This window comes from Mercenaria mercenaria, chromosome 1, assembly GCF_021730395.1.
Source record: "Mercenaria mercenaria strain notata chromosome 1, MADL_Memer_1, whole genome shotgun sequence".
Lineage (NCBI taxonomy): Eukaryota > Metazoa > Mollusca > Bivalvia > Venerida > Veneridae > Mercenaria > Mercenaria mercenaria.
In genome coordinates, this window is record NC_069361.1 from 77,050,707 (window position 1) to 77,108,502 (window position 57,796).

Sequence of the window (57,796 nt, forward strand, 5' to 3'; positions counted from 1 at the left end):
GCCAATTGTTCAATAATAACGTGAACCCAGGTTCACGTTCGAAAAACTAGGATTAACAATAGATAAACTAGGGTTTTCGAATGTAAAACCAGGTTTTTCTAACACAAACCCATATTTTCGAGCGAAAACACGCCCGTGAACCCATGTTTCAACTAGTTTTTTCGATTGAACTTTGAATTTCGGCCGTTATTCTAAGTTCACGAGCGTTGACCTATGTTTACGGGAGTAAACCAGGGTTCACGAGTGTAAACCTCAGTTTACGAACGTGAACATATGTTAACGACCGAGAACTTACGTTTACGACCGTGAACATGGGTTTACGCTCGTGAACATAGGATAATGACCAAAAATCATAGTTTTGTTCGAGAAACCAAGTTTTTCGAACGTAAACCTAGGTTCAAGTTCGTAAACTATGGTTCACGCTCGTAAACCAAAGTTCATGGCCGTAAACATAGGTTCACGTCCGTAAACAATGGTTCTCGGCAATCAAATTATCAAATAATTACATTCTTGGTCGAAAAACTAGGATTATCGAATACTAACATAAATTTTCGAGCGAACACACAGGATAACGGGCGTAAACTATAGTTTACACTCTTGAACCCATGTTTACGTCCGATAAACTAGGTTTCTCGATTGAACTTTTACTTTGATGCACAAGTTAATCAAGATGGTTCATCACAACAATACTCTATGCTCGCCTTAGTTTGATATGAAAACCCCATAATATCTAAGATTTTGCAAACATCGTTCCCGCACAATTTTCATTCAGTGTTTTGTGGTAGCCAGCCTTGCTGTACTTTCAGTACTTTGATTCGATCATGAATCTGGGTTCACGTTATAATTGGGCAATTGGCGTGCCATAACCGTTTATATATGTTTATAAAGAAGCAATAATAAACATTGAGGGACATAATATCAGATAAAGTATAAAGGTAGCAAACACAACATCTATACTTCGATATGCAACCCCTTCCCCACCCACACACATACACAAACACATTTATGAATGTATGAACACTGATCAGATGGGGTGATTTTCTTGTCGGTATGAGGGAATACCACTATAAACCGGACTGTTAATGATTATGGTCTAGTCCTGTTCCTTCCCTAATACGATAATTAGGAAAATTGCCGGACCCGTAATAGTGTACCTCCTTTTTTTGAAAAGTATTCCATGCTTTAACTAATTTTTCAGGAAGGCGTAGGTTCAAGCCCCGCTAGGACCAATCTTTGTTTATTATATTTCTTCTTTCTAGTAAGAAAAACTGTTTTTTTACAATACTTATTATCATTGATTTGTCGTACAAAAGCGGACATTTTTCATATGATTAGCCATTTCTTGCTGTTTAAATTGAATTTAACCTGAAGGGTGAATGTTTAGACATCTTTGAAAATACTTTGTTACATTTTGCATAAGTTCTTGATTTTGTATCTATTCTTTAGTTTACAAAGTTTGGAAGAAATGTAGGTAGGTCTTCCTTCTGCCGTGTGGTTCTTTTTGAATGCAGAGGGCAAGGCTATAATTCTTAAGAGTTGGAGCTTAATTTCTGTCCGATTATATTCTCTTACTCGGGGCTCCCAAGAAAAATTGTTATCGACAATTTTATTTTGTGTTTTATAATTGTTACGCAATACTTTGAGGTTTCATTTAGAAAAATATGAGGTAAAATGACTTCTCTGCGATCGTTTTGCGCAATGCCTATCACTCTGAAACTTGTCTCTGTTTCAGCTGGAGGAAAAAACATAATTTATACAAGATTTACAAATTAACAAGAAAAATCTTTAAAAAAGATTGTCGGCGAATTGTAGTAAGACAAGAAGTTTATGAGGATTACATATCGTGTTATTCTATCATCTATCTAACATTTTGCAAATAGCAAAATTAAACACCACACTGAACAATTTAAATGGTTCTCTTTTAATTGTCCACAAAGGTTTCGTAGGTGTGCAATTTTGTTTCGTTTTAGTCTGTTTCACTGATCTGTCTTATCGAGTTAATATGTAGTATCTAACGCGCGGAAGAGTCTAGTTTCGTTTATTCTACGACGAATAATTACAGCAGTGGTCTGGAAGGCACTTCTCTACATAGAAGACTCTAATCGCACCCTTATTCATTGTGATACGCAGACTGTATTCAGCTCTTTCTGTAATTTGATATATGTTGGTATTTGAACAGATTTTTATCATATTTATTAAACTTACTTATCATTTTTAGATATATCAATATTCTTACTATATAATTATATACTGAGCGAGACTTAGCTTTAAAACTGTGAAAAGCGTTGTTTAGGATAAACGCTTTGTCTATATTTCATTCAGCGTAGCACAGTCAGCAGAGTGAAACAAATAGACACTCTCGTCCAATCAGGCAGAGTGTTGCATAAATCTTTCATTTTGATAAATTATCTATAATGCGTTATCAAGTTGTCTGATTTGCAAACTGAAGTCACGTGGCATGGGTCGGTCAAGGTCACGAATTCGTTCTTAGATCGGCATTCGCCGAAAAAAAAAACAATCAAACAACAACGACACAGTAAAAGTCGTTTAAAGATGCAACACTGTGCGAAACAGTGTTAACTTCAGGACTGTATCAATTAATTCATTTGTTAAACATTACCGTTACGGGTCCACTATCTTAAAATAACCTGAAATACAGCTGAAAACGTGTGTTTAAACAAAAATCGCTTACATCTACGCCCTTTAAACAAAATGGTGACAAGGCACTTTTTGCAATATATCTTTCAGCATTCGCCAGAATGTTTCTAAAATGAATTTAGTATAGAAATAGCAATAAAGAAAAAAAGAAAGAAAGAAAAAAAGAATATATAGCATGGTCACTCTTTAGTTGTTGTTTGTGTAATAAACATGGTTTATACAAAATGAAATAAATGGTCATCTGCTTTCACTTTCGATTCCTTAGGTCTACCGCTAGTAAATATAAAACTGAGTCATGTGACATATAGCTTAATATTCATTGGAAGCGGCACGCATATCATTACACGCGGTTTAACGATTTTGTCAGTTGCATTTCGAATTCCAGAGGCTTGTAATATTAAATTGGCACTTTTCTCATCGTTAATCGTAAAGTACAATGTGTTTACTGGATATCTAAACAGTGTTCACTTCTGTATATCTATATACTTAATTTCGGAATATTTGTGTTTCACTATAACGATACTGAGTCAAAGGAATGTGTCTCGTAGCAGAAAAAAAAACAATAAAGGAACTTAGTAAATGAAAAACAAGGAGTAAATTCTATGTTTTCACATGTGCACCTTGTCTTCACCATAATATTCGCACGGAATGTTGGATAGCGGAGTAGAAATGTTTTCATCTGCTAGATGATTTGCTTACTGTGCAAAGCCCGGAATTTAATGGCTACAGCTGGCATACGACAGGTTAGGGACTGAAGCTTATATTCAATAAACTAAAAGTACTTCTTTCAAAATCGAAAAACTGTGGGCCAACTGCAGTATTAGGATATATACTATTATTTGATTCAGTTACGCAGAAAGCAAGACTTTCGAGGGAAGAATTGAGTGAATCATTCGGTTCATAGATGGATTATTAAAAGAAAAATCTTAGAATTATACCATCACGTGCATTTGAGTAAAAAATGTCCAGAAGGCCTTTCTTATCTGTTTCTATTTCTATACCAGCGGAATGGTGTGTCTATGTTCTATAAACACAAGTTCACAACGTCTGATGATAGGGAACTTTATCTTCCTGTGATAATGACGCTTAACCTTTTGAACAAAGGTCAATCCATGTGTCTCAAAATCATGCAGCTTGTGAGAAAATTAACTTGGTTAGCAGTCAAAAATAATTTCACCTTGAAATCGAAACATTCCGTGAAAAATAACGTAATAGCAGAGTCTTTATCCTGGTTCCAGATGGATCACTTCCGCAAAGCAGCACCAGCAAAAACATCATCCAGACCCGTGCCCAGCAGTGTTGGAACTGTAGTCAATTTAGGAGATCAAAAACTGATCCATTTAGAGCTGGCTCCAACATTTATGTTTACAAATACGAAGTGTGTCCTTTATCGGCAATTACAGCGTACTTGGAGCTTCGAAACTTTCTTGGGGCTGAACCTCCTGCCGCTTCCAACTGCAGTTGGATGCGGCCACGGAGGTTCTTTTTGGGCATTCGGCTATTCATTAATAGCCTCGTCCCCAAGAAAGATTGCAGCAGACTGGCTCGATTACACCAGAATTATACTTTCAATTACTTCAGTTTATGTTACTTGCAATGAAATTTAGCATATTGTTTTAGTCACGGTGTATCAAGCAGGTTTTGCCAAATAAATAAGTTAGAATTACTCGTGTTTTGGTTATTCCTCGCCTACTTATGTAGTTTGAGTATAAATTGTTGTTTGTGTAATAAACATGGTTTATACAAAATGAAATAAATGGTCATCTGCTTTCACTTTCGATTCCTTAGGTCTACCGCTAGTAAATATAGAACTGAGTCATGTGACATATAGCTTAATATTCATTGGAAGCGGCACGCATATCATTACACGCGGTTTAACGATTTTGTCAGTTGCATTTCGAACTCCAGAGGCTTGTAACCTCCATCCATCCCCACCATCTTACCTCATTGAGCAATGCCATACTGGCTGTCTCGGGTTGGTCTGTACATTCTGCGGGCATTCGGCTATTCATTAATAGCCTCGTCCCCAAGAAAGATTGCAGCAGACTGGCTCGATTACACCAGAATAATACTTTCAATTACTTCAATTTATGTTACTTGCAATGAAATTTAGCATATTGTTTTAGTCATGGTGTATCAAGCCAGTTTTGCCAAATAAATAAGTTAGAATTACTCGTGTTTTGGTTATTCCTCGCCTACTTATGTAGTTTGAGTATAAAACATACAACTCGTAGAAAGTGGTCATTTGTTTCTTCTCACGTTACTGTGGCAATTCCACGCAGCGATTACGTCCCTTAATACCTATAGCAAATGATCTGAAAGAATAGATTCTTACAACTTTAGCCCTAAATATAAGACCTGACATAACTCGTATCACTATAAGTTCATTTTAATTGATATTTCATATTTCTCATTTTCCATGTTATGTCAGGTCGTCGAATAATGCGCAGTGTAACTCAAATCGACAATTGTTTCTCGGAACCAGCGTTTGTTTAATTAGCTATTTACAGACCGGGGTCATAATCTATAACGAAACGGTCAACAGTGTTGAGTTATGAAAAAGTTCCATTCATACAGACATTTCATTCATAGGGGCGAATTAATTTACCATCATTATGTAATATTTTCTAATATTATCTTTCTAGTATTTACCGTTAGAAAAATAAAACATTAATATAACATGTTAAAGCAAATAGATTTACTGAAACAGGTAAGTTTAACAATCTTTATACAACTCTGTGGCAAAACTGATAAACGTGGCGAACTATTTGAATTGCGCATGAAATGGTTTTGTGTTGTCAGTCTCAGCACCTTTGAACTTTTGTTGAACTTTGCAGAATTTCGATTTATGGTTATAATAGTCTGGCGAATAAATTCGCCAGCCTAAAAATGATAATACACTAGAGTAATAAAGTTTTGATGTCGATAATGTTTAAAATATATACGAGAATTGGTCAAACTGTCATGTTTCTACAGAGAAAGAAAGTAGATTTTTTTATGTTTCAATACGAAACGCTAACATGTACCATAATTAATGCTTGGCAGAGCCTCGCATTTCATTATTTTTTCAACTTGTTGAAAAATTCAATATGCAAAGACGCTTAGGTAATATCCTTTATAATATCCTTTCTGAAAGTGCTGTTACGGATCTCTCTAAAGTGAATGGGTGCAATCAGAAAAAAGAAAGTGCAAGGCCAACTCTGCTAAATAAATAAGCACTAAAATATGTTGCACTGCCCCTCAAAGTTAACAACAACGAGGGGTGGGATTATTGGGCTTTTCCGTTTGTCACATATACAATGCCGTTTTCGACGATCACAGTTCACATTGATTTTGATGAAGAATTAGGTTATGCTTGTACATTATTTTCTGCATGGTATTGGTAAAACAATTTCTTTTTCAAAAAAAATAGTATTTTAAAAATTGTTATAGGGAAAAACGTTGGATTTTTATAGGTCTAGACATAAGCAGTGCAAATACAAAAAGACGTCATTTTTCTTACTTTCAAAAGCATCGCGTTAGCTTTTGCTATACACTGTATTGCATTTCGGTATAAAGTTAGCACCCCCTTTTCTTTTTCTTTTCTGTACTAGCTATACAGTTCTTGACGGGAATAAAAGTGTCTGAAAATCTGATATTCTAGAAAATGTCGAAATATCGTCATTAATGAGCGGATTCTATACATGTGACCATGTGACAAAAATAAATAGTCGTGTTCAACTTCAACGTATGCTCAATAGAATGTATTTTAAAGTTTTAAGTCTCCCCGTACATTCAATCAGGGCTGTTATATTTCGATCTTCTCAGATCGTTCAACACGACTTTTATGTCGTGTTATTGGTACTGTTTAGTTTCTCAACATGACCATTTCGGCCTGGGTGGTTCCAATACTCCCGCTTTCATAGCCTTGGGTATTGTTTAATCACCCCTTGGATATGGTGCCTGCTTTTTAATTTTGTCTTTTGACAGTTCCTGTGATACGCAGGCTCCATAACCTCAGATCCCCTTCCTAAATTCCAGTTTGTTTAGTTATGTCCATTGTTTTCTCGTTTGTGGCAAACCCTTTACTTTATATGGGGACCAAACGCCGCTCTTCATGGAATTACACGCCTCAACACGTGTATCATTGAAGGTTCCATGTTCACCGCCGTTTGAATACATCTGCAGATGTCTCTAAATTGTTTCTTGTATTATTAGCATGTGTAAATGTTGAGTTCTGCTAAACCCGGGGCTAGAGGGCGTGGACGGTAGCATGCATTTCCACTACCGTCCATGGACAGGCTCAATCAAACCGAGCCTGCAACATTTTCGTTTTTGTCGTGTTGGACGACCTGTGAAGTTTCCACTTTTCTCTATTTTGTTTATGAATACTGTTTCACCTCATATTTCAGTATTTGTAACTTTTTTTAATACTATGTCTCTAATTATTAGAACCCATGAAGAGATGTCATACAGCGAAAACTATCAGTATTCAAAGCTGGGAGCATCTGAAGTGATTATTGGCTTTCAATATTAAGTAAATCGTAAAAATAAATTTTACCATCTTATTTTCATATTCTTGATCTGAAATCGGCACAACAGTTAAACATAGTTTAAACATTGTCCGAATATTTAGGAACATCGATTACTATAGCGATCGAAAGAGTCAGATGTAGGAAATTTAGGATAAAAATCTTTACACTGTTGCTGCATTGATTGTTTCAAATGCCTTTAAAATAGAAATTCTTTTGCCGAATATGTACCGATATCTTTTCATTGAATACATTGTGACGGTTGTTTGTTTCGGTCGATAGAGAAATTGTTAAGTGTTTAGGAAAGCCACGTGGGACATCTGTAGTTGCCCGATGATGAAGATACAGAAAAGTGAACACATAAACTACCAACAGTAAAAATATCTATGGCTGATCATTGGTTCGCTGTCTGAAATTGAAATATGTGTGTACTTATTGTTACCACATAGATCGGTGTTCGAACTGAAAATCAGAAATACCACCATACACAACGGACAAGTAATACACGTGCCAATAGAAATGTGTCATTTAAATACAATAACAAAAAACAATATTTCTTGTCTTTCAACTTCATTTCGTGGAAAAAAAATCCATATTCATATCTTGCATGTGAAAAATGAGTTAATTTATTGATATAAAATATTAGCAAGTGTTTATGTTTAAATATAAATTATACTATGCTGACTGATAGATGCTGAAATACAGGAGATGTCCACTTACTTAATTCTAAAATACCTTTTTACACGATATACATCAATTAATCTATGCAGAATGACACCAAATCATATACGTTCACAATACTCCATTGTTCAATATTTTCTTCGAGTATTTTACATCTGCACCCGAGGAAATGACAAAAGATAAATTATCAACATATATTTTTTGAAGCAACTGTAAACGGATTGAAGTAACGACTTTTTTCTAAATCTTGATTTTCTAACAATTTCAACCATACATATCGACATACATGTACTAACACATAGTACGAATAATAAATAATAAAATGAAACAAATTACAGAAGAGTGATGCTAGTATAGTATTTAGTTAATAAGCAACACTACAATATGATATAATATAAGACATGACATGTTTGCAAGATATATCTTATTTTTCACTGTATTATTCCTTTTCAGCAAGTTTAGCTCCCACAAATATTCCTCCACCAGCCCATGCTGCTAGCCAGGCAATGATGTCTAATGCAAAAGATGCATGAAAGTCATATCCATCATGAGCCACTTTGTCCGCATACACAGCCATCGCAATCATCAAGAAGAGACCTGCAAAGATAATATTATTACTTGATTATGCTCTTAAAGTTAAAAAAGACACTGTCAATAATAGACCTTTAGAAATTCATAGCATAAGCTGTATATACACCAATAAAAAGAAACTCAAACGCAGCTATCATTAAGAAATTACCTGAAAAGATCATAATTCAAGCTGATTACAAACCTGGACAGAAGCTTAGCCATCGCAAGCATCAAGAAAAGAACGTGCAAATTCATAGCACAGACTGTATATCCATTTTAAAAGAAGCTTAGTCAAAAGCATTCATCATGGAAAAACCTTAAAAAGTCATAAAAGATGTATTATGGAGAAATGTCATAGCACAAGCTGTATAGACACCTAACCAGAAGCTCAGCCATGGCAATCATCAAGTAAAAATGAGGAAAAGCCATAGCATAAGCTGTTTATTTGCTTGAACAGAAACTCAGCCAAGGCAGTTATCAAGATTATCAAGAAAAGATGCGATAAAGTTACAGTACAAGCTCACAACACAGGCTGTATATACATGTACACCTAAACGGAAGCTCAGTAATAGCAATCATCGGGGGAAAAACCCTGAAAAGTCGTAGCATAAACTGTATTATAGAAAAGACCAAGAAAAGTCATAGCATAAACTGTATTATAGAAAAAATCTAGAAAAAGCATAGCACAAACTGCAATAATTACATTCTTACAATTGAAACGGCCATACAGTTTTCGACCTTCGGTTTTTTTAAGAAATCAGAAATCTTGGTACATAGTATTGGGTGGAAACGGTCTTACCTGCAGCTACATCAAGTCCAGCCGCTACAAAATATAGAACCTTTTTGGTTGTCAGGATAAACAGCACTAAGATCGCTGATACGATAGCACCTGTGGTAAATAGTATGCCAAGAAATACTGTCGCGCGCACACCTCGGTAATTTCTTAGTTCGTCATCGGTAACTATACAAAAATAAAAAAAAGTACTTATATTATTTTTCATAATGATAATAGAAAACGATGGACACAGAGATGAGAGACAAATGTAATAGGATACAAGACAATAACTGTGCCCCAGCGAACGTCGGACCTGCCGGACGTAACTAAGATACAATTATAAAAAAAATTAAGTCCACCAAACGATCGGACGAAAAACATATGAATAGTGATACTTTATTTAAGAAATTTTCGTGTAAATGATATCACCCCTTGTTTACATCGTTGGCATGACGGGAGCAATTCGTTTGATAAAACTTTATTTCAAAACACAGAAGATGTAGCAATTTTTGTCATAATGCATAATAAAATACTGTCATTGCAGTAAGAAGAATCAATTTTGAAAAACATAATCACTTATTTTGTTCGTTTACATGACTGACCAATCAGAACGGACAAACATTACCTTATACCCAGGTATATGCGTACCTTATTCCCAGTATGTTCACTGTACTTTTTTGAATTGGTGGTCTTTGGAGATATGCCTTGGGGCGACGTTCGCTTTGGCGCCATAACGACGTTTGTTTTAGTGTTGCAGCAACAGAGCAAACGTCCAGCCGAACGTCGCTGATCTTGGTCATGTTCAGCGGGACGTTTGCAATGTCGTTTTGTTACAGTAACACTGTCGTCAGGAACAAGTAGTTTTAGCTATAATCTATTGTTGATTTTTTGAAATTTTGGCGTCAAATTTTGAATAATTCTTTCGATTGACGCCATGTTTTTAAATGACATCACATTGCGGAAAGGGCCATCCTTTATTAATATTGTTACGCCAATGTTGTTTATATGACAATAAACGTTTTCTTTTATTTCCAAACAAAATATATAGTGAATGTAAATATAATTAAATAAATTGACCAGTTTATCCACGATAAAAGGTTACACCGCTTTTACAGTTGCAAACCTTAAACATTCGCGCGGCGGTGTCAGATATGGAATGATTTAGCCACAGCCTGTCCTGTTTAATTTTGACGACTCTCTAGTACCGAAATAATTGGATGGTATTTGATATTGTCGCTTTATGGCATTTCAATAAAAAGACTTTGAAACATGTTAACTATTGACAAGAACAAGAATAAATAGTATTTCTTATGAACACACCTTTATCGTTATAAAAGTAAGGACACGTTACACGTGCACAAGTGACAACGGTTTATCAGGTATACCAAAATACACCATCATATTGGTTTATTTTGGGGTATATCAAAATAATTCAACACAGCGTTTTTAAAAAAAGAGAAAAATGTTATAAACTACGGCAGCGGCTGATTAATTCCACAAATAATGAAAGTCTGTGTTCTATTTTTGCTGTAGTATTTTTGATGTCATCAAATTAAATTGATGCGAAATACCTGAGTATACTGTATTCTAGCAATCATTTCCTAAGTAAGCAGCAAAATAATTTTGGATTTGGTGAGATACATTTCTAATTGATTTGATAAAGTATATTATAATATTTACCTGAATCCGAGTCAATCGTAGTGCATACTTTGGTGCCGCTTGTTTCAATACAATATTCCCATATTCCAATGTTAACATCAGCCACCCCACCTTGATCTGAAGTTTCCCAGTATTTCAATGACATAGCCAGTATAGCAAAAAGAAGTGCGAGCCCAGAAACTCCTACACCTACAAAGCCAAGAATATTCGCCATATTCTGTATTTTAACTTTTCAAACCGATTCTTATTTTTTGAAATTATTTTTGAAATAATTTTACGCTAGATTTATGGTTATATTCTGTCACCGGCCTTGTATCGAATGACGCTCTGGATCTGTTTTGGAAACAGAACATTCATAGTAGGACACGGTCACTAGGGCTAATTGTAAAACAGCAAAAACTACGGAGCCGTTTTAGTGACTAGCCGACGCTTAGTAAGTCTTGACTTGGAAAAACTAATCGGACATTGTTAAATTAATGCCATATTAGGCTGAAACTATTCATGAGCCTTCTATAGTAGTAGGCAAAATTTCTCAATAAATGTATATTGCAATTTGGTTGATAGAGTTTGATGTTTTTAAGGTAGGGCTGAATTTCAGATTTTAAACTTTGATGAAGATGAGCCCAGGTTTTATTTTCGAAATATTAACGAGATATCGAAAAAACACGAAATAACACATTTTTATTTCATTTTAGTCTTTGGTAAGATTAATTAACACTTAGAACTTCATCATAATAATAATAATAATAATAATACGAACGAAGCATTTTTAAATACTTCCAACAGCGACAAATGAAGATTTAAAAAAAATAAAATTGACTTTAGTTCGACTGGTGACGAATTAATATTTCAGTTTCAGTATAATGAATTTAATTATCGAAAACAAAACGTAAGGAGATTTCACTTTGATTAATAGATAACTGTAATTTACATGTCACTTAAGGTGCTCCGTATTACGGTGTTCACACTTTATAACATTGACATACACAACAGCTAAATATTGAGTTCAATTAAACCTTAGTAACTATAATTCAATATTATTTGTTCATTCAATAGAACATCAGGAAGCCAGAACAGCGATCAATGAATACGGCAAGAGTCCAACAAACACTTATTTAAAAGAAACTAAACACCTTTTATTTACACAAAGCAAAACAAACAGTCTCCAACCCGGCCTACTGCAGTGATCGTTACAAAAAAGTTTCAAATAAGTGTATTGGTAAAGTACACTCAACAAAATTCCTAATCGGTCAGTTTATATTGTATAACTATTTTGTTAATATTGCATGTATTTAAAAGAAATTTCACATACCGACATTTGAATAGGTACTGCAGCTAATTGTTATTTTATTTTTGACCGACTCACGGCCAAAGTAACCGCATTAGGCGTTTTGACCAATATTGCATATTTTGCACGTGCAGGGCATGTGCACCAACATGCACGGGTTCGTTTACACTTTTGGCATTACTGACGAAAGTCCTACTAGAAAAACACATATCATGGTGAACTTGACACAAGAGCAACGCGATCGAGCTGTCGGAAAGTTGCTAGCTGGGACACATTTAAAACACGTGGGTAATTGTTTTTGGCAATTTCAAAAGAATTTTGATATAATTTTGTTTGTAGCTGTTACTTTGATGGTTGTTTCCATTTTTAGCCTTATATTTTCGTTTACAGGAACCTTCAATCGGTGGCTATCTACCATCCGAGCTATTTTGGCGAAATTTAACACAAGTACAATTCATTGAAGTGACCGATTTTGAATTTTGTTGTAAAATTCCGACAGTTCGGGCGCGTTGCTCTTTTATCAATTTCACCATGGTATGTGTGTTTTTAGCAGAACATTCGGCAGTAATGCCAAAAGTGTTCATGAACACGTGCATATTGGTGCACATGCCTTGCACGTGCGAAATATGAAATATTGGTCAAAATGCCTAATGCCGTTACTTTGGCCGTGAGTCGGCCAAAAATAAATCAATAATTAGCTGCAGTACATATTCAAATGTCGGTATGTGTAATTACTTGTATATACATGCAATAATAACAAAATAGTAATACAATATCAACAGACCGATTAGGAATTGTGTTGAGTGTATTTATACTGGTTTCGTTAGTTTGGAGGAAAAAACCTGAATTAAATGTTTTCATTTATGAAAACGTGGTAAACTTACTATCTGTTGTTTCAGAACAAAGATAATATTCCTTTACTGACAAGCAGTAATAGAGCGATTGAAATGCAAAACTATAAAAATATAAACTGTGCATTTTATTGTTATATTAGTCGAAATATAATGATCATTTAATATTGTGTCATTTTTCATTGGATTTTTGTTAATATTTGGCAGACACAGCAACAAAACAACAAGGTGTGGAGTTTGAAAAGTTGTGAAGTACTTGAATATTTGTCAATGTTTTGTAAAGTGCATAATCTTAATCATTTTGCAACAACAAATTTCAATCCTCAGAATAAATAGTACAAACGTAAATATGTGACTTTCAAAGATTTAAAGTCTGGTAGATCTAAATGAGTCCCAGGACAATTTAGTGTCTGGAGAAGTAGTGCCTGAAAAGTAAGTATCTGGAAAAGTTGCACCTGGGGAATAATGCCTGGAGGTCGAGTGTCTGGAGAAAAAGTGCATAAAATGTTAGTTTCTGGAGAACAAGCGTCATAAAAATAAGGTGTCCGGAAAATAAGTGTCTGGAAAATAAGAACCAGACATATATGAGCAGGATAACCACTCTGTTCACATGTTCCCTTGTTGGACTCCGTAGCGGTAGGGGGCTGCAAGTGATAAGTCTTAATAATTTAAGTATTGAAAACCAAAATAAAAACGACCGCATACCGAAACAGACTCTGGCGGAACGTAAAGTGAAAATTCTTCCCACTTACCAATCACATCTCCAACATAGCATTTCCACAATTTCATTCTACTGACGAACCTTTTAGGATAACAAGCATCTCACCTTTTAAGATAGTAAAACACTCGAATGTATAGCTGATGTATCTGTCAGGAAATCATGTACAGAAGATCTACTCCGAAAAGGCAGGAGACGCATATGATTTATTTGCCACAACATCCTATGTCACACATCTTATTGGTATTTCAGAGACGTAAGTTGTGCAAGATCTTGCTAAACTACATGCCAGTACTAGAGCTACTAGACGCATCAAAATAAAACGATTAGGCAAAGAAATCAGTACAAACATTTGGCACTCCACCTCTTCCTTCGTTTGCAAACGATGGCAGTCACTACATATATACCAAAAACTATTCAGCTTTACAAATGTTTCAAGTTGTGGCACAAGGAGTCCAGATGTAAAGGAGAGTGCACTTGTGCAAAATGCAATTAAAAGGTTGGGGTTTTTTTACCAAAAATTATGTTATTACAAACCACAACCACGACGTTATACCGATTCAACTAGTAATTCATCTGCAACAAAGTTGAATAAAACACCTCAACAAAAAGAACTGAAGCAGTATTTTGCTACTTTTGACTACAGGTCTCTTGATATGGGTCGTTAATTTTGTCATTGTTAAATTTGTTAAAATTACATGATTTTGACACAATATGAGTCAACTCATTTTTATTTTCAATTAAACTTTCAGGAATATATATGTCATAGGTCTTGTTTAATTCAAAAGAATGTTCAGGGTCTAGTTGGAAAAGTTTTCAAGTGTATTATTATGCATCCTTGTATTTACGATCAAAAGTTGTGAAACGATATACAAAATTGGCATATCTTTCAGGGATTATATGCACAACATATATTTATTAAGTACCATTTGGTGGAAATTCCATGCGCATCCACAACCAGTGAATGTTATCAAAGTCTTGTTTCTTTACTTGTATATTAACGATAATAATTCATCAATACAAAGGGCATGGGATTTCGGCAGAACTTGTAAACGAATTTCTGTCTTCGCAATACTTATACAAGGGGTGTTGGCAGTTTAAAGCAAAGTACCATCATTTTCATATACCAGTTGTTTACATTGATAAGCTAACTCTGTACATTTGTCCTTGTTTGTCTTCCTTTTCGCGTAGTTTACTGAGGTTATTGAGATTAGAATAAAGCGAGCATATTTAACGCTAGTTGTTCTACCTTTAATATAAAAGATAAATAGAATGCTCTCTCTCTCTCTCTCTCTCTCTCTCTCTCTCATCTCAAGCTGCAGCCACTGGAAAGTTATCAAAGCTTATAAAGCATACAGAAGGACAGCTTCCTTCTTTTAATGCTTTTAATATCCGATATATATTTCGCCTTCATTGAAGGAATGTCACTTATTTTTCTTAAAAGGTAACAGCAAATTAATCTATATAAATAGAAAAAAAACTTCTTGCCTATGTTCGCATTTATAATGGTATCGTTATCAATTGTTTTTCGTTAAGTAATAACCTACTGTCATACTTTCGAAAACGGAAATATTTTTTGAAAGTCACTTTTTTTGTCAGTTGTACTGAACAGTGCTTTTGATTTTGTTAAAAAACATGTAGGGAAACCTGAAAGGTTCAATGAGACAAAAGGTTATTGGATAAAAAGTTACTGTTTCTTTTAGACCTGCCCTTGAGAGATTATTTGATCCACTGGGATGTAAAAGGGTGGACTTTCATTGTAGCGAGTTTGTTAATCAGTTACAATTTTGCTGAAATCTTTATTACAATAATGTCGATTTGTTTGTCATTCTCACGTTTGTCGAAGATCTCTTGTGTGGAACTTCTAAGTTGTGTTTCGTAACTATGTGACCTGAAGCCCTGTTGTTACTAGCTAAGGACAATATTTCTCAAAGTAGGTGTGTGTGTGTGTGTGTGTGTGTGTGTGTGTGTGGTTTTGTGTGCGTGTGTGCGTACGTGCGTACATGCGTGCGTGCGTGTGTGTGTTCGGGTTTAACGTCTTTTTCAACAATTTTTCAGTCATATAAACGACGGTGTCTACTTGTAGCAGTGAGCACAATGCCCAATTTTATAGTGCTGCCCCACTGGAATATCACGCCGTAGACACGTGGCATGATACCCCACCTAGTCACATTATACTGACACCGGGCTGACCAGTCCTAGCACTATCCTTTTAATGCTGAGCGCCAAGCGAGGAAGCTACTAGTACCATTTTTTACGTTTTTGGTATGACGCGGCCGGGGATCGAACCCACGACCTCCCGCACTCGAAGCGGACGCTCTACCACTAGGCTACCGAGGCGGTTTTCTCAAAGTAGGATATTATATTTGAGTTAAGAATATGTTCCATCAACTTATAGTCAATACAAGTCAGAGATATGTGCCTTTTCTTGTAGACTGGTGTAGTCTCTCAAAAGACAGGACTTGATAAGCTCCATGATTTAAGAAATCTTTGTCATGATTAGGGCTTCTTAAAGCTCTTTAAGCTGTCTTGGAGAAATTTCATCAGGACCTGAGGTTCTATTTGAAAATAGCCTTATTAGTAACCTGTCTACGCCTTCTACGGACATGAGAATCATTGACATCTCTGATACTGATTTTGGGTGCATTAATTTCTTACTGACTTCTTCTAGGCTTGGGCTAGTGCTTTGAGAAGACAGATTCAAATTGTTTATTGAGGATGTTTGCTTTTCTAACCGGATCAGTATGAACACGACCCTCATACTTTCAACGGGGCTACTCTCAAGTTCCGTTGTGTTTAAATTTGATATATAAGTAGAATGTTTTGTTTCTACCCGGCTGGGAGGCGCCACTGAAATAACCAATTCCAAATAACTAGTAGGCGGTTCTAACTTTAAATCCTATATTTGAGCATCTTAAGTGTTTGGTCAATGGTCGATATTTACCTGTTTCCTTTCATGTTTGAATATGTTTTGTCCAATTTTCGTAGTCTAAAGATTTAGAGGAATAACAAAGGGAGGTCCGCACGTGATATACCTCAATTTTGTTGGAAAATGTTTTGCACTCGACCTATTTATTTATTAAATAGTTTCTTGCTTGGTTAAGTGATTGTGTGACCATTTGTTGAAGGTTAGAGTTAACAAGACTGTCAAGGAGTGCGTTATATAGCTCTCTGTGTTTGCACTTGACCTTTTATTTAGAGATTCAGATGTTCCTTAAAGTACAATATACTGCTTTGGGAATTTTGGAGACAGGTAACAATAACTGTAAAATGGTTTCTTGGTTATTTTCAGACGACTTGTAAAAGAAGCAGACATATACAGCTCTTAGTCTCTTTTACTGATTTCGACCCAGCATTTGTTGCAATTAATGTTTTAGGTCGGATATCTCTTAAATGATTAGGTTTCTCCTGGCAATTGCATGTAGGAAGTCCCCTCCCTGACCTGAAACTCTGTCGTTTCTGAATACCCGGTAATTTAGGTAGCCCGGGGTATTTCTGCTGTGCCGATCTCCGGTCTTAACCAGGTATAGTGCAGCAGATGATATCTGGCTTGACCTGTTGGGTGGCCCATGTCTTGGATTTTACTCTTTACTGACCAACAGCTAACCTCAATAAACCTTTCTTTACTGTTACGTTTTGGCATTTTCTTGATCGTGGTTTTGACCTTTGTGTTTGGGGCTATTGGCGGGTTGACCATTTTAGGTTCGAATGAATCAACTCACATGGCCACTGATTGGTTGAAAATGTATAGGGAATTCTGCAGTGTATATTTCGATGTAAAGTGGTCTAATATGCATTGAACGTGTTTGAAAACTATCTAATTTCATAAATTAAAATTCTAATCCATGATTTCTGGAATGATGCATTTTGGGTGATAGTTATTAATGTTATTCATGTTTTACCGGTGGAGCATTTTCATGAAAAAAAACATCACTGCCGGACTAGGGTAACCGAGTTCAAAGAGAAAAATAGTACCCAAAAGTGCTAGTCAACAGGTATATTTCTTGTAGTTTTATGATAGGCCTTGGATAGTTCTTTCATCCTGAGTAGGTGGTATCATAAGTTTAAATGTTAGGATTACAATGTGGGCCTATTGGAAATGAGCTGATTCGCTTTGACCTTGAGGTATCGAGAAGTGATCCTGCAAAAGCCTTGTAATGTTTTCTTAGATATCTGAAATATTTTCCGGTAACTGATTAAATGCATGTTTTGTCACTGAGAACAGTAGATGTTGATGTCTGGAAGTCTATATAGGTTATAGATAATCACGACATGAGGGTCAACAAATGTTCTTAAAATAAATGGCTATAGAAAAATTAATAGCAGAGTCATAGCAATTTTGGTGTGAATCAGGAATGTTCGCCTTACTAAACACTGCATAGACATGCAAAGACATGTAAAGACACACATTGACAAGCAAAGACAGACAAAAAGACATATATTTGAACGTTTATGGTTTATTATTAAAAGAAAATAATAGTTAAACAAAATGATTAAAAATTGTACTGAATCTTAACAGAGACATGTATCAGAACACAACGGCATAAAAAACAGTAATAAAAATTGTACAGTCAAATTATTTTCTTACCCATCGTCCGAAAATACTTATGATGTGATTTAGGTGTGCCTTTACTATTAGTAATTATTAAAAAAATATAGCTAGATATAAACTTTTTAAACTTTACTTTGACACTGAAATGCAAATACGCACAAATACGAGACAGTCACAAAGACATTTATTTAAAGGCATATACTAGTAGGTATTTTTATGTTTAAGTTGTATTTTAGGGTATGTTTATTAAAATAAATGAGTAAAATTGTTACAAATTATACTGAACCTTGACAGAGACAAGTGTCGTCACACAAAGACATAAAAATACAGTAATAAAAATTGTACTGTCATATTAAATTCTTATCGTCCGAAAATGATTATAATTAAGGTCGTAGTTATTACAAATAAGAACGAAATCATTAAAACATAAACTTTTTTAAAGACTGAAATCGGACTAGACTCCGAGGAAGACGCAAAGAGACATGCAAAGATAGTCAAAAAGACACGCAAAGACAGTCACAAAGGCATGTAAAGATAGTCACAAACTTTTGAAAAAGCTAAATTGGACTAGCCTTGGACAAGGACATGCAAAGACTGTCACAGCGACATACATTTGAACGTATATATGTATACTTGTGTTTAAATGGTGATTTTAGAGTATGTTTATTAAAATATATGAAAATAAATAAAAGGCCTGCACATATTCTTGTTCATAATAAGACCTATACGAATTATTATGGTTTAATGTTGCTTTATATTCATAAGTAATAATGAATGAATAAATAAGAATTACATATTTTCTTATTCTCACCATTAAGTTACTAAATAAACAGCACAAATTGGAAGGTATGACAGAAAATGAAAACGTCCAAGTTCAGTATCGCAAATGGCGGTCAAATGTGACCTGATAACGATCGTAATTGGTTTTCTCAGGGTTGTTACACGCTTGAAACAAACCATACATAATCTTACAAATGTTCAACGTTTGCAAATTATTTGATCCGAGAATACAAACTGCTCTAGCAATGCGGGGTAAGAGAATCATATAGTGAGGTATGGAAATTCGATATGTATAAATGCATATGATTTTCCGTAATACCAACATTTTGTGTGTCAGCTGTGAAATACCCATACATGGGACTCTTATCCCGAGGTTAATAATTTTAATTGGAGGAGCGGTGACTCGAACTCACGATCCCTGGTTTCGTAGCCAAACAATGTTACCACTGAAACACTGCGTCCGCTCTCATTCATCATTCAAATAACTCTACACATTTTATTTCAGTTTTGTTCGTGTACAGACTATTATAAGCTAAGATATGTATTGCACGGCATGTCAGCTAAAACGCAAATGTTATTTTCAAGTTCGAGCAGTGTTATCTGTTTGTATAAGGCAACCGAGATCGGTTCCCTATGTTTTATATACTAAACAAAACAGCACATCCTTCATTAGTTATTCGCATATATCAGAAATAGTACTGTAAATACGTTGTTTTAAGTTCAGGTCCATGCTCAGAACAATATGTTATTGACAACATGTTAAAATGTCAATAGAATCAAACAATGCCATCTCATATATTCACTCCTTTTCAACAAGTCCCAAACACAAAAAATGTCTATTTATAGACCAGCGAAAACCCCTCCAAAGTGATCTTTTACTCAGGTCCGGAGGCCGTTCGGTTTAGAGGGATTTCGCTGTACAAAAACCGATGCCGAGTTCATCGCTGTGTGAATATTTCGGCTAAATCAATCAAATTGCTTGAATTAGTAGATGTTGTAATTATTACCAATAAGATAGTAGCTGATTTTAAACTTAAACAGAATTAGCGCAGCCATAATATAGCTTGATTATATAAACTTTAATAGAAGCCACTGCTTGATGGCAAACATACACAATGATCAGAAGACATTTTATAGCAACAGATATACACTGCGTACTTTACTGCGATTTGACATCGTTATGTGATATAATGGTTGTCTATTTTTTACCATTTATGCTACGGAAGCAAAGCACCACCAAACGAAATAATGGCAAACTCGGACTGAACACGAGAGGTTTATGAAATTTGCAACACACAATGTCCGCTATAGCACCGGCTTATTATGTAGTAATATAGAATGACTTCTATAATAAGAACGGACCAAAAGAACTTTATTTCAACGGTTTTTACAATGTAATAAAAAAGAATGCAAAGTTTGATAAACTGATTCTGTTGATATTGAAATGTTTGACTACCGAAACAGTGGCACACAATTTTCGACCTCTGTCTCTTAAGAAATCTTGAAGCACTGCATTGAGAAAAAACGGTCTTATATCGAGTCAGTTACAAAATATAGAACTTTCTTGGACAAACAGCATTAGGATACGACAGCACTTGTATTAAATATCACAACTACATTTGTTACCTTCGTCATGAAGTTGACATGGCATATTATTGGGACTTTAATGTCCAAATACTATTTTTTGAGTTATGCCCATTTTTGTACTTAACCATATTCACCACTACATTTGCACCTTGTATACTCAGTTTCCCTCCGATTGGGTTTTAACTTCAACATGAACTAGACATCAAATATTGTTCTACTGAGCACATAACGTGCAATCGGACACTTTATTTTAGATATTACATTATTTTCATTTCATTTATCCGATATGATATTTCGTATCTAAAAAGTATCAATTTTTATTAAGAACTATCATTTCGTAAATACGTAATTCGTTTTCGTGTGTAAGAAACAAAAAAGAATGTAATGTCTAAGTAGAAGTACGTATTATTTAGCTTTATTTTGGTATTACGAAATAAGAATATTGCGGATTTTTTTTACGAAATTTTATTGTGTTTTCACGAAATACTATTTTGTTGATACGAATTAATCTGTACCTTTATATTAGACATAAGATTCTTCTTTATTTCCTGATTTCGTAGTTATGAAATAATATTTCGTAATTGCAAAATATATTTCTTAAAGATTGTGAAGAATTTAAGTGCAGATTATTTGTGAAACGCAATAATATTTCGTATTTACGAAATAGCATTTGGAAATCTGAAATATTGTTTTGCAAATGCGAAATATTATTTCGGAACTAAGAAATATAATTTTCGTTTTTACCGAATATTATTTTGTAATATTTAAATGTTATTTCAATTTAAATAATAAAATAATAATACACCTAAAATAAAAGTGTCGGATGTCACTTTAGGAGCTTCGTAGTATATGAACATAAAAAATACAACTTTAATTTACTGTTTACGATTTTTTAAAAAAATGTATAGTGTACAATAATAGTCAACTTTTCCTCTGTTGTATGCTTTCATTTTCGCAAATTTATTTTTCTTACAATAAAGTAAAAACGATTTTGCTATAGCTGTTGCCTTCCCTAGTAATATCTTTCTTGATGCCCTTTCTTTTTTATGGTTTAAAGGCGTGGTAGATTGAAAATACAAAATATAATGAATTAGACTAACAATCAATTTTAGTTATTTTATTTATTGTAATCTATGGCAAGCATACAAAACCTATGGCCAAGAGAAATTAAGGATACACATTTTCAATATATATATATATATGTATGTGTGTGTTTGCGTGCGTGCGTGCATGCGTGCGTGCGTGTGTTTCAACGTGAATATGCATTATGCTTCAAAGCATAGCATACCTTAACATCTGCAATATTAAATCATGTATTCAGAAAGTAGAAATAGGTTCTACAGTAAGGTTTCTTTCCTTGGGCATAGATCCATTACTATATATAATAAGAATATTTACAATAGTAACGCCTCTATAATTAGAGGGATTCCGAATATTCGAGTTTTAAAGATGATTATGATGATACTTTAACATTAGGATTCTAAATATATGCCAGTGTAAAATATTTCTGTGTTACAATGATAGAGGGCAGTAAACCGGTATATGCCAGTCTCAGCTTTTATGCCTTGTGTCACTTTCAATAGTCTTAGAAATGTCCTCCGCTGGCAATCTAATTCGAATCACTCTCAAAAATCATCATGTAGTGCGTACTCACTACTTGAAAGTGTTTGAATTTTACTTCAAATGTATGGCATTTTTTTAAACCATTTACTCCTGTGTTTGCTGATGTAGTTCAAGATCTTTCTAGGATTGTCTTTGCTCAACCTAGTTATTTTTACTTTTTCTATAGCAAAGTGTTAATATTTGGCTCTTCTCTTGGTACATACATATGCACTCCTGCTATTCCAAATTTTAGCATTTTGTCATGTGTGGGATTTGCTTTAAACACTTTTTACCGTTACAAAGTAGAATAAAAATCTACTGACTTTAATATTCTTGTCAATTACTTTAGACACATTATTTTGCTGACATCAATAGCATCAGTTAAAAAAAGTTCTACTGACAATGTCTTACATACAGGCTCTTTTTAAAATTTCACTTTATAATAAATAATGTCTTATACTTATATTCACATAGAACAGCATATATTTTCGTTACAAAAGAAACAAGTTATGTTTCGATAAGTAAAAAAAACTTTAATAATCACTTTAAAATTACCACTGTTTTACATTATTTAAATATCGCTAATTTTTATATTTGAAACATAAAGTTAGATAGCAGGAAACGTCATATGACTATTTTTCGTGATTGACATTGTTTTGATCTAAACGAAGTACATTGGTCAGTGATTGAGAATATATTACGTAGATAGAACATGTTTACCGTCGAGAAAATTTAATCAAGTTTTTCTTGGGTAAAGGCTATACTTTGGCATAAATGTTTGATTGAACTGATTGTTACTTCAAAAATCCTTCAGTGTGATCAAAATTTAGCCGAAATAAGCGTATTATAAATTGTGAGATATTTACCCATGTACCAAAAGTCTGAAACGAACTGATATTTTGTAGGACCATTTTCCGGACGTTGTCATTTATATTTTTGGAACAAAATAATATTATATAGTTTCTTTTATACGAGAATAGTTATTTATATTGTAGTGACTTAATTTTCAAGACACTCGATGTATGTAGAAAATTCTGTACCGCTTTTTTCCAGTTTTGCCTTAACAAATACTTCCGTATCTCCAAAAGCAACATTGACGGAAAACTTTTTATCTTTGAGAGACTTTCCTTCTTTGTGATCTATTATGAGTTGTCCTAACAGACTGCATCCTCTGTCATTAACAAATTTTGGTTTTGCTTCTGTAGACCTGTATACTTTCAAAACTGTTCTGTCGTAGGATGTTGGTGTACACGGATTACGCAAATCTGTCACGTCTTGTCCGAGTTGAATTTCTTCTCCAGCTTCTACAATTTTATAAAAAACTTTATCAACCAGTTCTCTACCGTTTAAATGGTATATTAGATTTTTTGGATGTTTTCTTTCATCGAACTTCTCGCTTATTTTGAATCCATACGAGTACGACATGATCCTCGACGATATAATATCAGGCGAATGTCCAAACCGCACGGCACCTTTAAGTACAACTAAACCAGCTTCATTTGGAATGATAATGCGTTTATTTTGAATTCTCTCCTGCATTTCTTTTTGTACTAATTTGCTTTCACCGAAGCCACCTACCAACAGTACTGAGATAACATTTTTCATCTTTTTTTCTGCTAAAATACCCTTTACATGGGCAATCATTTCATCGACTGGTTCTTTAAACCAGGCATTGACAACGGAAATATCAACTCTCAATTTATCTCCAGATAGTGTTACTTTTGTGACAGTCCTAACGATTCAATTTTGTTCATCAACGGGGTGATTTTATCTTCTCGATATATCTCTTTTAATGACGCAGGTATCCTAAATGTAATCTTGCCTGTAGTATCATTTGTGATGATCCTCTTCTTGGTTTCAAATTCCCTGAGTAGGAGGAAGAAATCTTCCATTTGCTCTGCTTTAAAACGTTTCATTACCGACTCTCCAAAAATCGAAGTAAGCCATTGCAAATAGTTGTCATCAACCACAATACCGCCCCAAGGACCTCCACTTGCTTTGTGAATTTCTTTCAACGTGTTGTCAATCTTCCTTTCGTGCACAGTTACATCAGCTGTTCCACCTTTTAAAAGAAAAAAATCTTAATACGTACCTCATAATTATATTGCTATTGTAGTGTATTATATATTTACATATTATAAGCCGTCAACTTCACTTTCTTTGGTCAGTGAAGACATGATGTTCTTTGGGAATGTTTGTGTGCGGAGTAGTATAGTATTAGATTCGCTTAAGAGTGGCTGTGTAAACTGCAGAAACCACAGGAAGCGATTCACAATTTGAATGAAAGTCGGATGCACATTTCTTTAAATTTCATATTGAAAACTTAAGTTTAGGTAGAAAAGAGGATTCGACTTAAGCCAGTACTAAAGGAGGGTTGCGTGTGGAAATTTGCACGTTTCATTGTCTGTCATGAACAGACTAAAAACAAATCTCCTATTATTTTGATTTGTTACATTCTATGTTTCCGCCTGTATACAAGTTTTAGAGTTAAATAGAGTGCCATAGCCTGCCTTTTCCGTTTTGGAATGGGAGAAAGAACTCTTTTTTGATAATTCTTTGTAAATATGTTTCAAAAGTTATGTTTGATAATGTAGCATATGTAGTAAAAACATTAAAAGTCATATGCATGGTCTTGAAGATTCACATGTAACATAAATGTCATACTGAAATATACCTCCTAAGTCAACTACCATATACTGTGTTCCTGAACGGGAGAGCACTTCCTTTGCCTCGGTCGTTATAGTTTGACACCAGATAGAGGCTGCTTCAGGCTCCAGAGATAACTACAGTCTTTCTGTATCCAAACCGGCCTATATTAAAATAAATGTACAAAATAATAAACATCATATTTCCGGAAAATGCGTTTTCACAGCTCCGACATGCAACTGCAGACGTAATTTTTGGCGAAAAGAAAAATTCCTAGAAAAAAAGTACAGAAGTAGAGTCTATACAAAGGAGAAATTATGGACAAAAAGACAAGGTGAATACCTGAACTGCTGATTCTCTCATAAATTGTTTCGCATTATCGTTCCAAATGGCGGGAACCGTTAGAACATATTTTATATCTGTTTCTTCCACACCTGTAGTCTGACAGTTAAGAGCTTCCAAAAAATGTTTTCTCAAGTAGCTGATGGACATCGCAAAAATCGTCATGGCAGGCATAGAAACCCCATTAATGTCTTCCACAGTGGTTGACCTAGATAAATTCTGTAAAGAATGAACCCTTGGATAAAGTTGTTTTGAATACATCTTATTCATGATTTAAATAGTAAATGGAAATGTCGGTTCAGGTAGTGTTTCAGAACATATACTTAATTATAGAGAGCAATGCTTTCAAGCGACTTCTAAAACCAGCATTGAAACAAGAATGTAAGGCTTCCAACCAGCTACTTGGCATCGACTACAGAAATAGATGTTGAATTGTGTATGTTTGCTGATTACAGAAATAACCTTTATAAATGACCCTGACAATAATCTTTGCAAACAAAATCCACATCAGATTCTATTTAATCAATACCTGCAGTATTTGCAGAAATATTTATTTACAGCTCCAATATACTTATTCTGACACACTTGCCCAGTTTTGCACGAGATTGGTCTACTATAAAGTCATAGCTTGAGATATTGTAACGCTCGTTACAGAAATAAAAAAGGGTACTTTGTTAATAGTTCTGCGAATTTCCTGATGTTTTCTTTTCACTTACACAGAATATGCGCTAAAACTGACTGTAGCAAAATTTATGAATGCTTTGAATAGATATTACATCTTGTGAAATTTAAGCGTTTTCGAAATCAAAAGAAATTGTACGTATTCATCTCATGTTCTGTAAATCTTTGTTGATTGTTAAAACATTGAATAAAGGTGCATATGGAGAATTAGGATGTTACCTATTTCATATGAATAAATATCAGCACATTACTCCGTCGAAAATACAAAATAAGTCAACATAGTTCTTGTAAGTGAAAGTAACAGAAACGATTAGGCTTATCATGCAAAAAGTATGATTTTTTCCAGTGAGGCATCACTACAAAGTTGGTAATTTCGCTCACTACTACGAGTAGACATTTATATGTCTGACAAATTGTTGAAAAGCCGCTATATCCGAACACTCATACACATTTTAACATTGTGTTAATTTGTGATTTAGTACAAAGTCTCTTAAAACTCTTATTAAGAATTATTGGTTTAATAATATGAGTATATACAGATGAGAGTGAAATAAAGAATGAATGTAATTCTACTATCACTTTAATCTTTGTTGAAGATTTATATGCGTTTAGATTTTTTGAACTTGTTACCAAATAATAGACTGACATTTAATATCTTGTCTTGGAAACAGACAGTCCAGAAGGTAATAAAATATGTAAACTTAAGTCAAATTTCAAGTAAAGTCAAAAACTTTTCTTCCAATCACTTCATTTACATATGAATTAACGAAGGTTGTGTTTGCTGTGTTCTGTGCTTCCGGGAAATCTGCCTTTACGTTTTAATTTTGATATAACGCTCATATAAAGTAAATTATCAACAACAGTTAAAACAAAACTAGCATGACATAATACATATTGTAATGAAATGCCTCCCTTAAAGAAAATAAGTGGTGATAGATTACAAATCCAAAGTGTAAAAACATGCACTTGTCAGAATATTTAACATACACTTGAACCTCAGCCAAGTGGGGAATATAAGGGTGTTTTCTGGAATCAATCAGTGTTCAATCCATTTAATGGTGACACATATTAATTCCAGAATGAATATCCAAATGTGCACAGTTAACTTTTCCGCTAAGAGTCTGTCTCTAATAAGACCATTTTTGACATTTCACACCTTTTTGTCTGTCAAGTCAGGGATAAAAGAAAAACAGAAATAAAATCCTGTATATTGTAAAATGATATCATTTAACATTTTGTTCAACACAAAAGATTTTTTAACTTAAACTATAATGTGTTAATTAAACTTTTTTATCCATAGTCACTTTGAATATTGCATAGAATAAAGAAAACAGTTAAATATTTTCAAATGATTAACAGTTAGATAATTACAGATATTCTAGTTCCAAATCAACTTTATATTTTTATTGAACTTGATTACATCAAAGATAAACATTCAAAGCATTTTGTTCCTAGTAGACTCAAATTCAAAATAAGATATTGTTATTTTTTAAATAACTTTACTATCGTATTTGTTTTATAGATATTTTCATTCTAGAAATAATGAAAACAAAACATTTTTTCATCAATTATAATTTTAATATCATTTGTATACCTTAATAAAAAGGTGTTTAGGTGGTCTCATTAGCGTTGTGCAACTGTTAATGGAAAAGCAATACAATACAATACAATACAATATTTTTATTTAAGTCTCACTTTTCATGACATTACATAAACATCCATTTGTCATAAAATATTCATGAAAACCTTTCTAAAAGAAATATGAGAGACTATTTATTTTAAAACATACATGGATAAAAATTAAAACATAAAATATTTATGTATTAATTAGATGGCTCTGTAAGATTTAGTATTCAAGGTTATACTTTCCTAGAACCTGGTTGATGATCATATCATATAAAATGCTTAAATGGTTTTATATGACCTACACAAAAATAATCAACTATCAGTATCTGAATACTTCTTACTCTACTTGTAACACCTATCAAACCTTAATATGACCAAAATTTTTTTGATAAATACCCAGTTAACCCTTGTATAGTACACCACATTTGTTCTGTCTATACAGTAATTATTTTAATAGAGATGGAAAAGCATGATTATTTATGAACAGAATATCACACACTTAGTAATCAGTAACCACGGCAACAGGGATGCTTAAATTATCCAATATCTTGCATTTTTTATAATTCCTTAAACGATATTCAAATAAGTTTATCTTTTCTGTTTCATGTAGCTTCAAAACTTTTTATTTTTTAAAGTAAGTAATATTCAAATATCAAAGCTTAAAATACTGACTTTTATAAAAAAAATAATCATGTGTGCTTGCAACTATTATTCTCATGGGCCATTTTCAGATACAGTTGAAAAACTGAATTTGTGATCCTTAAATAGGCCAGTGACAAAGCCTTTTGAATTTTAACGTTAGATATATATGCCGCCTGGTTTGTTTCCATAGTAGCATTAAGTTAGTTTTTCTACTGAAATATGAAATTTTAACATAGTTATTAGTTGTACCAGTTGGACATCCATACGTTTGCACGCTGGTCACAAGAGGCGATTGGGAATGCAAATGGGTTATGATAACATCAACGTTAAACCTTAGATACTGACATCCTCAATTGAATGTATAACATGGCAGTCATCTGAAAACAGGTTATACTTCAATGGATATTATCGAATGTCCGTATCATTGTTCACTTTCCAGTATCGAAGTTTAATCAATGGTTCCGCGCATGGAATTTTTTATCATTAGCCGCAATAACGGCGCTTGGATGTTGCTTAAATACCTAACTACTTTCCTTGTCTGAAATAAGTTTTGAATATTCTATAAAAATAGTTTCATTTTTAAAGGAAAAGGTATCAATAATCTGACGTCCTTTGCAAAAATAATATTTTTTGACTTTGAAGTATACACTGCCTGGACGGGTACTGTGGTGATAGTTGATAGTTTTTAGTGCTTACCTCGTTATCATGGAGAATCATTTTGAATCGCCTAAACAGTAACCATCCATGATGCTTGTCTTCTTCTGCAAGGCTTGTATACTTGTTTTCAGCTTCAAACCCAAATGAGTGAAATTCTTTTATAGAATTAAGAAGCACACATGTTGGGGTTTTCAGTGAAATTAATTGTTCGGTTCCAGAGTTCCAGCCTTGGTTTGACTGTACCTTTAAAGGGTCGTTAGAAAATGAAAACGCATAACTGCTGTAGGTTGTTCCGAAATCAAAGGCTACTACCAAATGTTGTGAAGAAAACGAGGTTGCCATCTTTGTTAGTGTTTCCGATATATAGGATTTGCTTTAACATTGTTTCTCCATCTCCTGCCTACACATTGTCAAAAAAGAATATATAATTAGATAACGTGTAATATTATAGAAATATTTGCATATGAATGTTTAAAGATATCTCATACGTGAAGAAGCTCAATTTAAGGACGATTTTAGTTTAACAACTTTTAACAACGTGCATAACCAACGAAGTTGACTTCTATATGTTTTTGTTTTAACAATCGTAAATATATCAAAGAAAAATAGACACAACTTGTATTTCGTCCCTTGATGCAAAATGCCAAAAACCTGTTTATATGTTTCCATTACACATTAAATTTCATCCAAGTAAGTGTATTTTTGTTATGTATATAATGGTAATGAATGCGTACATGTTGTGGTAATATAAATTATCTATCACCTGGGGAAGTTAAAAAGCCATTGAAGGGACAAGCAAGAAACACAACTATCAACACCTTTCCAAACTCAAATGGCAGCAATTTTAATGTATCATGCTAGAAATGTTTCGACTGTACGGACCATATTTAAACAAATACAGCTTGTTTGCTGTACCTATATTTTCTGTTTCATTTTTCTTGACGCCAACATTAAATCGCCCCTAATGGATGTACGCACGTATTGAGTCTAAAGGTTAGCGTTATGTTTAACATACATTCAATGCGTGCGCACACTCAATGCGGGAAAAATAATGCCGACCTTTTTCTTGACTGAGCAGTTTCTCAGTATGAAAGTAAACTCGTGTATTTCCGAAAGTTGAGTATAGGAGTCTCGTGTTCAGTCACGTGACCATGATATTCTTACTTATCTATTTTTTACTGTATTTTGCCACTGGCACCAGACCAGAATGAAAATGCCTCTGTACATGTTTTACCCTACCCTAGGTATTCTATAAGCACCATGGTCATGAACGGGAAAATATACTTTCCCATTTCAATCGCATATTGCTCACTTAAAACGCGCAGATCGGTGAATGCGTACCTAGTATATTGAACAAGCGATAATTTATCTTCCATCGTGCACCAGTCACATTGTCTCAATATTCCATGTTGCAGAGATGCTCCACATATTTTATGCTTCCGTCAACGTTACAGAAAAAACTTGCGTGAACTCCCCTAATGAACATCCGGTCTAGAGGTCACAGCAGTGTGCACATGTTAGGCGAAATGTAAACAAACAAAAACAGAATGCAAAATATTCACAGTTATACAATAAAACTCGAAATGATGAATGATATTCATCTTGTATGTGATTTTGAATTTGAAATCATACATTGGTAAACATCTGTTCTGTTTATTTAATTCATTTTGCACATTTATCCTACACATACGCATTTTAGCATACACGTGTAGTAAAATGACGATTGACATACATTTTCACATCAGCCAATCAGAATGGTTCTGTAATCTAGAACGGAACTTCACCAGGGAAGTTCAAGCAAGTTTTTTTGTATAACGTTGAAAAACTGTAAAATACGCATTGTTTTCTAAGACAAGAAGTGTTGAAGAAAAGTGACCGGTACAGAATGGAAGATAAATTATCGCGTGTTTAATATCCATAGTACACATTTACCGAACTGCGTGTTTTAGTTGTGAAATGCGCGATTGAAATGAGTTAGTATATTTTCCCGTTCACGACCATGGTTCTTATAGAATACCTAGGGGTAGGGTATAACATGTACAGAGGCATTTTCTTTCTGGTCTGGTGCCAGTGTATTTTGCATGAACTTTGAAACAGAGAAAGTCTAGGAAGTATAGGTTATTAAACAAATTATCGAAAATCGCGTGGATTTATTGTTGTTTATCTGTCCACTGTAATTTCTAAATCACACCATTTCATAAGAACTTTCAGTACAAGTTCATGAAATTGGAACCATTCACCTGTGAAGGAATAGTTAAGTTGTTCAATTTGATTTTTTTTATTTAGTTATTTTATTATTATTATTTTTTTTATTTTTTTTGGTGGGATTGTTTTAGATGAACCCGATAGACAGCAAATTTGATTTGCACGCAGCAAATTACGGTAAGCATTTTTGAACCCACTTTTATCATATTGAATAGAGAACTATTCATAATGCAACGATCCAAAACTTAATTAAGACCGTACAAGAAGGTAGGGCAAACAAAGAGTGAGTTTGAAAAAAAGTGTACAATGTCCCTTCAATAACATAACTGTTGTTAATTATTTAATCTAGGTTAAAATAATTGTATCTCTCTGTCCCTTCGATAACATTTTGGCCTCGTTAATCATTGGTCCAGGTAAAAAATAGGCAATAAATATATAATTTTACCACAACAAGGTATTTTTCTTAGAAACATGCCGTTTTGAATCGGAAAACACATTTTCTCACTTAAACCACCGATTTATACTCTGTACGCCCTACTTCCCGAACACGTTCTGTTTCATTGACAAATAATATAACATAGGGGATTTATAGAGCAATCGAACCTAAGTCTACTATGAATCACGCCTGTCAATTATTAAAACAACAAGAAATTGTAACAGAGTTACCAACGTCCCCCGCCTAGGAACATTTTTCACAAAACATACTGCATGCAAATACAATATGTTCTAGGTACTTACAATGTATATAAATCATAACTACATGTATATATCATATAATTCATGAAGACATTCTGAAGTTTGAAAATGTTTGGAATCTATAACTGGTGAATGCTTTCAAATGCTTATATCTGTATTTTGATTTTATTTTTAAATTGGTAAGGAAAAATAAACTAGACATGTGCCACAGACGCGGATGACCCCCGCAACATGAGAAAGGGCCTGGAATGGTACTGCTCACAAACTAAAAGATAGAGCCTTGGCCCTATTTATTTAGAAAAAATATATTGCAGGAAAACCAGAAAATTTACTAATCTGTATATGTAGTGAAAATTGGCTAAGTTCAACCAAGGACTAAACAAAATTATCTTTAAACATTCTATAATTCAAACATTTACTTGAATCAAAAATATTACTATGCCAATTTTGCATATATTGATCTTTGAGCCTAGCTTTACCTGTTGAAACACATTATTTTGCGAATAATCGAATTTGAATATTGCGATAATTATAAGAAATGTGAATATTCAGTCAAACCTAGTAATACATGTATGTATAAGTAATAAAATATAAGTAAACTAACTTAGGAAGGACAGGGCCATTACCATTTCCAAAATCACGGCTACTAAACGCTAGCGCCACCACCAAATTGTGGTGATAAGGAAAAGAGCTATCGACATTTCCGTGGTGCAGCTATCGCCCGTTTCTACATGTAAGCACGTAAGTAAAATTTATATTTTATCTTATATTTTTATTGATAGAACTTTTTTCAAAAATCGGAGAATGTAGTTCCGTGTAACAACACTTTTGCTACATGTTGGCTGTGATTTCATTAAAATAATATGCAAATTGTGGTGTCAGGAGCTTTTCTCCTGAATCTGACAGTGGCACATTTTCATATCGGCCAGTATTCGAACAACATTCCGATGAATAGACACACTGTAAGAACATACCTGCTCATGCAAATGGTGTAGAAATGATAAATAAATATATACGCACACACCATGAATAATAGAATCTCGGGTTAGAAGAAATATACCAGGATTTTTAAAAGTGGTGGCGCTATAACTCTAGTGATGGCGCTATACAGTAGTGGTGGCGCTGTTACAGCATTCAATAATACGAACTGCTGACGCATCGGAACAAAACAAACACCAATATTCTCTAATAAATAATTTTCCTGCAAGGAATTATGTTATTAAAGAAAGAAAAACACGATCATAGTTTATTTACATTTACGAAACTTTCTCTATCCAAGAAAAAAAAAAACAAAATACTCACAGACCCTTGGGACTCTTGTAGTCAAAGTAAATATTTTCCTTTGTTTAAATGTTAATGTAGAATTATTTCTAACCTTTAAATATTCTACTTAAATACAAACGTAAGTTTACTTTAAAATTCAGGTTGTGCCCAGGAAATAATTGAAGATAGTGTAGAATTTATTAGTTATATTAAGATTCTGAAAGTTACTTTCCTTTGTTTTTATACATCGTTTGCATGTCATTGTAAACAAAAGACCTTACTTTCACAATTCTTTCTGAAAAGCGAGTACAGTACATTTTCAGTTCCAATCGATTAAATATGATTAATCAATAAAGCTTAGATATACAATCTCAATTCATATACATGTAGATTATTTTGCGATCATGTAGAGGTTACTACATGTATTTTGTTGAGTAACATCGATTATTGTAGAAATTTCCGTGGCTTGTAGACAGACATTTTCATATATTAAAATTGAATATATCAGCCACTAATCATATACAACAGCGCCACCACTACTGTATAGCGCCACCACTTGAGTGATAGCGCCACCACTTTCAAAAGTAGTCGTGTTTTAATTTTTTACTGTGTTTTTCATAATTCTTTGATGTATGGGAATACGTGTAATTCATTTCTACACCATTTGCATGAGCAGGTATGTTCTTATAGTGTGTCTAATCATCGGAATTGTGTTCAAATGTTGGCCGATATGAAAATATGCCACTGTCAGATTCGGGAGAAAAGCTCCTGGCACCACAATTTGCATAATATTTTAATGAAATTACAGCTAACCTGTAGTAAAAGTGTTGTTACACGGAACTACATTCTCCGATTTTCGGAAAAAGTTCTATCAATGAAAATATAAGATAAAATATAAATTTTACTCACGTGTTTACAAGTAGAAACGGGCGATAGCTGCACCACGGAAATGTCGATAGCTCTTTTCCTTATCACCACAATTTGGTGGTGGCGCTAGCGTTTAGTAGCCGTGAAAATGTTGCACGAAATAATTTCAGATTTTCGTTTGAAGAAAATGGGAACAATAATAGTCATGAAGACAAAGCCTACAGATTTTAATGCTGTTGCTTGCTTATCGTCATTTCCTTTAAATTCAAACAGTGTAGGGGTGATAGACAGACTGCCTTCAGTCGTTTGGGTTCCTCTTTAATATCACTTTTTTCAACAATGATTATAAACAGATTTTACAGAGCTTAACTTACTTTGATAATAAAATTTAGCCATTACCAGTAGTATGCAGTTGTAATGCAAGTACATTGTAAAGAGGACGATGGACTGTACGATAAATATCAGCCTCTGCGCAGGAATATTGTCAAACAATCATCCCTGCCTTCAAGCAAATCATGTGACGATGGTACAACCATGTGATACTAAAATGGCGACACGCTTGGCAACGCCTGCCATAATCTACAGTCAAATTGGCATTTATATTACAACCTTTAAGAACATAATGAAAGTGTTTAATGTATCTATATTTTGCAGTATGCCTTTTGTCAAATTCTCTCTCTCTGTACTCAAAATACAGTCAAGAAATTTTATTGTTTACATTTTTAGCAGGTGCGCGTCAGATTTTTTAGTTTTTTTTTTTGTTTTGTTTTGTTTTTTGCTCGTTTTACAAGCAAACAATATTTATAACTACTGAGATAAAAACTTCGTACAACAAAATTAAAATAATGAAAAATATAACTCGGCTGAAATTCATCCCAATTTATACGTGGTGGCAGTGTCTACTGTACCGATAAGGGGAAGTAACACTGTGATGGAGTTTGAATAAATATAACACAATTTCAGTTTACACGATTACGTGATGTAAATATCTAGGAAGATAATAGAAGCAAATACTAAGACATGTTTTCTGTTAAACTGAACAGAAAAAATATGTTATTATACACAGGTCTTCGCCAGAGTGGAAGGATGATTTAATATGCACTTTTCCCCTCATTTTTACGGAAGAAAAACGAATCTGTTTCTGTGTGATTTTGTTGATTATGATTTTGTAAGATTTTTATAACCTTTTATTTTCATTTCTCTGCAAATTCACTTTTTTAATTTCGAGATGAAGCAAATATAATAAAAATTGCAAAAGTTTATTATAAAGGTGTACTTTTTCTATTCATAAACTCGACATGTCATCTTTTCTATTAATAAAATTGACATGTATTACGTCATTATGTCAACAAAGTGAGGATGTAACCCCCACCCCCCATTCATCATAAAGCAATGCAATTGTTACCGATATATTGAAACAAAGGACATAGTTGTTATGTAGGAATGTAAATAATAAGCAATAAAAGATTATTAGACAAGAAGACTTGGAACAAAAAATTATGTTGAACCTTCTAATTTGACGTCATAGACAGACAAAATGTTATAATAAACTCATATACTTAAATGGAGAGGTTCGCACTGAGACGTGTATACTTTATACTGACCAAATCGTAAATAAAATCGAAAGTAAATTAAGTAAATAAAACAGCATAATTTAACCATCGATAAAAAAGCAACGAGATGTGCGCCTCGATGAATTTTCTTGCGTGATGTTTGTGTAATTTTACTTATAAACGCTTGATTATAATCTCTGCCATATTTATATAAAAATAAAATAGATTACAACGTGCTTTTGATTCGAGCTAACATCTTTCCAATAACATTTTGTTGTTTGAATAACCCTTTAAACGTAGTGTACTTTAAACTATTCTACAGACAAACACATCTTATATTTATTTTTTGTACCATTTGGTAGCAACGAAGTATTGTGTAATGCGCATTTGAAATGGTTTCAGCTCCGTTTTAATCTACTTCCTTTTCCCTGTTTTAACAGCGAATCTACTTCCTTCTACCGCACACTGTGACATGTGACCTACGACGTGACATAATATTATATTAACTTTATATGTATAAAATTATCATTTCATGTGTTTTCAAAAGTTTGTTTGAAATAAAAACAAATAACGTTCTATTAAATTACTGATTTGATAAATCTTTTTAATTCGCGAAGTGGCTAAAGATCCGATGTCGGAACCTTCCGGAATATATTTTTTTACAATGATATTGATCCTTAACTAGGCTAAATCATAAACAACAAAAAAGCAAGGAAATTTTAAGAGATTATTCAACATCAGTGCAATAACGTATCTGCACATGCAGTATGAAAAACTTATTCAGCCTAAATACCATGATTGTGTGCATAATTTAAATTACATTACTGGACGTCCAGTTAAGACACTATTGCCAGTCGGTACTATTTAATACTATATATAGTGTGTATTTTGGGAGCTGTATGTCTGTTTAGTGAAAAAAAAACATTGAAAGTTTTAGAACAGAAAAAGTGGAAACTCCAAAGGTCGCTCAACACGACAAAATGAAATGGTTGCAGGCTCGGTTTGACTGAGCCTGTACATGGACTGTAGTTGAAATCTATGCTGTTTCGTGAAACCTAGTATGGCAGACTTGAGCGAATATCATGAAGCGTGTTAAATTCTAACACATGTACATGTACTGTAGATAAACAAAGAGCCGTGCAGAAGGGGAATAAACCTTGAATCCCACTTATTCAGCAGAAACCTAATGTCACATTGGCTTTCAACAAGCATTTTATATTGAAATAATGCCAGAGCAGACTTTCTAAAAAGGCGGAAGCACCTATCCTAATGTACAAACAATTAATTTGTTGTTAACAGAATCACTAACTACAAGTGGCATGTCGAATCATCTGAGAAGGCCACATAGTGTAGTTAATGTGTTAAACGGTTTGCAGTACTGTTAACTGGAAATGGAAATTCTAAACAGAAACAAAAGTTGTGAAATGGATATGGTGAATTTTACAGAAGTGTAGTCCCTATCATCTAGAGTATTGCCTTGCATACAGACTTTTGATATGTTTATATATATGTATATATCATTGGAATTCTTATACTAAGTGAAAGCAATAGAATTTTGAATGCAGATTCTCCTTAATGTCAAAACAGTTTTTTGGAAGGTGATTTATCAAAATCACCTTCTCTATGTAACCGCGCAGAATTTAATTAGGAATAGACTGTCTCACAACTATTTCGTATCTATCCGCTGTACAGTGTAGTTCAATGCGGAATAATTTACCACTTGTGACGTCATTATCGTTACAAACCGGAACATTTGGCCTACTATGTAACCACCTTTGAGGCAGCCGTGGATTTGATCACAAACTTACAAGTACTCATGCTCAGTAAAAAATAGTTCAACATACATGTACTTTAAATATATAAAAATGGTGCAGTAATTTACTGCGAATAACTATCGGCTGCATGCTTTTACTTTTTACTTTACAGCGGGTTTGAATGCATAACTGTATATATCACATCAAAACGCAGTATCATATTGATGATACGGTTACCCGAATCAATTCCTATATGTAGATCTATTGGGTTTTTAACTATCAAAGCGCTGTTAGCGCTTGTGCCATTTTTGGAATGGATTCTTTTCATACACATACTAACATAAATCACCTTCCATCAGCACTGTATTATCAGTACTTTGATGATTGATTTCCACAGTACTTGTGATTATTGAGTTAGGCGATAATTCGACCAGACCATTGATACCATATTAGTCATGTACCAAAATAGATCCTAACTGCCGCCTAGATTTCTGAATTCGTTCATAAACCACAACACTTACAGCAATAAGATATTTCTCAATGGTATATATAATATATAGATTTCTTCAATAATTGTTGCGAATTATCAATAGCAACTTCATTTTCCTTTATAACTGCCATAAGGTTACTTATTCCTATATCAGCAGTTTGAATGTATGAATCTGAATCTTTTTCATGCTGTTCCACTGGCCTGACAACATTTCTAGATATCTTGTTCAATTTATTGATATATCTATCTAATATTTAAACATCCTTACCAGTAGCTTTACCAAAAGGTATTTTTAGCTAAGACAAATTACTCATGAAGAGTAGCAAAGCACGTTGGCTGCAACTTTTTACCTTAAAATCCATTTCAGGGATTAAAGCACTGTTTCGATTGTAACATTTATCATAATCTCATTTCCTGCCTAATTTAATTAATTTCCAACATGACATCTCTCCTATGCTACAAGTTTTACTGTCTTTTGTAGTTTTGAAAGATTTTATTCTGAATTTCATAATCACGAACTTACGAGCTAGTCTTAATATCTCGCACTTATCTGAAGTGAACTGCATTGACAATTTATTTTATTTTGTTGGGTTTAACGTCGCACCGACAATTTTAGGTCATATGACGACTTTCCAACTTTGATGGTGGAGGAAGACCCCAGAGGCCCCTCCGTGCATTATTTCATCAAGAGCGGGCACCTGGGTAGAACCACCGACTTTCCGTAAGCCAGCTGTATGGCTTCCATATCGAACTTTCTGTACTAAACGCGACTTCTGATAAGCCTTATTTGAAAAATCGATAATCTGGTAGCTTTGATCGTTATCTTCTGTAAAGTTACGTCCATCTCCGAAATTTAGTGGGGGCCCATAAACAATGTTTTCAATAAAATCGATATCTACATTACCTTAAGCTGTATCTAATTAATGGCTCAATGGACAATCTTGTTTTTACTATGAAATGTCAATGGTGGTAGGAAAACATCAGTAAATATCTAGGCAAAATCAAAGAGCTATAAAAATAAAAATATTCTGTGTATTTTATACTTCTTCGGCAAAAAGAAATGTAACATTTGTTCAATATTAATTTGCGATGAACATTTTTGTGTTTAATGAATTCAATGCCAAAGCATATCAATTCATTGCTTTTTATGTTTACTCTAGAAAAATCTAATTATTAGGTCGACTTACTGAAGCCACATCATTCTTTTTTTTTTCTTTTTTTTATTATTATTTTTTTTTTTTTTATTTTGCAAAAACTAAAGTAACTAGATATTAACAATTCTTCTTCACAATGCTCGTTTAAAACACGTCATCTACCTCCCTCTTTTTTCTTATTTGTAAAAAACGCATTCTCTTCTATCAAAACTTAACTGGAATATTTTTTCTTTTTCTGTTTTTAATTGATAAAAGCACATAAACTGTGTGCGTGAAAAAATGAAGATTTATCACGTTCTAGTTTTTGCATACAATAAAATAAGTTTCATCATTTATTAGTAATACTGTTGGTTTAAAACACGCTTTCTTTTTCATGTTTAATTAAAGTGTCCTAACTCTTATTAAAAACTATGAAAAGCAATATTTATATGCCGTTAGATTTGTTCTTTCCTTCTACCTTTATTTCTATAACATAATAAGTGACGGTATAATTATGAGATAATTGAAATAGGCACTGACCTCCAGATCGTACGACAACAAAAAAGAGAAACTTTTTAGATATTAGAAAATTACTAATATTTTCCTAAGTGAATGAAAACACATAAGAATAAACTATTTTCCTATTTTTTCCATTTAAAATTGAAAAGTGTAATGGGATACCGGAGGTAAACTGCCTTAATTATAAAGCTTTATATTTAACGACTTTTAGAAACGTATCCTGCGTTCTGTATTGGTCAAGACTGCAAGATAATGTTTATTGCCGCGGCGACCCTGGTGTTTTTTGTGTTGTTTTTTTTTTTTGGGGGGGGGGGGGGGGGGGGGGCATTTTTAAGATAGTCAAGAAACAAAAACGCATGTTTATATGTTCATAATATATGACATGATTATGCCATTTATTCCTTTGCAGTAGGACTACGTTACATGTACTTTGCATTATATAATTAAACATGAGCAATTAAAAGATTTAAGACACTTTATTTGTTGCGAGGTATAAATCTAAAATTGAAGAAGCCGACAAAAAGCATGGTTTGTTTAATTAAAGAATAAATCATTATTATTACTATTCTATGTTGATTTTTGTTGTTGTTGTTTTTTATATTTTATTACTGCAATTAAATGTTTCCTTTCTTTCAACGTTAACGGAACATGTTTATTGTGTACAGTGTAAAATAAATACCTTCTAAACAATGTCATAAAAGTGCAAAATACCAGCTATCAGCCCCCATTATTACAATTTATTACCCCCTATTATTGTTTCTAGATTATTTGCCATGACAGGTAATAAAAGTAACAAACAAGGGGTAACTTATTAAGTAACAGAGCCTACGCTTAAATTGTCTTTGATGTATTGTACCTGATTAAAATATCTAAATATTTAAACAGTTTTGACAAAATAATAAATCTAAAATGAAAAATTATTAAGTTGTTAATTTCCAAGATTAATCTTTCCTTATACATTCAGACATTTATTCTTATCTGAAATAAACTTGCCAAGTTGCAAGACCGTTGTTTGAAAGGTGGATAATTTACTGACCATCTATAATTCATCAGATACATATACGCCCGATTCGGAAAGCAAATATAATTTTATCTAAAATAAATCATTTTAATAAATGACTACTACTAACATTTTGATTTTTAGGCTGGCGATATTCGACAGACTATTATAACCATATATCGAGTTTCCACAATGTTAAACAGGTGCTGAGAGTGACAACATAAAATATAATTTCATGCGCAATTCAAATAATCCGCCACGTTTATCAGTTTTGCCATAGAGTTGTATAAAGATTGTTTAACTTACCTGTTTCAATAGATCTATTTGCTCAAACATGTTATAATAATGTTTTATTTTTCTAACGGTAAATTCTTGAAAGATAACATTAGAAAATATTACATAATTATGGTAAATTAATTCGCCCCTATGAATGAAATGTCCGTATGAATGGAACTTTTTCGTAACTCAACACTGTTGACCGCTTCGTTATAGATTATGACCCCGGTCTATTAGTAGCTAATTAAACAAACGCTGGTTCCGAGAAACAATCGTCTAAATGAGTTATACTGTGCACTATTCAATGACCTGACATAAGGAAAATAAGAAATATGAAATATCAATTAAAATAAACTTAAAGTGATATAAGTTATGTCAGGTCTTATATTTAGGGCTTAAGTTTTAAGAATCTATTCTTTCAGATCATTTGCTATAGGTACTACGGGACGTAACCGCTGCGTGGAATTGCCACAGTAACGTGAGAAGAAACAAATGACCACATTATACCCTTTGTTAGGCTATTTTTATACTAAATTTATGTTAAATATTCTGACGAATACTGAAAGATATAATGTAAAAAGTCCTTTGTCACCAATTTGCTTAAAGGGTGGGGCGTAGATGTAAGCGAGTTTTGTTTAAACACACGTTTCAGGTTATATTAAGATAGTTGACCCGTATTGGTAATGTTTAACAATTGCATTTAATTGATACAGTCTTGAAGTTAACATATTTTCGCACTGTGATTCATCTTTAAACGACTTTTACCGTGTTGTTGTTGTTTTGTTTTCTTTATTTGTTAATTTTGTATAAATTATGTCTGTTTTTCCTCCAGCTGAAACAGAGACAAATTCAAAGTGATAGCCATTGCGCAAATTGATCGCAGAGAATTCATTTTACCAAATATTTTTCTAAATGAAACCTCAAAGTATTGCGTAACAATTATAAAACACAAAATGAAATTGTCGATAACAATTTTTCTGGGGAGCCTCGAGTAAAAGGATTTTATCCGACAGAAATTAAGCTCCAGCTCTCGAAAATCATGGCCTTGCTCTCTGCATTCCTAAAGAACCATAGGGCAGAAGTAAAACCTACCTACCTACATTTCTTCCAAACTTTGTAAACTACAGAATAAATGCAAAATCAAGAATTTTTACAAATGTAACTAAGTATTTTCAAAAATGTCTAAACATTCATCCTTCAGGTTAAATTCATTTTAAACAACAAGAGATGGCTAATCAAATAAAACATTTCCGCTTTTGAAAAAAAAAACCCAGTTTATTTTACTTGAAAAAAGAAATGTAATGAACAAAGTTTGGTCCTAGTGGGGCTTGAACCTACGTCCCCCTGAAAAATTAGTTTAAGTAATCTCATGATAGGAACTAAATACTCTTCAAAAAAGGAGTACATTATTACGGGTACGTAAATTTTCCTAACCATCGTATTAGGGAAGGAACATGACTAGAGAATAATCATTAACAGTCCAGTTAATAGCGGGGTTCGAGCCCAAAAGTTCCCTCATACCCACAAGAAAATCGCCCCATCTGATCAGTGTTCATACATTCATACATGATGTGTGTGTGGTTGGGATTGCATATCGAAATTTAGATGTTGTGTTTGTTACCATTATATTTTATCTGATATTATGTCCCTCAATGTTAATTATCGCTTCTTTAGAAAAATATAAACAGTTATGGCACACCAATTGCCCAATAATAACGTGAACCCAGGTTCACGGTAAAAAAACTAGGATTAACAATAGATAAACTAGGGTTTTCGCACGTAAAACCAGGTTTTTCTAATACTTACACATATTTTCAAGCGAAAATACGCCCGTGAACCCAGGTTTCAACTAGGTTTTTCAACTCAACTTTGAATTTCGGCCGTTATTCTAAGTTCACGAGCGTGAACCTATGTTTACGGGAGTAAACCAGGGTTCACGAGTGTAAACCAAAGTTTACGAACGTGAACATATGTTAACGATCGAGAAATTACATTTACGACCGTGAACATGGGTTTACGACTGTAAACATAGGTTCACACTCGTGAACATAGGATAATGACCAAAAATCATAGTTTTGTTCTAGAAACCAAGTTTTTCGAACGTAAACCTAGGTTCACGTTCATAAACTATGGTTCACGCATGTAAACCCAAGTTCATGGTCGTAAACATAGGTTCACGTCCGTATACAATGGTTCTCAGCAATCAAATTATCAAATAATGTCATTTTTGGTCCAAACACTAGGATTATCGAATACTAACAAATTTTCGAGCGAACACACAGGATAACGGGCGTAAACTATAGTTTGCCCTCTTGAACCCATGTTGACTTCCGATAAACTAGGTTTCTCTATTGAACTTTAACTTGGATGCACAAGTTAATCAAGACGGTTCATCACAACAATACCCTATGCTCGCCTGAGTTTGATATGGAAAACCCATAATATCTTAGATTTTGCAATGTTTTGTGGTAGCCAGCCTTTCTGTACTTTCAGTACTTTGATTTGATCTCTCTAGTTGTGATGATTCTAATGTACATGTGAACGTGTTAAAGATACGGTTCAAATATAATTATATATCCATTATATGGTAGGTCATAATTTGACGGTCATACGAAAACAATTTGACAAATAATCAAGGTGACACTTTCTCTTAGAACACACAAATTCATCTTTGTGTGTGTGTGTAATTTTTTTTCCTGTATATTTCTACTTTTGTTTACCCATCGTTCCTTCTTTCACCATGCATTTGCAGTGCCGAAATATGTGTTGATAAGACGTTTTCAACAATTTTAAATCAATTTAGGAAAAGAAAAAAGAGCTAAAAACTGTTAAATAAATGATGATCCAAAATATAAAGACATTTAGAGCTATCTTTAGATCATAAAGTCGCTGTAAACGTCTAAAGTATCCGAGTCGTCTGCTTAGATATTACCCTCGCATTCGGGAAACTTCGGAAATTTCCGAGCCGGTCCGAGTTTCAGTTTAATTAGAAATAGTGATTGTATAAAAGGCACAAAGGGTAGGCGAAATAATAGAAATATTTATTTTATTTTTACACAGTTGAGTCGAGCAATAATCTTTCTTTGAAACATCGCCAAAGCAAAAACGATTATTTTTTCCGTTTTCCACATTTTGCGCAATATATCAACAAAAATTACCCTAAATTTTGTTCAAAATTAGACTGTTACTATTGACTTCAATGGAAAATATGGGTGGTAATATAAACGGTTCAAAGGGTAAGTGAAATAATAAACTTACAATTTCTAAAATTATATAATCATTTAGAGGAGAGATTAAATCAACGATTGCCGCCGAAGCAATTTTCGTTATCTTAAACCATTTAAAAGATGTAACGAATTAATCAAATTTATCCTTCTTTATTTAATATGTCAAAAAAAAACGATAATACCGACTATTGGAAAAATTGAAAGTTCAATGTGCTCACATGAAAAATTCAACGCCCCGAATGAGGCTTGAACCCACATCGATGAGGGAAAAGTGGTTTGAAGTCAGCGACCGTAACCACTCGGCCACGGAGCCCCACTGCATTGACAAGTACCTTTGTAAGGCTTCTATAGAGTGGAGATCATTATAGGGTTCGAGCTTCAAGGGAGGATTTTACTGTCATGTGGACTGTTCAAAATCTATTATAATGATATTGGTTTGTAATGGCAAATCTCAAGATTGTTGAAGATCTCTTGCGTGGAACTTACAAACTGTGTTTCGTAATTATGTTTTGACTTGAATCCATGTGGTACTGGCTATCATCATTTCTGTCAAAGTGGGATATTGTATTTGAGAAAAGAATGTGTTCCATCAATTTAGAGTCAATACAAGTTATACAAGTTAGAGATTTGGGTTTATAGTTACTAGTCTGTGATTTGGGACTTTTCATGTAGACAGGTGCAATGATTGCTCTCTTCCAGTCTCTTGGGACTAGACAAATTGTAATGAGTACGGTTATCCCTTGGTGGAGCTCTTTTGGCTGCCTTGGAGAAACTTCATCAGAACCAGAGTCTTTATTTGGATCTAACCTCATTAGGCGTAAAAAAATGTTGTTTCGGGTATCCCGACCTACCCTAAATTTTTGGCCCAACCCTAAATGTTTTTTATGGCCTTCGAGAATATTTTTGCCTTCGAGAATTTTTTTTTTCAATTTTTTAACAAAAAGTTGCAATACTGCACTTTATATGCTTTAAACAAGGTCAGTGATGCTATAACCCCTTATTTATATTCATTTTTTTTTTTACAAAAAAAAATGATTTCCGAAAAGTCTCACTTAAAAAAATCCAAAAAAAAGTTCCGACCTACCTATCCTACATTTTTAAGTATGTTTCCGGAAACAAAGATTTTTTATGCCTTAGTAACTTGTCTACGCTCTCTGTCGGTAAGATCACTGGCATCTCTTGTGCTTCTTGCAGTGCGTTGTTTTCTTACTGAATTCTTACAGGCTTGAGGGTAGGGCTTTGGGTAGACAGAATCGAACTGCTTATTGAAAATGTTTGTCTTTGTATCCGAATTAGAATGAGTAAGACGATCATACTTCAGCGGAGCTACACTACAACTTCCAAGTTCTGTTGTGTTCAATATATGGGTAGAACTTTTTGCTTCTGTCCATAGGGAGTCGCTTGTAAAATTGTAAAAATGAATAATGCCAAATAACCAGTAGGTGGTCTTCGTTCTTTTATTTGAGGGCCTTAAACATTTGGTCGATTGTTGATTTTTTTACCTTGTTCTTTTTATGTTTGAAGACATTTTGTCCTGTTTCGCGTAGTCCGAGGTTTTAAGGGGATAACCAGGGGAGATCTAAAAGTGATTTACCCCCAGTTTATTAGTATGTTTGCACTCGGCCTATTTATTTCTTCTTTAAGTATGTAGGACCTGCATGGTTGGAGTTGGAATTCTGAGTTCCAAACTGATCTAGGTCTGAATTAAATTTTGTTTTCTTGTAACATTTGATTAATCTTTTGGGTTGGGCTGATTGATATTCAGTTCATGAAAAACGATGTCTGTTTCTGGGAAGTTTTTAGGGTTGTGGACATGAACATGATAATTGGTTAAAAAGCGATCAAGATATTTTCTTTCTTAGTAGAGTTTGTGTGACCTTTTATGGGTTTTCAGAAGTTGGTTAAAATACTGCTTTAGGAAATTTTGGTGACGTATAACAATAATTGTGAAATAGTTTCTTGGTTATTTCCTTATGGCTTATAAAAGATGCAGACACGTATTATCTCTTATTCTTCTTTACTGATTTTGACTCAGCATAAGTTGCAATTTATGCTTTAGGTCAGATTTCTCTTACCTGATTAGGCTTCTCCTGGCTATTGCAGCCAGCATTTCCACTCCCTAAGCTGAGACTCTGTCGTTTCTGAACACCTGGTAATCTAGGTTGTCCGGGAAATATTCTGCTGTGCCGATCTCTAGTCTTATTCAGTTGTAGTGCAGCAGATCTGGCTTTACTTGTTGGACGACCCATGTCTTGGATTTTATTCTTTAATTACATACGGTAAACCTGAATGAGAATGGGCCTTTCATTTTTTTTTTGATAAGTTTTGGCATTTTCATGGTCGTGGTTTTGATCTTTTTGTTTGGGGCTTTTGGTGGGATTGATAATTTTGAGGTATCACAAAGTGATTTTCGCCGAAGGAATGTAATATTTTCCGGTAACTGATTGAATCCATGTTTTTTAATTGTCAGTGTTGGGTGTCATTGGGCATTTAATCTCTCATAGTCATTCGACCATTTTAAATTTGGTAGTTGTGTTTGAAGAAAAAATATAGATAAATTGGACCCGGCATTGTATTTTAATGACTAAAATGCTATTTAGGTTATAGAAAAACATGCTCTGTGGATCAACGAATGTTTTAAAGGATAGTTGTGGAGTCATTAAGATAAGATTAGATAAGATTTATTTTGAGTCGGCAAGAGAATTACAAGTTACATAAGCTCTGATGCTCTAACATAGTTTGTGTTTTAAGAAAGTTTAGGCCGTTAGAAAAAAACATCACTTTTTACAAATAAAAAACATGGACGTTCTGCGACTGCTGACCCGATCAATGTCTTATCAGTTCTAAAAATGGAAAATATTTCGGATTTGTATACAAACACGATCTCTCCTATCACTCAAATCAGATTTGAAATGACCTGATTAGCATCTTTTTCATAGAGTAATTCAATAATCATTAATCGAAGGGCAAATAAAAGTTACAGATTTACATATTATGGTAAAAAAGTATTTAAGTTTAAGAATTAAACATATAAACACAATTATATAAGCTTTATCATTAGACTTGTCATTTCTTATGATAAATGGCTATGGAAATATCAATATAGCAGTGCCAGACCAATTTCCGTGGGACTCAGAACGGATTTTATACATTCCTCAATTTTGTCAACTTCCGGTGCAATAACAACGTGCGAAATGAGTTTTGCAAAATACAAAGATAAAATAGAAAATGGAGACACTGTCATGTTGTATCTTGGGTTCGATAATATGCATACAATTGTTGTGAAGAAAAATGACACTTTTCAAACTCGATATGGTGCTCTTAGACACGCTGATTTGATAGGGGTGCGATACGGTAGTAAGGTCCAATGTAAGAAAGGCTACGTATATGTTCTTTACCCCACAGCAGAGTTCTGGACCACTAATTTACCACACAGGACACAGATATTGTATTCAACAGACATCAGTTTAATAACACTGCAGCTTGACCTTAAGCCTGGCTCAGTTGTGGTAGAATCAGGTATTGACCATATGTCATTATTGATAAATCCCGTTTTCCGGTAAATAGGGTCAGGGGGGCTGGCGAGATTAACCGATATAAAGACCGTGTACAATATTAGCGATTATTTTTGCCAGAAGATAAGGATTTAGGAAAGTTCTTACTTTCCCACAATGGAAATAATATTCTACGACCTCGGCAACATTTTGTTATCAAAAATAATCTGTTAACCTTGAAAAATGCGAATAATTTCACACCTTCGGTATCGAGCCACAGAAGCGGCAATGTAGAATAAACGATAAAATTTCAAAAATAAAGTAAACTTTGAGGATATTTTTGCTACATCCACAGGAGCCTGAAATTCTGTCCAAAAGCAACGAAAAGTCTGTATATGAAAAAAGACCCCCCTTCTATATAATAAAAAACTACAGGAATGAAACGCATTCACACCCCACCCACCACGAGAAAACAAGAAAATTTCAAAGTAAGCAGTGCGAGTGTTCTCGGATGGCGTAATTATCTAAAGGCAACTAAAATATATGCGGGACTGTGCTTACTGGTTGCTTCACCGTATCAACTAACATGAAATCAACGATTTCAACAACATTTCGTTCATCGTCCAAACCATTGCGTGACGTCACACCTTCATGTGTATTTCTGCGCCGGAGTTAATAATGTTTTTGTGTAAATGCCAGTATCCGCAGGGCTTGAGCTAAGGAGCGACTTGAGCGAAATAGTCGCTTTGTAGCTCCCCACTTCGCTCTAATCTAACATCAAAGCGAAATTCAAGTCGCCCGATTTTTTTATCCACACACCTCCAGTTATCCGCTATCCGCCTGTTGACACTTGACTGGAATACACGAAAGCTTAATTTAAGCTCCGCCTACTTCAGATTACGGAGAAGTGCAAAGGTGACACTTGTTTTGTAAACTGACTGTTGATAAACAAAGCAGTAGGGATTTATGTTACATAAGCTTACACATTCTTTTTTGACCTTAGAAAGTATCTTACCGCGACCAGCTCGAGAAATTTCCTCAAATCCACTTAATTTTACTCCTATTTTTCAAATCCCAAACTTTAGAAACATATAATATTATCACTGACACTTTCTGTGAATAAAATAACGTAACTGAAATTTATGCAAATTTTTGACTCCTGCCATCAGAAACTGGTTTAAACCTGTTTGACAACTGTTTCTTTTAATGTGTGCCGACACCAGCATATCAAAGAAGACATGTATTCTGTGTGATGTCATAGTGATGTCACTGCTACTGACGTATTTAATTCATACTGTACACTTGTTATTTAAAGTGCAGCACTGGGAGCTTGATTTATTTTTTGCTGATATGGAATTAACTTTTTTAAAAATTGTTTTCATATTTAAAGGGTTTTCTTGGTTTGGGCAATCATTGCAAGAGTGAAAAAAAACTTGAATTTGCAAAGCACATTAGATTCAGAAGGTTTAAAATGATAAGAAAACAAAATCACTGACATTTTCAGTGAATTTGTTATTTACTTTAAATTAATAAACAAAGACAGGAAATAATAAAAATAGTAACTTATATAAAGCATAATTAGTTCCTTTTTCAACTTGCATGTCATGGTGCTAAAATCTTTCCCATTTTCCCTAAAATCTCGCCACTTCTCCCTAAAATCTCTCCACTTCTCCCTAATCTTAGCTGAGGGAGAAGTGACTTCTCCCTAAAATCTTAGCCTAGCTTAAGCCCTGATCCGGTCCGATCCGTACACAATTTAGAACTGAACAGTACAGCATCGTGTATACAATGTCATTTGTCATTTACAACACAATTAATATTTGATATCAGAAAAACTCATTCCGTATCACTAAGCATAGCTGAGCAGCCATGATATTCTTTTTTCTGTTATGTGCTGCTTCCGTCAATGGTTGAGTTACTTCCCCTTTTTTGTCAATGCTAGAGTTAGTTCCCATAATGGGTTTTTTCCAACATGATATGCCTAATTCTTTTATTATTTAATGGTTAAAGAAATTCAAAGATATAATATTTATTGAAAGAAATATTAATAATAGAACATAACATATACAGATATTTTTTACCTGGTTCTTGAAATTATTTTGTATTCTCTCCGGCGCAGAAATATACATGAAGATGTGACGTCACGCAATGGTTTGGACGATGAACGAAATGTTGTTGAAATCGTTGATTTCGTGTTAGTTGATATGGTGAAGCAACCAGTAAGCACAGTCCCGCATATATTTTAGTTGCCTTTAGATAATTACGCCATCCGAGAACACTCGCACTGCTTACTTTGAAATTTTCTTGTTTTCTCGTGGTGGGTGGGGTGTGAATGCGTTTCATTCCTGTAGTTTTTTAGCTCATCTGATTTTTTGAAAAAAAATGATGAGTTATTGTCATCACTTGAGCGGTTGTCGGCGTCGGCGTCGGCGTCGGCGTCTGCGTCGGCGTTGCTGTTAAGTTTTATTTTAGGTCAGCTTTTTTCCTAAAACATATCAAAGCTATGCTTGAAACTTGGAGATACTTGCACCATCATAACCCTGACCTTGTATAGCAAGAAACATTAACTCCATACTTGACTTTTTGCAAGATTATGGCCCTTTGTACTTAGAAATATCAGATTTTTGGTTAAGTTTTATTGTTTAGGTCAACTTGTTTTCCTACTAATCAAAGCTAATTGCTTTGAAAACTTGGAATACTTGTCACCTCATAAGCAGACCCTGTTACATCAAGAAACATAACTCCATCTTGCTTTTTGCAAGATTTATTGCCCCTTTTGGACTTAGAAATCGTTATCTTGGTAAGTTTTAGTTGTATAGGTCAGCTTTTATCCTAAACTATCAAAAGCTAGTTGCTTTAAAACTTGCAACACTTGTTCACCATCATAATTTGACCCTGTATAGCAAGAAACATAACTCCGTCCTGCTTTTTGCAAGATTTATGGCCCCTTTTGGACTTAGAAAATATCAGATTTCTTGGTTAAGTTTTATGTTTAGGTCAACTTTTTCTCTTAAACTATCAAAGCTATTGCTTTGAAACTTGCAACACTTGTTCACCATCATAAGCTGACCTGTACAGCAAGCAACATAACTCCATCCTGCTTTTTGCAATACTTATTGCCCCTTTTGGACTTAGAAAATCATTTTCTTGGTTGAGTATTATGTTTAAGTCAACTTTTCTCATAAACTATCAAAGCTATTGCTTTAAAACTTGCAACAGTTTTTCACCATCATAAGTGGACACTGTACATCAAGAAACATAACTCTATCCTGCTTTTTGCAAGAATGATGGCCCTTTTTAGACTTAGAAAATCATGGGTAGGACAATATTTCTATTACACAAAAAAAATCAGATGAGCGTCAGCACCCGCAAGGCGGTGCTCTTGTTATTATATAGAAGGGGGGTCTTTTTTCATATACAGACTTTTCGTTGCTTTTGGACAGAATTTCAGGCTCCTGTGCTACATCTTAATTACAACAATGTTTAATGATAATCTGCAATACTTTTTTATTCATTTTCTTTGTTTAAAACTTGAAAATGGATAATCTAAACACTACCGCCATGTAGCGTAATGGCCGATACCACCCTCACCGTAAAACCGGGAACGGGCGTTTATTAGTGGTTAATACCGGAAAACGGGATTTTATCCATAATGTCGATATCGAGAATGCCCTTGCAGTTAGAACCTGGAGCATAATTTTGCTGGTTATATTGTAGGCAGTGGCCGGGGTCCGGACCTCTAGACAACCCGTACAGTGTTCCCAGAAACCCCCAAATGGGGGTTTTTCACCCCCAGAATGGTACTTCGCACTCCCGGTCTTGGAGACAGTTGTTATATATCTCTTAGTGAGGGGGTGCAAAAGTGCAATAAAAACTAAGTTTTCACTCCAAATTTTAAATGCCAGTGGGAACACTGCCGTACAGGGCAGGCTAGAGGTACGGTAATCAATATGAATATTAAGAATTGTATCACAAAGAGCAGACTTTATTTTATCTTAAAAAACGGGAGATGATTTCAAAAGTTTGTTCTCGTATTTTTCTAGTTGTTTTAAAAATGGTAAGTCACAGGATATCAGGGAATAGAAGTATTTTTAATTCTTTAATCCCAGGATAATATGATCGCAAATTTGACAAATGAATAATGGTAATTTGTACGCCATAATCGGAAGCTTTTATCGTTTTTCTTGTTTTTCCCGGGACTAATGAGTTGAAATAATGAACTTATTTTTTGCTTTAGTATTTAAGACATGGATTTTGCTCATGGATTGTTGAATTCATTTTACTGCTTGAGTAATAAATAACGGTAACTACAGGAAATTGCTGTTAAAATTTCATATTTAATATGCATCGAACTGGAAAAACAACGAAAAAATATGAAAACAATTTTTTGAAATCATCTCCCATTTTAGGATAGTACTAGGACTGGTCAGTCTGGTGTCAGTATAATGTGACTGGGTGGATATCATGTCAAGGTCTACATTATTCCAGTGAGGTAGCACTACAAAGTGAGATTATGCTCACTGCTACAGCTAAAAATCATATGTGACTAAAACAATTATCAAAAAAGATGCTTAAGGTCAGAGACCACCAATTCAAAAAAGTACAGGGAACTTACTGGGAATGAGGTGTTTATACCTGGGAATAAGGTAACGTCTGTGCGTTCTGATTGGTCAGTCATGTAAACAAACCCAGGAAGTGATAATTTTTTCAAAATTGATACTTTTTCACTGCATTTACAGTATTTTATTATACATTTTGACAAAATTTGCTACATTTTATGTGTATTGAAAAAAAGTTTTATCAAACGAATTTCTCCTGCCATGTCAATGATGTAAACAGGGGGTCATCTCATTCACACGAAAATTACTTAAATAAAGTATCACTATTCATATGTTTTTGGTCCGATATTTTGGTAGAACTAAGATAGTTCTTGAAAAACTTGTAATTAGATATACATGTACATAGGCCGTACACGCCATAATGTTACAATGTAAGTCTATGGGAAAACAATTGGTGGTCTCTAACCTTAAGTTAATCTGAACACACACACACACTATTTAATTTGGAAGTCAATGTTAAGTCTAATGCAAGTTTGCAGTTAAAATTACAATATTGATGAACTACAGTGGGATATTAACCGTAAACGCTACGATTGGTTGAAGTTTGACAGGCAAGCAGATGGAGTTAACCATGGATTTATTGATAATTATATCTACTATATTACGCTGTATGTGCATAAAATTTGACAACACTAAGTAAACAGATTACAACAGTCTGAAAAACTCGGCACCCGGATTTCACCTGGAGGCAATAATTAGGCGAGGTGTAGGATAATCCTTTGTGTCACTGAAAAAAAATCTCGGCACGATCTTTGTTTGTTGTTGCCAGAAACTTTAGCCAATTGATCAAAATAGCACCAGATTTTGTAAATCCATTGGCAACTGACAGCGTGACCACAGCAGTTTCAACCTGAGACTTTTTCCTTTACACAGGTGATTTATTGAATCATTTGACAGTGGTTTGTAACATTTTCATTTGAGGCTGTTTTAAATATGAATTACTGTGTTGTTATAATTTGTGTAAAACACTTTGTGATAACTTTGTTGCAGTTTGTTCAAGAGCTAAATTTTCAGAAATAAACTGTACAAGTGTGTTCAACTTGACTATTCTGTTACAGGTACTGGCAGTGGGTCACTGTCCCACGCAATCATCAGAACTATAGCTCCTACTGGACATCTTCACACATTCGAGTTCCATGACCAAAGGGCAAAAGTTGCTGAAGAAGAATTTAAACAACATGGTAATAATTATTAAACATGTATATCATATTAAAGGCAGCACTTTAAAATGTAGCAGTTGTGATGCTTAAAATGACTTAATAGTTGAAACTTGTTTCCATTCTTAAGGTATGTTTTTAGCGTGACTTTTTGAAGAGTGGTTCTAGCTGTTTACTTGCCAGAGCTTGGTTAAGGTTTTGCATGCAAGCTCATTCTGTAGTTACTGTAGCCGTTGCAAGCAGTGGATTGAAACAATACATAAAGCTGCCTAATTACAATTCTACTGAAATAATAAAGTTCTAAATGAACTCTTGGTTGAATTAAAATGAATTATTGCTCTTTTTTACTTAGAAAATTCGGTTTTTTATGCAACTAACTATCAAGCTGTATTGCAGTAGCAGCTATATGCATTGGATTGAAATTTCACACTTCTCAGAAATTAAGTCAGAAATAACTAAGTTAGATAACTCTTGAATCATGGCCCTCTTTTGACTTAGAAAACGCATACATACTAACACCTACATAATGCAAGTAAATCTGACAATTGCAACTTATGGTATTTACAAGTATATGGAACAATTGATAGTTTATACAGGTATATCTGACAATGTGTTGTATTTACAGGTATGAAGGTAATGTATTGTATTTACAGGTATATCTAAAACAATGTGTTGTATTTACAGGTATGATGATATTGTATTGTATTTACAGATATATCTAATACAATGTGTTGTATTTACAGATATGTATGATGGTATTGTATTTACAGGTATATGTAATACAATGTGTTGTATTTACAGGTATGATGGTATTGTATTTACAGGTATATCTAATACAATGTGTTGTATTTACAAGTATGATGGTATTGTATTTACAGGTATATCTAATACAATGTGATGTATTTACAGGTATGATGGTATTGTATTACAGATATATCTAATACAATGTGTTGTATTTACAGGTATGATGGTATTGTATTTACAGGTATTTCTTGCACATCGGACTGGCGTTTCTGGTGATTTTACCCGTGCCGGCAAAACCCATCTGGCACCCCCCATGCCAGATGGCTCTCGTGCTGTTAATGTCAACTAGTGGTTCATGCACTGATAATATATTGTTTACGTAAAATACGAAAAAAGCAGGTACCGTGATAGTTTCTCCGTTCCTTATAGTATATTTCTCGATTCAAAATACGTTAGTTTACCGTAAGAACATAAGGTTACGCTACAAACGATAAAACTAAAGTGGAACTTTGTTATTGTGCGTAACGCAAAACATCATGACGTCACTTCTGCTTACGGACGTTAATTTCCCGCGCTTTGTGTTCATTCTCTACTATAAGAAAGAGTGTTACGTAAATATTTCAACCTATTAGTTGTAAAATACGGTATGCAAGAAAAATAAGCTGCCAAAATGAAATGCTAGCATGTATACGATATGCAAGAAAAAATATCAGTCGTGTTTACGAATCGGATAGAAATATCCGTCCCTCGGCCACCTGCGCATGGGCGGTAATTCGGCAAGCCTCTTTACCGCCCAGTGCGCAGATGCCCTTGGGACGGATATTTCTATCTGATTCGTAAACACATGACAGATATTATTAATCTAATACAATGTGTTGTATTTACAGGTATATCTGATACAATGTGTTTTATTTACAGGTATATCTGACAATGTGACTGTGACACATAGAGATGTTTGCCAGGACGGATTCCAGTTGGACCATGTAGCTGATGCTGTATTTTTAGATCTACCAAAACCATGGGAAGCCATCAAAAGTGCCAAACAATCCCTAAAACTGGAAGGTTAGGATTATTTCACAAGCAGCTATTGTCTTCATCTTCTGTATATTAGACAATAAACACATTGTCTTATTTTTCAAAGTCAAACAACCAATGATGTTAAAAATCTGAAAATATAACTAGTTGCAAGGCTTAAATAGAATTGCAAAATCCTGTTTGTAAAGTGATACAATTTGAGCCTTACATGGCTTGAAAGCTATATTTAATATAGTCAGCAAGTACAGAAGCAAACTAATTATCAGTTTTAACTAATGAGCCGTGCCATGAGAAAACCTACATAGTGCGCTGCGACCAGCATGGATCCAGACCAGCCTGCACATCTGCACAGTCTGGTCAGGATCCATGCTGTTCGCTAACAGTTTCTCTAATTGCAATAGGCTTTGAAAGTGAACAGCATGGATCCTGGCCAGGATGTGCAGGCTGGTCTGGATCCATGCCAGTCGCAAACACACAAGGTTGGTTTTCTCATGGTGCGGCACAAATGTTTTTAAATTTATATAATATGTTCATTCATTACAAGATGGTGGGAAGAATTTAAGAAGTTTGACCTTTCATATCTATCAACTTCTTTTTAGCTCACCTGTCACATAGTGACAAGGTGAGCTTTTGTGATCACCCTTCGTCCGTCGTCAGTCCGTCCGTCCGTCAACAATTTCTTGTCTGCATGATAGTGGTTTCATTTATGATTTTATTTTAACCAAACTTGCTCACAACTTGTATCACCATAAGATCACGGTTCCTTTCTTGAACTGGCCAGATCCCATTATGGGTTCCAGAGTTATGGCCCCTGAAAGGGCCAAAATTAGCTATTTTGACCTTGTCTGCACAATAGCAGCTTTATTTATGATTTGAATTTTACCAAACTGGCACACAACTTGTATCACCATCAGATCTTGGTTCCTTTCTTGAAGTGGCCAGATTCCATTATGGGTTCCAGAGTTTTGGCCCCTGAAAGGGCCAGAATTAGCTATTTTGACCTTGTCTGCACAATAGCAGCTTCATTCATGATTTGATTTTAACCAAACTTACACACAACTTGTATCACCGTAAGATCTCGATTCCTTTATTGAACTGGCGAGATTCCTGTATGGGTTTCAGAGTTATGGCCCCTGAAAGGACCAGAATTAGCTATTTTGACCTTGTCTGCACAATAGCAGCTTCATTTATAATTTGAATTTAATCAAACTTGCACAAAACTTGTGTCACCATAAGATCTCGGTTCCTTTCTTGAACCGGCCAGATCCCTTAATGGGTTCCAGAGTTATGGCCCCTGAAAGGGCCAAAATTAGCTATTTTGACCTTGTCTGCACAATGGCAGCTTCATTTATGATTTGATTTTAACCAAACTTGCACACAACTTGTATCACCATAAGATCTTGCTTCCTTTCTTCAACTGGCCAGATTCCTTCTTGGGTTCCAGAATTATGGCCCCTTAAAGGTCCAAAATTGGCTATTTTGGCTTTTGCAGCCATATAGAGACTTCATTTATGGTTTTATTTGATACAAACTTCCAAAACATCTTCAGCAACAATAAATCTTGGATTCCATGACAAATCAGATCCAATCATATGTTCCAGAGTTATTTTATATCTGATTACCTCCACTGATTGTAATCCAAATGGATTTATATCAGTAAGTACTTACAGGACTTATTTGAAATTTCATTATTGTTATTAGTTGGACTGAGACAATCAGGGTAGATAACTATGGACTGATTTAATGTCAAATTACCTCTCTTTATTTCAAATTTAAATTGTTATATCTCCATAACTTATGTAGATAATGATCTGAAATTTCATTTATGTCAACAGATTTATTTGGCAGATCCTTCTTTTGTCCACTTACAATATTTATTTTTATGCCCCCGAAGGGCGAAGGGAGGCATATTAGTTTTCAACTGTCCATCCCGTTCGTTTGTTAGTTAGTTCGTTCGTCACAACGTAAACTTTTTGCATGAAGGCACTTTACTCGCAAACCACTGCACCCAGGACCTTCAAACTTCACATGCTGACAGTACTTATTGAGTATATCACCCCTACTGACTTTGGGGTCACCAGGTCAAAGGTCAAGGTCACAGGGGCCAACGTTAACTTTTTGCATGAAGGTCTTTTACTTATGAACCACTGCACCCAGGACCTTCAAACTTCACATGCTGATAGTACTTATTGAGTACACCACCCCTACTGACTTTGGGGTCACCGGGTCAAAGGTCAAGGTCACAGGGGCCAATGTTAACTTTTTGCATGAAGGCACTTTACTCGCGAACCACTGCACCCAGGACCATCAAATTTCACATGCTTATAGTACCTATTGAGTACACCACCCCTACTGACTTTGGGGTTACCAGGTCAAAGGTCAAGGTCACAAGGGCCAACGTTAACTTTTTGCCTGAAGGCACTTTACTCGCAAACCACTTCACCCATGACCTTCAAACTTCACAGGCTGATAGTACTTATGAGTACACCACTCCTACTGACTTTGGGGTCACCAGGTCAAAGGTCAAGGTCACAGGGGCTAACGTTAACTTTTTGCTTGAAGGCACTTTACATGCAAACCACTTCACCCAGGACCTTCAAACTTCACATGCTGATAGTACTTATTGAGTACACCACCCCTACTGACTTTGGGGTCACCAGGTCAAAGGTCAAGGTGCTGCGGGGGCATTTGTCACCATTAGTGACAGCTCTTGTTTTTAATTACTTCCCTTTTACGTTACTATAAATAGCTTATTTTAGTAACTTTTTTATTATTGGCCGTAGGGAAAACACGAGACCAGTTTTCTGTGGTACAACATGGATGGTACCTCCAATTTTTAGGTGTATTTTAACATATCTGTACCTTGTAAGATTTTTATGCCCCCGAAGGGAGGCATATAGTTTTTGAACCGTCTGTCAGTCTGTCGGTCTGTCCGCAA

General features: G+C 34.3%; 4 protein-coding genes across 6 annotated transcripts in view; 1 reads left to right on the forward strand and 3 right to left on the reverse strand.

Moving 5' to 3' along the window:
- Window positions 1–7,972: 7,972 nt before the first annotated feature.
- Window positions 7,973–11,163, reverse strand: LOC123545467 (uncharacterized). Of its 2 annotated transcripts, none has more exons than XR_006685358.1 (3): window positions 9,844–9,960; window positions 9,220–9,381; window positions 7,973–8,447 (listed from the first exon to the last, which is right to left on the reverse strand). XR_006685358.1 is itself a non-coding variant. In XM_045331790.2 (3 exons), exons 1-3 carry the CDS (start codon window positions 11,066–11,068, stop codon window positions 8,290–8,292), a joined length of 513 nt encoding a protein of 170 aa, XP_045187725.1. In that variant the 5' UTR covers window positions 11,069–11,163; the 3' UTR covers window positions 7,973–8,289. The 2 variants fall into 2 exon arrangements, 1 of the variants encoding a protein (XP_045187725.1); XM_045331790.2 differs by lacking the exon at window positions 9,844–9,960 and adding an exon at window positions 10,876–11,163.
- Window positions 11,164–23,231: 12,068 nt separating this feature from the next.
- Window positions 23,232–23,876, reverse strand: LOC128547248 (heat shock 70 kDa protein 12B-like). The gene has a single exon (XM_053519380.1). It carries the CDS (start codon window positions 23,874–23,876, stop codon window positions 23,232–23,234), a length of 645 nt encoding a protein of 214 aa, XP_053375355.1.
- On the reverse strand, window positions 23,550–35,942 carry LOC123533321 (heat shock 70 kDa protein 12B-like). 2 transcript variants are annotated; one of them, XM_053551502.1, is made up of 5 exons: window positions 35,763–35,942; window positions 28,866–29,226; window positions 25,221–25,439; window positions 24,907–25,042; window positions 23,550–24,294 (listed from the first exon to the last, which is right to left on the reverse strand). In XM_053551502.1, the coding sequence occupies exons 2-4, from the start codon at window positions 29,166–29,168 to the stop codon at window positions 25,016–25,018; spliced, it is 549 nt and encodes a 182-aa protein (XP_053407477.1). In that variant the 5' UTR covers window positions 29,169–29,226; window positions 35,763–35,942; the 3' UTR covers window positions 23,550–24,294; window positions 24,907–25,015. The 2 variants fall into 2 exon arrangements, with proteins under 2 accessions (XP_053407477.1, XP_053407480.1); XM_053551505.1 differs by having other exon boundaries at window positions 28,866–29,222; window positions 35,644–35,791.
- An 11,014-nt stretch (window positions 35,943–46,956) lies between these two features.
- The window catches only part of LOC123533312 (tRNA (adenine(58)-N(1))-methyltransferase catalytic subunit TRMT61A-like), a 17,998-nt gene continuing 7,158 nt past the window's right edge, over window positions 46,957–57,796 (forward strand). The window contains exons 1-3 of the mRNA XM_045314959.2: window positions 46,957–47,328; window positions 52,981–53,103; window positions 54,742–54,885. Of these exons, the coding sequence (XP_045170894.2) occupies window positions 47,004–47,328; window positions 52,981–53,103; window positions 54,742–54,885 (592 nt within the window). The 5' untranslated portion in view covers window positions 46,957–47,003. The remainder of the gene's footprint in view (window positions 47,329–52,980; window positions 53,104–54,741; window positions 54,886–57,796) is intronic.

Excerpts from the sequence above, each read along its gene's own strand:
- LOC123545467 (XM_045331790.2), bottom strand. The coding sequence starts at position 11,068 with ATGGCGAATATTCTTGGCTTTGTAGGTGTAGGAGTTTCTGGGCTCGCA. Across the intron at positions 9,382-10,875 it reads TACGATTGACTCGGATTCAG|TTACCGATGACGAACTAAGA; the intron begins GTAAATATTATA and ends ATTTTTGTATAG. Across the intron at positions 8,448-9,219 it reads TGGACTTGATGTAGCTGCAG|GTCTCTTCTTGATGATTGCG; the intron begins GTAAGACCGTTT and ends TTATCTTTGCAG.
- LOC123533321 (XM_053551502.1), bottom strand. The coding sequence starts at position 29,168 with ATGGCAACCTCGTTTTCTTCACAACATTTGGTAGTAGCCTTTGATTTC. Across the intron at positions 25,440-28,865 it reads TGATTCTCCATGATAACGAG|AATTTATCTAGGTCAACCAC; the intron begins GTAAGCACTAAA and ends CATTCTTTACAG. Across the intron at positions 25,043-25,220 it reads TGAGAGAATCAGCAGTTCAG|GCCGGTTTGGATACAGAAAG; the intron begins GTATTCACCTTG and ends ATTTTAATATAG.
- LOC128547248 (XM_053519380.1), bottom strand. The coding sequence starts at position 23,876 with ATGATTGCCCATGTAAAGGGTATTTTAGCAGAAAAAAAGATGAAAAAT.